At 38.5% G+C, this 63257-nt stretch overlaps 6 protein-coding genes and 1 non-coding gene across 11 annotated transcripts; 5 read left to right on the top strand and 2 right to left on the bottom strand.

Moving 5' to 3' along the window:
* Nucleotides 1-5539: 5539 nt before the first annotated feature.
* Nucleotides 5540-9586, bottom strand: LOC116024374. Its single transcript, XM_031265267.1, has one exon. The coding sequence runs from the start codon at nt 9584-9586 to the stop codon at nt 5540-5542; it is 4047 nt and encodes a 1348-aa protein (XP_031121127.1).
* Nucleotides 9587-16148: 6562 nt separating this feature from the next.
* Nucleotides 16149-18417, top strand: LOC116025650. 4 transcript variants are annotated; one of them, XM_031266961.1, is made up of 4 exons: nt 16149-16492; nt 16617-17111; nt 17206-17401; nt 17546-18417. In XM_031266961.1, exons 2-4 carry the CDS (start codon nt 16719-16721, stop codon nt 18112-18114), a joined length of 1158 nt encoding a protein of 385 aa, XP_031122821.1. In that variant the 5' UTR covers nt 16149-16492; nt 16617-16718; the 3' UTR covers nt 18115-18417. The 4 variants fall into 4 exon arrangements, with proteins under 4 accessions (XP_031122821.1, XP_031122820.1, XP_031122822.1 ...); XM_031266960.1 differs by having other exon boundaries at nt 16612-17111; XM_031266962.1 differs by having other exon boundaries at nt 16149-17111; nt 17209-17401.
* A 1307-nt stretch (nt 18418-19724) lies between these two features.
* On the top strand, nt 19725-20713 carry LOC116025936 (probable beta-D-xylosidase 6). Of its 2 annotated transcripts, XM_031267317.1 has the most exons (3): nt 19725-20162; nt 20266-20361; nt 20490-20713. In XM_031267317.1, the coding sequence occupies exons 1-3, from the start codon at nt 20040-20042 to the stop codon at nt 20610-20612; spliced, it is 342 nt and encodes a 113-aa protein (XP_031123177.1). In that variant the 5' UTR covers nt 19725-20039; the 3' UTR covers nt 20613-20713. The 2 variants fall into 2 exon arrangements, 1 of the variants encoding a protein (XP_031123177.1); XR_004099748.1 differs by having other exon boundaries at nt 19725-20167; nt 20266-20713.
* Nucleotides 20714-23074: 2361 nt separating this feature from the next.
* On the top strand, nt 23075-31013 carry LOC116025864 (histone acetyltransferase GCN5). The gene is made up of 13 exons (XM_031267233.1): nt 23075-23743; nt 24454-24518; nt 24716-24796; nt 25515-25586; nt 26258-26426; nt 27036-27079; nt 27235-27334; nt 27478-27546; nt 28070-28124; nt 28263-28369; nt 28838-28931; nt 30286-30427; nt 30534-31013. Exons 1-13 carry the CDS (start codon nt 23186-23188, stop codon nt 30598-30600), a joined length of 1623 nt encoding a protein of 540 aa, XP_031123093.1. The 5' UTR covers nt 23075-23185; the 3' UTR covers nt 30601-31013.
* A 4977-nt stretch (nt 31014-35990) lies between these two features.
* On the top strand, nt 35991-36062 carry TRNAT-UGU. The gene has a single exon. It is a non-coding gene; the product is annotated as a tRNA-Thr (tRNA).
* Nucleotides 36063-45002: 8940 nt separating this feature from the next.
* LOC116025919 (guanylate-binding protein 4) lies at nt 45003-50766 on the top strand. The gene is made up of 17 exons (XM_031267298.1): nt 45003-45346; nt 46071-46173; nt 46299-46368; nt 46470-46508; nt 46597-46714; nt 46928-46985; nt 47587-47651; nt 47798-47804; nt 47897-47957; nt 48278-48337; nt 48431-48450; nt 48534-48599; nt 48805-48972; nt 49139-49396; nt 49468-49680; nt 49980-50251; nt 50334-50766. The coding sequence occupies exons 1-17, from the start codon at nt 45255-45257 to the stop codon at nt 50464-50466; spliced, it is 1803 nt and encodes a 600-aa protein (XP_031123158.1). The 5' UTR covers nt 45003-45254; the 3' UTR covers nt 50467-50766.
* A 7279-nt stretch (nt 50767-58045) lies between these two features.
* Nucleotides 58046-62156, bottom strand: LOC116024726 (tryptophan synthase alpha chain-like). The gene is made up of 9 exons (XM_031265703.1): nt 61920-62156; nt 61289-61435; nt 61133-61198; nt 60779-60887; nt 60484-60560; nt 60060-60137; nt 59664-59741; nt 58527-58586; nt 58046-58442 (listed from the first exon to the last, which is right to left on the bottom strand). Exons 1-9 carry the CDS (start codon nt 62103-62105, stop codon nt 58308-58310), a joined length of 936 nt encoding a protein of 311 aa, XP_031121563.1. The 5' UTR covers nt 62106-62156; the 3' UTR covers nt 58046-58307.
* Between the last annotated feature and the right edge of the window lie 1101 nt (nt 62157-63257).

Below are 63257 nucleotides of genomic sequence, written 5' to 3'. Positions count from 1 at the left end.
AACATCAAAAACAAAAATTTTCTTCTATCCTTGTTGTTCTGTTGCGCTGTACCGACCGCCCAAGCCACACACGAATTTGCTGCTGATTATCACCACGTAGGTCCACCTTCTTTTCCATTTGCTTCTTTCTTTCTTTCAATGTTAAAAGATGAAAACATATATAAATGTGAATATGTGATTGCTACTTCTGCTTCGTAACTTGTTTTTCCCTTTTCCCCCTTTTTTTTTTTTTTGTATACATATATATAAAAAACATATATACATACTTTTGTTAATGATATTGCCACCATGCATGATATACATATTTTTGTTGCTGTTTCGCCATTTCACAGCTTTTCCTCCTTTTTTTTTTTTAATAATATATAAAGTATTGTGTTTTTGGTTGACCGATTGACGGTCAACCAAAAACACAAAACAATATATGTTTTAAATTTGGCCGACCGGCCAATATTTCGGCCGGTCGGTCAATTTGAAACATATATATATATATTTTCTTTTTTGACCGGTCGGTCAACTTTTTTTTTTTTTTTTCGGTCGATTGGTACCTTCACATTGTTTGTTGTTGTTGATCCGTTGTTGACCAATTGATGTTGTAGTTGTCTATTTGATGTGCCCGGTCGACCGGTCAAGTGGTCAGGCCAATTGGTTGGTTTATGCATGTGGACACATCACCTTCTTTGTTTGCTATCGTTCTTGTTGTTGAACTCTTGCTCCATTGTGACTACTTTTTTTCTTTCTTTTTTTTTTTTTTTTTGATCGACCGGTCACCAAGACCGACCAGCCGACCAGTCATTCGGCCTTGCTCCGCTTTCCGCTGGTTTTGTCATGTTCATCTTGCTAATATCACTTTGCTGTAGTATATTGGGTCGTTGAGTGTGATTGTAGCTTTGCCATAATGAGTTTGACCAACCTGTGATTTCCACTTGTTAACTTCTCGCATGTTTTTGTATGTGCAGCATGTCTTCAGATGATAGCCAAAACTACTCTGCTCGGGATTACGACGATCAATATGATAACGAGGTGATTAGTGAGTCCGGTGGGTCGTCACCCGGTCACTCCGACGACGTGGAAGTTGTTGAAGCCCGACCGGTCGGAGGGAGACCGGCCAAGGCCCGTCCAACTGCTCCTCTTCAGTCCACTTCGTCAAAGGCCCCGCCGAAGAAAAAGGTGCAAAAGGGGGAAGGTAGTTCATCTAAGCCCAAAGGGAAATCCATCAGCAAGCCAAAAACAACGGGTGGTAATGACGTTGAGTTGGGCGCTGATGACACCCCGACCGAAATAACTGCTAGAGAGGAGGAGCAGGTCGGAAAGCTTCTTGGAACAGGGGTTAACTACAAAGTGGACAGGAGCTTGGCCAGAATTGTTTATTGCCACAGCAGGAGATGGATAGGTGTTCACCTTGACTCATTGAAGGCCGGTCTGCGATTCCCGCTCGACCCGTTCTTGGTTGACTTTGCGAAGCACTATAATATAGTCCCGGGCCGGATAGCGCCAAATGCCCATCGAATACTCGCATGCTTCCCCCAGATCTGCAAGCAACATCAGGTTCCTTGTACAATTGATCTATTCAATTTTCTCCATGTGGTGAAGGCCATAGGAAAAAGTTGTAGCGGCTGTTTCGTCATGATCCAATGTCGCGGACCGGTTGGAAAAATTGTCGACCTGCCTGATAATAATCGCGGGTGGAAAGGGAAATATCTTCGGGTTCTCTTGAGTGATGATCCGCCTTTTAAGAACAAGTGGTATACTCGGTTGAGTAAGTGCACGCCACCATCTGAGACCCCGGAGATCCGTGCTGCTGTCGATAAGATTTCAACCGAGTCCTATTCTTGGGGTCAGTACCATTCTCCAAAGGCTTTTGCAGCGGCGCGACTTCCTCCTCCAGTCTACGGGTCCTCTGGTCAGACTATTGCAGGCGGTGGGTCGGTCGGTCAGTTGGTCGAGATTTTACAACTCGTCTTCCTGTAATTTCTAACTCTTTTGCATGTTGTGCAGGTCCAAAAATAATGGAGTTTGACGACGACTTGAATAAGCTAGCCGGGCTAGGTGGGAAGACTTCAACTGGGGGTCAAACCTCAAGAAGTCTGAAGGTTGTTATCAAGAGGAAATCGACAACTTCCTCCGCAGACCAACACACTGCTGGTCATCCGCCTCTGGACTCTCGCCAATCAGGTTCCTTTGTTGCCCCCGACCAGACCAAGTCGACTGGGAAGCGCCCCATGGAGATGGCGGAGGCCGACCCGCCTACGGATGTTCATGTTGCCGACCCCAAGAGGGCCCGGCTGACTGGGGTGAAGCCTGGACTCGCTGATGCACTTGCCCGTGGCGCTTTTAGTCTACCAGAGATGTTCAATATGCTTTTCAAGATGAGTCCTCCACCCGAGGACTTTGTCAATGAGAAGACCGACTATGTGGCGGGGCAGGTTGCCCATCACATATCCCAGGTACTTGCTTCATTTATTAACTACCACTCGCTCCTTCCATCTCTCTCTGTTTTTAGTTAATTGGTTTTCACCATATCTATTTGCGCCCATGTCAGGCTGCTAGTGGGGCTGCCGAGTTGTTTGTCCGGGCGACTGTCGATGTTACAAATCGTGATCAAGAAATAAGGGAACTCAAGGAGAAAGTGAGGCACCTGGAGGCTCATATTGAATCTCTGAATCGATATCCCGACTTTGATCAATTCTTTCGGGACGCCGCCACGCTCTACCCATCCCGACCGGCCGATCTGCCTGCCCTGGTCAAGTCTTTTTGCTCGTCTGAAGATGCTATTGCCCCTCTACTCCAAACACTACATCAGGACCCCGTAGGTCTGCAGGCGCTACGTCGGGTGACCGCCTGGGGTTTCCATCGAGGGAAATATGTTATGCAAGAGTCTGTTCACCAGGCACTCGCAGATGGTATTGAGGATTGGGAGTCGGTCCGTGAATTGCTACCTGAGCAGATTCCTCCGCCTGGTCCAGAGCCCTTCAGTGATCCTCCTGTAGGTTCGACCGACCCGTATACTGCTGACTCCCGGAGTCATGTCCCTTAACTTTCTGATTCACTCTTCTTAGTTCGTTTTCCTTTCCTTCCAGACTTGAACTACTAGTGCCTGGGAGACCGACCCCGTTACTGTGTCGGTCAGACTTGCTATTTTGCTTAAAATAGTTCTTTATTTCCTTGCTTCATGTAGTCTTCCTTTAACTTTTAATCTTCATGTTTTTATATCCGACCGACTGGGTGTCCTCCACTCCGGTCGTATTGATACTTGTCCTACAAACATATAGGAAATGGACTGCAAAAAAAAAAAGGAAAGTTTTAAGTGTGATAGTTGGTCCTCGAGCCGCGTAGAGTACCCAATGGGGAAGGCTTTTATTCGCACACTAAAGATTAGTGTCAAGTGGGTATGACCGACTTGGACGATCGGGCAGGACCGTAGCGGTCGGTCTGCCAAAATTTCAATTGGAAAAAATCTTTAAGTGATAATTTCCAAAGTCAGTAAGTGGTCTCAACCATAACGCCGACCGAGCAGGATTGTTGAAGTAGAGCTGAGACAGCTCAATTGAAAAAAGACCTCAAACGAACAGGTCGAAAAATCAATAGGTGACCTTAGTCACAACTCGACCGGTTAAAATCGTGCAGGTAGGCCCGGGATAACACTACCGGGCAAAACCTCAAACGAAAGAGCCGGGAAATAATCAAGTGAACTTAGTCACAACTCGACCGGTTAAAATCGTGCAGGTAGGGCCGGGATAACTCACCGGGCAAAACCTCAAACGAAAGAGCCGGGAAAAACGCTTGCTCCTTACTTCGGCCGACCGACCTCTTTTTTTTTTCTTTTTTTTTTTGGAGCGACGTAAAGCAATTCCGACCGGGGTCGGTGAATCTTACAACGATATTAGTAGGAAAATCTTCATTTAACCATCCGAGTACAAGTATGATGCTAGTCACCCTACACTACTTGTAGAATTGTATGAGGTGTTCGGAGTTCCACACCCGGTCAATCAGTTGACCGGAGAGAGTCTCTAATTTGTAGGTGCCGGGTTGGACTACTGCTGCGACTTTGTAGGGCCCTTCCCATTTCTTAGCAAATTTTCCTTGTTCGGTTGGTTTACTAGCTTCTCTCCGTCGGATTACCAAGTCGCCGACTTGAAAGTAACGTGGTTTCACCCGTCCGTCATGGTAAGTTTTGGCGGCCTTCTGGTACTCAATCATTCTTCGTGCCGCCATGTCTCTTTTCTCATCGATGAAGTTAAGCTCTGCACCTTGCAACTCGTCATTTTCCTCCGGCTGGTAATTCCTTTCCCGAGCAGTAGGGAGCCATACTTCAATCGGCACCCTTGCTTCGAATCCGTAGGCCAACGAGAAAGGTGTTTCGTTGGTTGCCCGTCGCGGAGTGGTTCGGTAGGTCCAAAGAACATACGGGAGCTCTTCTACCCAGCCTCGACCCGCACTTTGTAATTTCTTCTTCAGTCCGTCGAGGATCGTTCGGTTGGTGTTCTCCACTTGTCCGTTAGCTTGTGGGTATGCTACGGCCGCTCGGGTGTGCCTGATGCCTAGTTTAGCCATGAAGCTTTTGAACGGCTGACTATCAAATTGCGTCCCGTTGTCAGTGATTAGGTAGACCGGAACCCCGAACCGAGTGATTACCTTTTCCCAGAGAAACTTTTGGCACTGCTGCGAAGTGATGGTTGCTAATACTTCTGCTTCTACCCACTTGGTGAAATAATCAATGGCCACGATCACATATTTCTTCCGACCGGCTGCCATTGGGAATGCTCCGATCAAATCAACTCCCCATCTTGCAAAGGGTATTACCTCGCTGATCGGTTGGTAATATGTGGCTGGTCGACCGGGCAATCGGTGAAATTCTTGACAAGTAGCGCATCGCCGAACGTACTGTTCGCAATCCAAGTTGATTGAGGGCCAATAGTATCCTAGCAGGATGATTTTTTGCGCCAGCGTCCTTGGTCCTTGGTGAGCCGAACAAATGCCTTCATGAACTTCCTCAATCACAATCTTGGCCTCATCGTTGGTCAGACACCTCAAGAGCGGTCCGCCATACGACCGCTTGTAGAGTTTGCCATCGATCAATTGGAAGCGTGGTGCTCTCAGTCTGACTTTCTTCGCCCTGGTGGTGTCATCTGGTAAGGTGCCATTAGCAATGTAATTTTTCAAATCGTACATCCAATCTGGCTCGCTTATCTCAACCGGTCGGACCTCAATAACATCAATGCTCGGCGACCCGATCTCTTCAATTCGTGCGATCTTAGACACGTACTCAGGGGCCTCCTGTGTCAATTTGGACAACATGTCAACGTCTGTGTTCTCCGTTCTGGGCACCTGGATCAACTCATACTTGTCGAACTGTTGTAACAACTCCAGGGCAACGTCCTTGTATTGTATCATGCGTTCCTCCNTTTTTTTTTTTTTTTTTTTTTTTTTTTTGGAGCGACGTAAAGCAATTCCGACCGGGGTCGGTGAATCTTACAACGATATTAGTAGGAAAATCTTCATTTAACCATCCGAGTACAAGTATGATGCTAGTCACCCTACACTACTTGTAGAATTGTATGAGGTGTTCGGAGTTCCACACCCGGTCAATCAGTTGACCGGAGAGAGTCTCTAATTTGTAGGTGCCGGGTTGGACTACTGCTGCGACTTTGTAGGGCCCTTCCCATTTCTTAGCAAATTTTCCTTGTTCGGTTGGTTTACTAGCTTCTCTCCGTCGGATTACCAAGTCGCCGACTTGAAAGTAACGTGGTTTCACCCGTCCGTCATGGTAAGTTTTGGCGGCCTTCTGGTACTCAATCATTCTTCGTGCCGCCATGTCTCTTTTCTCATCGATGAAGTTAAGCTCTGCACCTTGCAACTCGTCATTTTCCTCCGGCTGGTAATTCCTTTCCCGAGCAGTAGGGAGCCATACTTCAATCGGCACCCTTGCTTCGAATCCGTAGGCCAACGAGAAAGGTGTTTCGTTGGTTGCCCGTCGCGGAGTGGTTCGGTAGGTCCAAAGAACATACGGGAGCTCTTCTACCCAGCCTCGACCCGCACTTTGTAATTTCTTCTTCAGTCCGTCGAGGATCGTTCGGTTGGTGTTCTCCACTTGTCCGTTAGCTTGTGGGTATGCTACGGCCGCTCGGGTGTGCCTGATGCCTAGTTTAGCCATGAAGCTTTTGAACGGCTGACTATCAAATTGCGTCCCGTTGTCAGTGATTAGGTAGACCGGAACCCCGAACCGAGTGATTACCTTTTCCCAGAGAAACTTTTGGCACTGCTGCGAAGTGATGGTTGCTAATACTTCTGCTTCTACCCACTTGGTGAAATAATCAATGGCCACGATCACATATTTCTTCCGACCGGCTGCCATTGGGAATGCTCCGATCAAATCAACTCCCCATCTTGCAAAGGGTATTACCTCGCTGATCGGTTGGTAATATGTGGCTGGTCGACCGGGCAATCGGTGAAATTCTTGACAAGTAGCGCATCGCCGAACGTACTGTTCGCAATCCAAGTTGATTGAGGGCCAATAGTATCCTAGCAGGATGATTTTTTGCGCCAGCGTCCTTGGTCCTTGGTGAGCCGAACAAATGCCTTCATGAACTTCCTCAATCACAATCTTGGCCTCATCGTTGGTCAGACACCTCAAGAGCGGTCCGCCATACGACCGCTTGTAGAGTTTGCCATCGATCAATTGGAAGCGTGGTGCTCTCAGTCTGACTTTCTTCGCCCTGGTGGTGTCATCTGGTAAGGTGCCATTAGCAATGTAATTTTTCAAATCGTACATCCAATCTGGCTCGCTTATCTCAACCGGTCGGACCTCAATAACATCAATGCTCGGCGACCCGATCTCTTCAATTCGTGCGATCTTAGACACGTACTCAGGGGCCTCCTGTGTCAATTTGGACAACATGTCAACGTCTGTGTTCTCCGTTCTGGGCACCTGGATCAACTCATACTTGTCGAACTGTTGTAACAACTCCAGGGCAACGTCCTTGTATTGTATCATGCGTTCCTCCTTCGCTTCGATCGTTCCAGATAGTTGACCGATCACCAACCGGGAATCCGACCGTAACCTCAGTCGGTCGGCCTTCATCTGCTGCCTAGCCAACCGTACTCCGCCTAAGAGTGCTTCATACTCTGCTTCGTTGTTGGTGGGTCGGAACTTAAAGATCAAAGCTTGATAAATTTTGAAACCTTCAGGAGATGTAAGCACGACTCCTCCGCCGCATCCTTTCTTGCTGGATGACCCGTCAGTAGAGGCTTCCCACCATGGTTCCTCCAAGGCGGTCGGGCGGTCGGGCTCCGGGTCCCGCGCGGTACACTCAACAATGAAGTCCGCCAACGCTTGAGCTTTGATGGCAGGGCGCGGCTTATACTCAATCGCAAACTGGGTAAGCATCATGGCCCATTTGATCAGCCGCCCCGACGACGTTGGATTTCTGAGAATCGTTCCAAGTGGTTGGTCGGTCAAAACTACAACCGGGTGGGCTTGAAAGTAGGTTGCAAGTTTCCTGGCGGTCACCCAGAGTGCAAATACGGTCTTCTCAAACTTGGTGTATCGCAACTCTGGTACTTGGAGAGCCTTACTGACATAATAGATCGGCTTCTGGACTCCCTTGGTTTCCTCCCGTACGAGCACTGAACTGACCGCCCGGTCAGAAACTGCCAAGTAGATAGAGAGTGTCTCATCTTTCTCCGGCTTGGACAAAACTGGTGATGAACTCAAGTAGGCCTTCAGGTCGTCGAACGCCGATTGACATGCTGGTGTCCATTCGAACCCATTAGACTTCTTCAGTATTTGAAAGAAAGGTAGAGATTTCTCAGCTGATTTAGACAGGAAACGACTGAGTGCTGCTAGTCGACCGGTCAGTCGTTGAACGTCTTTGACCGACCGGGGGGATTGCATCTCCATGATCGCTCTAACTTTCTCGGGGTTTGGCTCGATCCCCCGCCCCGTCATCATGAACCCTAAGAATTTTCCCGTCTGGACAGCAAAAGCACACTTACTTGGGTTCAAACGCAGGTTGAAAGTTTCCATCACCCGGAATGCTCGGGCCAGGTCGGTAGGATGAGTTTCTTTTGATCGGCTCTTGACGAGCATGTCGTCCACATACGCCTCCATTGTCGACCCGAGCAATCCTTTGAACAACTTGTTCACCATCCTCTGGTAGGTGGCTCCAGAGTTCCGTAGACCGAAAGCCATCACCACGTAGCAAAATACTCCTTCAGGGGTTATGAAAGCAGTCTTCTCTTCATCTTCTTTGCACATAAAAATTTGATGGTAGCCTTTGAAGGCGTCCATGAAACTTAGCAGCTCACATCCGGCCGTTTCATCAACCATCTGGTCAGGATTTGGTAGGGGATACGGATCCTTTGGACAGGCTCTGTTCAAATCAGTGTAGTCAACGCACATCCTCCATGTAGGTGGTTTAGGTGCAAGGACTACGTTAGCTAACCACTCCGGGTAGAGAACTTCTCGGATGTGCCCGACCGCCAAGAGGGTGGCGGTCTCCTTCTTCACGAACTCTCTTCTTTCACTTGATAGATGCCTCTTCTTCTGCTTAACCGGTTTGAAACCCGGCTGAATGGATAATCGGTGACATATAACCGACCGGTCGACAGGCTGAATGGATAATCGGTGACATATAACCGACCGGTCGACACCAAGCATGTCCTCCGGTCCCCAAGCGAAGATATTCTTGAACTTCTGCATGTCCTCCGGTCCCCAAGCGAAGATATTCTTGAACTTCTGTAAAACTTTGATAATGTAAGCGAAGATATTCTTGAACTTCTGTAAAACTTTGATAATGTCCTCCCTTAGACCGACCGGAAGGTTTCGACCGATCTTGACAACTCGCTCCGGCCGGCTAGGGTCGAGCATGATCTCCTCCATCTCTGAAGCTGGTTGCCTAGGGTCGAGCATGATCTCCTCCATCTCTGAAGCTGGTTGCGGAGGGTCGAGCATGATCTCCTCCATCTCTGAAGCTGGTTGCGGTTTCTCCTTATCTTCTCCTTGGATCTCTGAAGCTGGTTGCGGTTTCTCCTTATCTTCTCCTTGGTTCTCTGAAGCTGGTTGCGGTTTCTCCTTATCTTCTCCTTGGTCGACTTGTTGAGGTTGCGGTTTCTCCTTATCTTCTCCTTGGTCGACTTGTTGAGATATGGTGTGAATCCTCGCGTCCTCACGATCGGATTGCTTGACAGCCTGTACGTAGCACTGACGGGCAGCTCGCTGGTCTCCTCGAACCACTCCAATCCCGTTGGGCGTGTGAAATTTCATGCTCAAGTGGTTCATTGATATGATAGCGCCTGCTTGGGAGATGCCGGGTCGACCAAGTATTGCATTGTGAATACACTTCAACTTGACCACCACGAACTCCATGGTTGTCATCAAGACGTTCGGCTGGGCGCCTAACTCCACATTCAGACTGATCACTCCTTCTGCCTCTATGGAGTCGCCTGTGAAACCAGACAGCGGGGTCCGTATGGGGGTCAACTGGTCGGTCGACAGACCCAATCGGGTGAAGACGTCGAAGTACAAAATGTTTACTGAACTTCCCGTGTCAACTAGTATTCTCTGGACGTCCGTCCCATTGATGTCCATTGTGATGACGAGCGAGTCGCTGTTGGCTTCCCCGTGGATGGGAAGATCTTCGTCAGTGAAGAATATCGGCTCTACACGTTTCTTCTTCTCCCGGGGTTCCGAGTGGACCGACCCGACGTACAAATTTCTCGCCCATTGCTTTCTTTGGCGAGAAGAGTCTCCTCCTTCTGGTCCTCCATAGATAACATGAATAACTAGCTTCTTCCCGGCCGCCTTGTCGTCACTTGACCCGTGCGGACCGGGCGCCTTCTATTGCTCCTTCGGGTTCCTCTTCCAGACGTTCTTTTTGAACTTTCCTTTGTCTCGTTCGTCTCTCTTTACGAACTGCTCCAATTCTCCATTTTGAATGAGTTGCTCAATAACCAGACGTAGGGCGATGCACTCCGCTGTCTCATGACCCTTCGTTTTGTGAAAAGCACAGTATTTGTTCTTGTCTGGTCCTTCGGGTACCGGGTCGGGTGGATGGACCAGGTTGCATTGCTCGGCATATTGCAAGACTTCCACCAGGGGTTTGGTTAACGGAGTGAGTCGCGGTCCATCCTCCTGTCGGCCACGTTGCTTAAAACACTGTCGATCTCTCCTCGGGTCGTGACCTCTATCGCGACCGACCGGTNTCCGCATGGTGCCTGGCCCGGGTAATTGCCTCTTCGTAAGTTTTGGGGGGATGGACGACGAGGTCGTAGTAGAGCGGCCCAGAATGGAGCGACGTGAGGAGAGCTTGGATTGCTGCCTGGTCCTCCATTGGTTCGACCTGGTCGATCTCACGATCCCATTTGTGCAAGAAAGCAGACAAGGTCTCCCCCGGGTCCTGCTTGACTCCATTCAGATAGGTGTAAGGCTTCTTTTTCGATCTGCTGACCGCGAACCGCCTCACGAACTTGTCAGCTAGCTGGCTGAAGTTTCCAATCGACCGAGGTTCCAACTTTCTGAACCACTCGGCCGCTTTGCCTGCCAAAGTGGCGAAGAAAGCTCTGCATATGACTGCATCATTCACTCCCAACATCAACATGTTGCCATAGTACATGTCGATGTGTTCTTGAGGGTCGGACCGACCGATATAGGTCCGCATCATCGGGATCCTAAGATCTTGGGAGTAATGCGTGCTCATGACATCGTCGGTGAAGGGTGTGGCGATTAGTGGACTGGGCGGCTCTTTATCTATGCCGTTCTTTTCACGAAGTTCACGTTGTAAGTGGTCGATTCTCTCTTGCATCCTGGCCAACTGACGACGGGGACTATCCTCCCTGCTTGGACGTCGTTCTCTCCTGTCCGGTCGGTCACCCACCCGACTAGCCAGTCGTCCTGTCCTATCTTCCCCTCTGGATCGCGACGCGCTCCCAGTGCTGCTTCTCTCCGTTTCTTCAGTCCTCCGTGGTCTTTGCCTCGGTCGGTCATGGTCATCTTGAGCCCCCAATCGAGATCTAGCACTCTTCCGAATGCGATCGAAGGCACTCCTACGTTGAGCAGCATCAGGTTGACTATGATTTTGATGTTCTTCTTGGTCGAGTCTTCGCGATCGATCCGCTGACTGAATCTCTTCTGGATCACGATCTCGGGGTGGCAGTTGCGACTGCCTTTGGGAAGGTTGAGCTACCGGTTGCTGCTGTTCTACAACAGGAATTTGAGGGGTCACCATCACTTGAGGAGTTGGCGTCATGACATAGTACCCGGGAGTCCCAGGCCACGGTTGATACAGTTGAGCAAATCCTTGCGGTGGTGTTCCTTGAGCGGGGTTCCCTCCAAGCGCTCCTAGTGTTGGTTGCGGCATCTGACCAGTTGGGGGTAGCATAGCGTACGCGATCGGTATATGAAGATTTGGGTTGGTTGCGCCATTCGTCGGTAGTGAAATGGCGGGGTGGAAATTTGTGTTTCCAGCTGGCTGGTCCGGATTCTGACCGACTGATTGGGTGGTTCGTGCATCATGTCTTGCGTGGTTGGAGGTGAGCTCGTTCATCAAGCCCCTCGAACGGTCCAACTGTCGACGTAGATCATCCTCGGGGAGTGTTTCGGCCACATTGTCGGGGTGGTGTCCAACCTGACGGTTTGAGCCTTCCCTCTGCACGTAGCCCTGACTCCGACTCCTCCTGCTGGTGGCCATCTTAAACAAGCAAGGTGAAAAAGTTAACGGGACAGACAGAGTGTCTTGCTCGGGTCCCTACGGACGGCGCCAATGATAGCGTAAATGGAACCGGGGGTTACGATTACACTACGAATACGAATGTTTGTGAATAAGTGGGAGAGCGCTCGTAGGTCAGCCGGTAGGTCTACCGTAGGGCGACCGGGCAGTCCGAGGCTGAGTAATATCCCGATCGGTAAGTGATTACGAGCGGGCCGCTTGGTATAGCGCAGGCTGCTATTGTAGGGTGGTCAGGTTGCAATTACAGAGCGGGAATTACGAGCGAACGGTTACACGGGGTGTAGACCGTGATATAGATTGATGTTGTAGGGTGAGATTACAAGTAGTGCGTAGTAGTGGTTACAATCAGATGGAGATTATAAGTGAGGGGGAGACCCCTCCTATTTATACTAAATCAAGTCGGTCTACGCATTTAATGCACCAACTGCAAGTGGCTTGACGTGGCGTCTTCTTGTTGGCTTGGTCAGGCGGTCACTCTGCAGGCTACGCGTAGGTTGACTGGTCGAGGTTGTAGAGCCGCAAGTTGTCAATCGCCGGCCTGCAGGCGCAAGTTGGACTGCTTTACTTGTTGTGTAAGATAAGGTTTCAGCTTGAAGGTTGCGTCAGCTTGTTGACCGACCGGTCATACTACCGTAGACCGGTCATCCTACGGTAGACCGGTCGGGTGTGTTTCCGTCGGGGCGACTCCAAGGGTGATCCGAGAGCATTTTTGTCACAAGGCCTATCGATACGGGCGGTACGGTTGATCACAAGTGATTTATTCCGGTCGGGTTGATGGCTATGACGGACTGGTCGGGTGACTTCTTGTCGGAGTGGCTATACGGGTCAGTCCTTTGTGCGTATTTACCCATCAACAAGTTTTGTTCTTTAGGTGCACAAGTTTTATTCTTCAGGTGCATAAGTTTTGTTCTTCAGGTGTATAAGTTTTGTTCTTCATGTGCATAAGTTTTGTTATTCAGGTGCACAAATTTTGTTATTATGATAAATATGTTTTGTTCTTCAAGTGCACAAATGTTATACTACAAGTGCATAGAGTGATCTAAGTTTTAAAAAATATGGTGGCATTTTGGTTTTTTTTTTAAAAAAAAAAAAATTAAATTGCATAAGTTTTGTTCTTCAGGTGCAAACATTTTATTTGTTCTTCAGGTACATAAAGTTATTCAAGTACACAAGTTTTGTAATTCATGTGCATAAGTTTTGTTCTTTAAGTGCACAAGGTTTGTTCTTAAGGTACACAAGTTTTGCTCTTTATGTGCACAAGTTTTGTTCTTCAGTTGAATAAGTTTTGTTCTTCAGATGCATAAATTTTGTTCTTCAAGTGCACAAGTTTTGTTCTTCATGTGTACAAGGATTATTACAAGTGCAAATTTTTTTTTGAAAGAACGATTGATCTGGACATATCAACGACTTATATTTCAATTTTAACCAATTTTTTACTTAGGCACCTCTTTTCACCCTATATATATATATATATATATATATATATATGGGATAGGATTCCAATGAGATCACTTGTTTAGGTAAGATCGTGAGATTAGATCTTGTGCATCCATGTAATATTTTTTAATGGTCAAGATTGATTGACACACACACTCCGTTCGCACACATTTAATCACCGTTCGCACACACTTCAACTTGGAATCTTATCAATCTATACCATTAATATATTTTGAGATCAAATCTTGTATATCAATCTAAAAAATTTTAATGGTCTAGATTGTTTGATACACATACTCCGTTCGCACACATTTAATCACTGTTCACACACACTTAATCACCGTTTGCACACATTTTATCACCGTTCACACACACTTCAACTTAGAATTTTAACTCAATCTATACCATTAAATTATTACATGGATGCACAAGATCTCATCTCACGATCTTACCTAAACAAGTGATCTCATATAATCCTATATATATATATATGTGTATATATATATATATATATATATATATATATATATATATATATATATATATGTATGAGGGCTCAAGCAGGGACAAACTCCTATGTGAAAAGTGATGACTAATCTAATCCATTCATTTAGGTAGATCAACGATGATTTTTGAAAAAAAATGGAAAATGTGGCAGGTTAGTTTTATAAATATAAAATTTAGCATGTATTTTTTTTTAAAAAAAATAAAACCCTCAATCATTAATGAATCAAGATGAATGGTTGAGACTATTCTTCACTTTTTACAAGAGGAAATTGTTCGCATTTGAAACCCACCCCCCCCCCCACACACACATATATAAGGCATGGTTTGTGCTGCTGACCTTCCCGTGTGGTTGTGTGGTCGCCTATGGTGCACTTAGGAGTGGTGTGCAGTGCATTAGGGTTGCTCTATGATGCACTAGTGCACCACCAAATGCTAGTATCGAGGTAAAATGTGGTGACATTTTGGTAATTTCATATAATGGATGTTGCATTTATATATGCTTGATGGTGCATTTAGCTTAAATATGGTTGATAGTGCACTTAGCTTAAATATTCTTAATGGTGCTTTGAGTCCAAATGCACTGTCAAGCATTTCTATATGCACCACAGATCTGTACTTAGCGCACCACATACCACTATTAAGAATTCAACGTCATTCTCTACCTTATCCATTTCACAAATTCTTGTACTTTTAAGAATTTCAACGCATAATTTTCTGATTTGTTCGGCCATAACCACCCCAACAACTACCAACCCGAATGATCATTCAGAAACACCATTATGTCATTTCCACCCTCTTCTTGCATGATCACAACAATTGAGAAATGTCATAGGCCTCTCGTGTAGCAGATGTTAAGAATGTTTGTGCCACTTAGAGAAACTTTTCTTCTATTTTAAATATCACTCATTTTGTTCTTCTGTGGATTCATGCATTTAAATTCTTGAACTAGATTGATATTGACTCCCATGTTGTGTTGAGTTTGAATATTCTGAGGTTTTTTATAGTGGGATCAGAATCATAGACTATAACATTAAATTTTGGTTTTATGACTACCGGAAGTAGTTAGTCGATAGGTCAACATAACCGATTTTATGAGAAAATATAAATAATTGAAATGTAACGTGAAAATCGAATGGTGAAATATCGCGAGCCATTTTTAGCGATGTCAAGCCAAAATCTATTATTTTTTGTAGGTAACCTTGTGTTACCCCCCCCCCCCCCCCCCCCCCCCCCCCCCCCCCCCCCCCCCCCCCCCCCCCCCCCCCCCCCCCCCCCCCCCCCCCCCCCCCCCCCCCCCCCCCCCCCCCCCCCCCCCCCCCCCCCCCCCCCCCCCCCCCCCCCCCCCCCCCCCCCCCCCCCCCCCCCCCCCCCCCCCCCCCCCCCCCCCCCCCCCCCCCCCCCCCCCCCCCCCCCCCCCCCCCCCCCCCCCCCCCCCCCCCCCCCCCCCCCCCCCCCCCCCCCCCCCCCCCCCCCCCCCCCCCCCCCCCCCCCCCCCCCCCCCCCCCCCCCCCCCCCCCCCCCCCCCCCCCCCCCCCCCCCCCCCCCCCCCCCCCCCCCCCCCCCCCCCCCCCCCCCCCCCCCCCCCCCCCCCCCCCCCCCCCCCCCCCCCCCCCCCCCCCCCCCCCCCCCCCCCCCCNCCACCCCCCCCCCCCACCCCCACCCCACACACCTTATTGCTAGAAAGTAGAAGTTGAACCCTTCTTAGAAAATAACATTTCGCTACAATTATTGAGTGATTTCTCTCGTGTATTTATTACTTTTGTTAAATAATAAGTGAATCAGGTTATTCATACGTTAGCTAGGCAATCTAGTTCTATGACGGGTTGTTTGGAGTGGTTGTCTACCAATAGTTATACCATGGACCCGAGTCCACCTTGCAAGGTTGACCAATATCCATTTAGTATATGAATAGTGAACATTTAATATATAAATTGTAAACATTTAACGATAAACATTCAATATATAAAATGTAAACATTTAATATGTAAATGATGATTTTGAACCTAAATTTACCTTACAAGATGGACCAGGTTCCACAGAATAATTTGCGGTTGTCTATCTTCTTCCCCTTGGGACTTGATTTAATCTTCAAAAAGAATTATCCAAAATCTCACCTGAGTGAGCAGAGAAATTTTTGGAAAAAGGCCTGTCGACAACCTAGGACTTTGGGCAACCAGCAAACTGCAGTGTGGTGTGTGGTGTGTGCAGGAGCTGCCAGGAGGCACAAACACCAAGCCTATTTTCGGCATTTCAATATTTCATCCGTCCTCCCAGCACGTGGCGTCGTCTACGTGCGATCTCCACAACAACGCAGCTCACAAGCCGACACGTGCCCCTCTTCAGGTCACATCCGCTAACGTGTCGCCGCTCCTCCAAGTCGCCATTTATTATTATTATTATTATTATTATTAATTTTCCTCCCTCATTTTCCTATCTTTAAATTATCAAATCTGGACGATCATTTCCTGGTTCGCTTTGCCGTCTGGTTCTCATAACAACCGTTCAACCACCGCTAAAACTCTCTCTCTCTCCATCTCTCTCTCTCACTGTTCAGATATTATTCGTTTACCAATTCTCTATCTGAAAGTAGGTGAGGAGTCGATATTCCTTAATCGGCAAATCGATTCTGTCGCCGGAGATATGGATACTCCGTCGAAGGATCGTGCTTTCTAGCGCTGGAGTGCCGACCATCGTACCGAAATCGGCGAACTCCTTGCTTCTAGTCGCGTCTTCTTTCTAAACCCTAAACAAAGGACGACTGTTTCCTCTCAACTCAGACTCCAAGTTATTCCTACCTTAGAACACCGGTATTCCGAAAGATAAAGGTATATTTGCTTTCCGCCCAACCCTCTCCAATTTTGGACGTTCGGAGATCATAGATATACAACTGCTTGTTTCTGTGTCTTCAAACATCTTTTAATTTATTAATAATTTCTTGCTCTAGAATAGAAATTAGGTAGAAGTAAATATTTGGGGGTAATTTGACTAAGCTTCGGCTCCGATGGAGTGGAGGGAGTGAAATATCACAAGTGATTTTGCATCGGTGGTTCCATGAGGATTCAGCCTATAGATTTCACCTCACCTAAAGAACCGTCTGGATATGAACCGGTTAAGCCTGTGGCTAAGTCGCGGTTCAAGCGGCTTTTCGAGAGGCAATTTCCTGCTCTTCTGAGGACTCTGTCGGGGGAGAAGCCGGCCGGTTGTGAGGAGCCGAGCTGCAACAAAGATGCCTCGGATGAGTTCGAGCCCAGCTCCGTTTGCTTGGCTAAGATGGTTCAGAATTTCATCGAGGAAAGTGAGGAGAAGCATCGATGCAGTCGGAACCGATGCTATTGCCTCAACAAAAACTGTACGGACTCTGAGGAAGATGCTGCCGATTCATGCAATTGCTTCGGTGAATCGAGCAATAACTCCTCCTCTGCGGATGCATGTGAAATTCTGAAAGTAATTTACATGAATATAGTATTCTGCGCTTGTGAATCAGTTTAAGACCCCTGCTTATCACTAAATGTTACTGAAAACATTTCTTTTTATGCAGCAGAGTTTGGTGGCTTGTGTGATTGTATCAGAGAGAAACCTCTTGGCAGACACAACTAAGATCATTGAGAAGAAGAAGATTTGCAAGCGAAAGGATCATGTCTGCCGGAAGATCATAGTGGATGGCCTCATAGCTCTTGGATACGATGCTTCTATCTGTCAATCTAAATGGGAGAAATCTGCTTGTATACCTGCTGGTAATTTTTACCCTCTTAACACTGAAATTGGATTTTTTGGGAATTGATTGTGTTAGGCAGGCATGCTTTATTAAAATACACTACTCTATAGATATATCTGTTTATTAAAATGTACGGCTGTGAAGATATGAATTGAATTTGCAGGTGATTATGAATACATTGATGTGGTAATTCAAGGAGAACGATTGGTAATCGACATAGAGTTCAGATCAGAGTTTGAAATAGCTAGGTCCACAAAAACTTACAAGTCAGTTCTTCAAGCATTGCCCAATATTTTTGTGGGCAAATGCGATCGCCTGCAAAAGATCATTTCTATAGTATCTGAGGCAGCTAAGCAAAGTTTGAAGAAGAAAGGTATGCCTGTTCCACCATGGAGACAAGCTGAGTATGTCAAGGCCAAATGGTTCTCTCCCTACACTAGAATTGACTTGACATCTTCAAAGGCAGAGACTTGTTTGAAGGTGGAGGAGGAGAGTGTGTGTTTGTGTGAAGCTAACTTGAAAGTGGGAAAGCCGAAGCCGAGTAGTAGGAAGGAAGATGATGAGAGTTGCAGTGAGTTTGAGGTGCTGATGTTTGGAGAGGGAACTTCCAAGTCCAAACCTTATGGTGAAGATGATGATAAGGAGATGGGTGTAGGTGAAGCACAGGAGACTAAAGTGAATGGAGGGAAGAAAATGACTGGTTTATCTTCTTTGATTGAAGAGAAGGCTTGAAGTTTTGGAGCTTCAATTCAATGGTCTCTGTGTTTTAGTATACTAATAATATTTTTTTTTTTCTTGTTTTCTGCCCCTGGGTTTTGGTATTTGGGGCACTATAGAATGCAGTCCAAGTATTATATGTCTTGGCCTAAGTATGTTTTGATCAAGTAATGCCCTTCACCTTTTAATGTAAGGGTACTAAGTGTTAATGCAATACGATCACTAGTAGTAATAGTGGCAGTAGTGAAGAATAGGGGTTGTGTAACTCTGACATTTTGGTGTGTGACATCAATAATATTGATTGATCTTAATAACCTATTGTTTGATTTTATTTAGTGTTTTTCCTCTTGTGGTTGTTGTATATTTTTCTCCTTTGTCAGGCAAGGCTCCACCTTACATTTTGGATAAGAACAAAACATTTTTTGGACCTTACATTTTGGACCAGAACAAAACATTTTTTGGAACTTACATTTTGGACCAGAACAAAAACATTTTTTGGAACTTACATTTTGGACCAGAAGATTATGGTGGAACATCTGAATTTTATACGCTGAATATAAAATAACGTACATTATAAAATAACGTACATTATGTGTTAGTATGTGTTAGAATAATGTAAATTAGTATGTGTTAGAATAATGTAAATTATGGTGTTAGTATGTGTTAGAATAATGTAAATTAGTATGTGTTAGAATAATGTAAATTAATACTAACTATGATTTTATTATCTAGCCTAAATATATAATGATGAATCAATTAAAATAAAACAAAATACTAATCTACAACAAGGCAAGTATTGTGTGGATCATCGTCGTTTATCATGGTCCAAATCGGCGTCACTAAACTTTATAAGTTATTCTACCAAAACGGCGTCACTAAACTTTATAAATTAGAATAACGTACATTATGTGTTAGAATAATGTAAATTAGTACTAACTATGATTTTATTATTTAGTCTAAATATATGATGATGAATCAATTAAAATAAAACAAAATACTAATCAACAACAAGGCAAGCAAGAAGAATTTAAGACAAAGTTAAAGAAATCATCCAATGAAAATTTTCAAAAAAAAAAATCCACTGAATAAAGGGTACTTGAATTTATGAATCACCTTGTGACTTCATTGACCATAATAAATAAATGTGCAAAATAAGGCATATGCTTAAGATAGTGAGACCTCTTAATTTAAGTTAATATTTTTCTCAATAGTATTAATAACTAATTCCTGTGTTAATTAATCATAATCTCTTCTAAATTAAAAAACCTCAAAAAATGCATTCAAGATTTATGAGTCATACGGAACAATTTGACTTGAACATTGAGGATTGATGTTATATATCTTATCTCTAGGGTTGCATTCCATTGGAATAAGGGTCAAATTGGCCACGGAACGTAACGCGAAAGTGCAATCAGGCCACTAAACCAAAAAAAGTGCAATTACGTCACTAAACAGTACAAATCCCTCCAAATTCACCTGCTAGCCGGTTTCCACGCCTTCTTTCCGGTTGTCCACTAACATGGCTTATTACTTGGCATTAATTGCTGACCTGGCTGACTTGGTTGATGACCTGGTTAGGGAGTTGAGCAAAACAACAAAAAATAGGATGCCCAATGTTTTTCTTTCTTCCCAATTTTCTTATGGTCTGCTGTGGATGGCCCAATTTGCTTCCACAGCCGCCGGAGCTCAACATCACAGCCACCAGAAAAAAATTGACTCTACTGCTATGGTTATGCCGATGCAGGGCACTGAAAAATCTATCATTTTTCAGTCTCTTAACTCCGGCGACCATAAGCAGTGCTCCCTCGTGTGCCGTCGGTGGCTCCAGATTGAAGGACAGATCCGACACCGTCTCTTGCTGCGCGCTCAGATAGAGCTCGCCACCGCGGTTCCTTCAATTTTTTTTCGCGATTCAATTCGGTCACGAAGCTCGCGTTGAAATGCGACCACAGATCTGTAAGTATCGGAGGCGCTGCATTTCATTGAGTGTTTTGATTAGCATCGCCACCAGCTTCCCTCAAGTCATCCTCACTGCCGCCTCTTTTCACGAAAACCGGCCTCTTGTAATGTGATTTATCAATCAATTTACAGATCCAACTCTCAGCTCGTTTCAATTAGTGTTAATGTGATTTGTTAATTAATTTGATTTGTTGTTAACTACTAAAGATGATTGGGAGAGAGGCAAGGGCAGTGTACAATGGAGGTCAAACTTTGGGGCTCACGTTCTGGACACCAATATGTAGAGACCCCAGTCCTGGAGAGGTTTGTTTTCTTCTTCAAGTAATTAATTTTATTTGTTGTTAACTACTGTACTGAAGGTGATTGGGAGAGATGCAAGGGCGGTGTACAATGGAGGTCTGTACTCATCTGACCAATTCGACCTCACTCAGGAAAACGTCGACAAGGTTCTCGAGGACGTTCTCCCTTACCTCATCGCCGACAGTGGAAATGTTGATGCAGAGTGTCTGTCAAGAACGACGCCATTTCTCTCCAGCTTCAAGATCCTTTCATGAGTTATCTATCTCTCTTCTTCATTCTTCAATTTTCTTTTTTGGTATGCCAAACTATAAAATTGAATCATTTCTCACTTCCATATTCCTCTTATTCGTGATTCTATATTTGGATTTGTGTTCTTACATGCTGGAAGCAACAAAAACTAAGGAAAATAAACAAAAAACAATTACTAATGCCAAGTAATCAGCCATGTCAGCGAACAACCGGAAAGAAGGCGTGAAAACCAGCTAGTAGGTGAATTCGGAGGGATTTGCGCTGTTTAGTGACGTAATTGCACGTTTTTTTGGTTGAGTGGCCTGATTGCACTTTCGCGTTACGTTCAGTGACCAATTTAGCCCTTATTCCCATTCCATTCGTTCAAATCGTGTGGGATCTACACATATAGAGGATATCTCTACCGTAAATACATGCATCAAACATGAATTTAACAAGCTAGCATTATTAATTCGATAACGATAAAGAATACAATTGAATCAAATGATAAACAATTGTATTAAGGTAAGAAAATAATTAAGAATAAAGTTTCATAATAGGATTCATCATTGTTGGCCTTGTGCCTTCTAGTTTTGCTTTTGATGATAACAAATTAGTTGTCAATTGTTTTTGTATTTCCATGATCAAGTTGGGAAAAAGAAGAACTCAAGATTTAAAATTTATTTTGTACAAGGTTGAAAATATTTTTATTCTTTTTATGATATTTTAAGTTTGATATCCTTCTTCTAAATTTCATTATAATCTTCTACCAAAAAATTTTTTAATTTATTTTTCAACATGAGTTTTGAGTCAAGTGTTTGAAAATGTTTTTTTCTTTTTTTTTTTTTTGGGTTAAATTGTTTAAAAATCCCTTTTAAACATCTTAATAGGAGGAAAAGTTGGGGACCAATGGTACTATTCAGCGAGTCTATTGACCCTGTTAAATAAGTGCGTTGCTAATCATCATAGTCTGAGTCAACAAGTCAACGATACTACCAACGAGTTCAATAGGCCTATTGAATTGATCCATTAGTACTGAAAAGATGTGAAGAACAATGGTGCTACTTAAAAGGCTTACTAAACTTGTTAGTCAAGCTCGTAACTCTTGGCAGAACGGTGGCAATACCAATGGGTTTACTCAATGGTACTATTGAATCGCCACCCAACCCTGTCATCATTTTCTGTTTTGAAAAACAAACTGTCTCTATGCTTTATATATTTGTTCTCTCTAATGATAGAATCTAATGAGAAAAATCATCTCCTCCAACTTCAAACCTTCCAAGTTTCATTATTAACACATCTATTTGATTCAAGAAAACCATGTTCTTTATTTTTATCCATCATACAAAGATTTTCTTCCAATATACTTGAAGCTTTGCTTTTAATAATTATCAAATCCTTCTAAGCTCCATGCAAATAAACGTAGAAAGAATTTCCTACACATTTATCACTCTACACTCTACCAGGGGCTAAAAGTGAAAGCCAACCCTAATTGAGATGAATCTTGAATATGAAACCTTCTTGGTGAAAAGTAACAATAATGACTAAGATAATAAGATACTTGGCACTAATTTTAAAGTTAATAACTAAAAATTACAAAACTATTATTTTAAAAACGAAAATTGATATTTAAAAAAACGAAAATCGATATTAAATCTCACTTTATTATTATGTCGTACGCATTGGAGGCCCAAATAGTGATTTTTTTTTTTCCACTTTTGGTCTTATGACTATTGAATCATTTTCACATTTGATTTTCGATTATTAATTTTCTATTTTTGGTCACACGACTATTAGATCATTTCATATTTGGTCTCTGACTATTAACTTTTTCAAATTTAATCCCATAACTTTTTAAAATCCTATCACATTTGGTCCTCTTGTCAAATGTTCGATCACCGATAGCCAAATTTTTTAGTTTAAAATGCCATAAAAATAATAATTTTGTCTTTCAAGATAAATCACTTGATTATTATGTACTCATGTTCAATAACATAGAGAAACAACTTTAGTTACTGGTGATAAAAAATTATGTGAGAGGATCAAATGTTACAAAAGTTTAAAAGTCAAAGATCAAATGTAAAGAATGAATTCCCTTTTAGACCGATTGAATTGACACAAATACCCTCCTCTTAAATGGTCAACCAACAGAAATACACCAAGGGTGTGTTTGGTTGGGGGGTTTAGACATAAGGTATGGGTATCAAAGTGATTGTTAGTGTTTGGTTGATATGTTTTGTGAATGTTACTATGGGTTTGGAATACCCCATTAATGGCAAAACCCATACCTTTATTAAATAAGGGTTTCATCTCCCTTCATCATTTCTTCCCCAACTATTAATAATCATTCCCATTCCACCCAACTACCAAACATGCTAAATACTTTCACCAAAACCCATTACCCTTACCAAGTATTTGATACCCATTCCGATTCCGATTCCCATGTGCGAACCAAACGCACCCTAAGTTCTATCACCGTTTCCTTCTTACTGAATCTCAATTCAATTTACCCCAAAGGCAAAACCCTAATTTAAACCCTAATTTGCAAGTTGATTTTTGAATACCATCGAGTCCAATCGGAAGGCACAGCTAGTCTGGTATGGACACGCATTCTTCCCACCTAACAGCGCCGGTCCGTTCAAGGAGCTCACAGTCTCCATCGCCTTCACACTCCGCGTCGGCCTCCGCGACGTCATCTATCCACAAGCGCAAGCTGGCGTCTGACGACCACGCGCCTCCGTTCCCTTCCTCTTTCTCCGACACGCGTGACGGTGCGCTGACCTCCAATGATGACTTGGAGAGCATCAGCGCTCGGGGCGCTGACTCCGACTCCGAAGACGAATCCGAGGAAGTCGCCGACGACGATGAGGAGTATGATGACTCTTCAATGCGCACTTTCACGGCCTCACGGTTGGAGAACAGCGTGGCGCCGTTAGCTAGGAATACTAAGCTCAAGACGGAGAATTCTGTAAAAGTTGAGCCTGTTCAGGTGGCAAAAGACGCCGGAAGTGGTGGTTCCGGTAATTCCGGGGCTCCACCTCCTGCTGCTTCTGTTTCAGGTGCCGTGGTGAAGGATGAAACTATGAAGAATATTTTTACTGAAAACTTACAGACAAGTGGGGCCTACATTGCAAGGGAAGAGAGCTTAAAGAGAGAGGTAACTCATTGTTTTCTAACTTATCTATTTTGCTTTGTTTTCAGGCTCTTCAATTATTAATACTCTACTGCTTTTTCTTTCTTTGTTTGCAATCTTGAATAAATGAAATAAATTCTTACATTGCTGGGGTCAGTAAGTGAATTTTGTCTTTCTTTCTTTTTGTTATATCATAGAGGAATGAGGATTGAACCTTGGAATCTCCTACATAGAGTCAGTTTATGCTGTTAGTTTTATCTTGATTACTCTTAATAGCTTCTCTACTATTTTGCTTTGCTACAACAGTACTAAGCAGTATTAGGAGAAAAAAAAACAAGAAGATAACTTATGATCATGGATCTCCTGATGAACACTATGAATCTGTATGCTCATGCTTTATGGTAAAGCAATCTCATGTTAATCCCTTAATTAGTGTCAGACCTGACCACCTATGTGGTAGAATAGGTGGGGAAAAGTAAGTCTTTCATCAATCAAGCTATGGTGCATTATAAATGTAAGATGTGTAATTGCTTATGACTGTACTTTTCTGATATATCTTGATAGAATGATAGGAAAAGAATGTCAAATATGTTAAGGTAGGTATTCTTAGTTCTGATTGCAATTGATTAACTTTTTTGTTTGCTAAAGATATTGCCAGTAACTGCATTGTTAGTGTTTAGAGCTTTCTTATCACTGTAGCTATTGTCAGCAATAATTTTTCAAAATATTTGCAGGAGGAAGCAGGAAGACTCAAGTTTGTATGTGTTTCAAATGATGGTATCGATGAGCACATGGTTTGGTATATGATGTTTCTGTTTTTATTTTAAACATAAACTTTTGTATTAGTCTGACAAGGATTGTAAAAGGTTAGATATGTAATTTCTACTGCATACAAAATTAGCCTAATGAAATAAGAGAAAAGGCTCAAAACCTTTTAGTATATTGGGATTCCAGTCTAATAAATCTCAAGGAGTGTAATATATTGGCTTTCTTCAGGTTGATAGGATTGAAGAACATATTTGCCAGGCAATTACCTAACATGCCTAAGGAATACATAGTTCGTCTTGTAATGGACAGGTATGTTCAATGAATGTTTCTCAATGTGTTTGAATTACTGCATCTTTTTCAATGTCATGAGACCTTGGTCTATCTGTTAGAATGTGGATGGGTGGTTCTTAATTTTGGGGTGTCCTTGAGGTTCATCTGGTATAAAATCTACAAGTAGGTATTCAATTGTTGTATGATTCTCTGTTAGACAATTATCTTAAATAAAAATAATAAAATATAGGAATAATTCTTGGGATCCCACATTCCCACTGCTTTTTTGCTTTTCAATTAGGTAGACAAGAATACATTATGGCTTATAGGAATGTGGAAAAAAAAAAAAAATTACAGTGTCACAGTACCTTACTGTTAAGGGGGAATTTGAATTCATGTGAATGCATCTGGAAAATACCCTTGGTTCAAACTTACTACCCAATTGGGAAGAGGTCATAATATTAAGTTCAGTTTGCATGCCAGTATCTACCTTCCAAATTTTAACCCTGCAAAAATTTTGATGATTAAGAGCTTTACAAAATTTGTCATATTGTACTCACTGTAGAATTAGATAGCATGGTACCTGAAGTTAATGACATATGGTTGACTCCTTGTTTGGAGCCAGTAGTTTGTCTCTTTATGCTGATTGTGCCTTCCTATAGCTCTAGCATCCACCTAATAGTTTACTGATGTTTTCAATGTTTTTTTTTTTTTTTTTTTTTAAATAATAATAATTTTGCACTGATATCTGATGCAGAAATCATAAATCTGTGATGGTCATTAGACGTAATCTGGTGGTTGGTGGAATAACATACCGTCCTTATGTAAGGTACAATATTTGGTTATAATTCTTTTGGAGTATAAAACAGTATTTGTGTCCTTTGTTTTTTGGGAGGAAGGGTCAAATAACCCTCTGAACTTTTAAGAAAAGTACAAGGGCCCTCAAACTCAAATAAAAGCTTGAACTTGAAAAAAGAAGAAATACAATGGCTCTTTTTTTAACCTTTTTTTGCCAGTTAAATTCTAGTAAATCCCAACTCAGATTTCTGTATTAAAATTGAGGCTTATTTCCATGTTGACTATTAATATTATTTTTATTTTTAATCCCTCTTATTTAATGAAGAAGATTGCAAATCTGAAAAATTCCAATGCTAGGAACACCACCAGCCGAAACTCCGCTGTCAAATCTTGATGGAAATGCTACTATCTTCTCTTCACCCCTTCTTCTAGAGGTTTGAAGAAGAGAAAAATCTCTTCATCAGCCCCCTGACGAAGATGTAGACGAAGAGACTCTTTGTCTAGACCTCTGGATCTGGATGAAGAGCTTTCTCTTCACCCAAATTCAAGAATTTGACATTTCCATCAATCTAACATTCCATGAACTGAACACCCCTTAAAAGAAATCAAGAATAGGAAGTTTAATATGTTGAGTTTGTGAAGATATTTGTTTGTATTCGTATAAGAATCTTTCTTACTGATTCTTTCCATTGGATGCTGTAGCCAGAAGTTTGGGGAGATAGCGTTCTGTGCTATTACTGCAGATGAGCAAGTTAAGGGCTATGGCACCAGACTCATGAACCACTTAAAACAGTTTGCACGTGATGATGATGGCCTAACGCACTTTCTCACATATGCTGACAATAATGCTGTTGGTTACTTTGTCAAACAGGTGCTGCAAATGTCTATATTCTTTTATGGTACTATTGTTTAATAGGGAATCCCCATGTCAATTTCAGCATAAATTCCATTTGGGAAAAATATGAATATTTCCAATCTACTCAAACTCTTATGTACAATTCTTATTTGTATTTTACCACAAGTCATTCATATACTCCCACTCACATGTATTTTGCCAAATCACCCAAAAGTAAAGATGTTAACTGTGCTACCATAAGAAACTTATAGAAGAATGTTAACATTGATATAATTATATATGTAGCCCAGGATATTATCTTGTGTTATTCTATTATTGGTCCTTTAAATCATAATCTATGAATGGAGAATCCAATTTAAGTTCAAACTAGTGTTACCTATGTTTTCACTTGGTCAGCAACAATGTCATAGTAAATCTGAGTACATTGAAAACCCTATATGACTATATGTGTTATTGTTGAATGACACTCCATATGTCTTTCAATAAGAACTTTCCTTGACATTTTTCTGTAATTATGGGGATTGATTTCTCACAGTGCGTTTCTCTTTCTCATCCCTTTGATTTGGCATCCACTCTCTACACATGAGTTGGCAATTTGAAAGTTGGTTCTTTTTTGTATTTTAGGGGTTTACAAAGGAGATATATTTGGAGAAAGAACGTTGGCAAGGGTATGTTTTCCCAAGTTTATGTGTAATGTATTCCATTCTGGTAATCCTCATTGTAAAGTAAATATTGGAGCTTTATCTTATCATCATGATGTTATTAAGATGCTGCTTACCAGTCCATTGTTCATATGGTTTTCTATCAATTCTTAATTTCCCAGGTACATTAAAGATTACGATGGAGGAATCCTTATGGAATGCAAAATAGATCCAAAGCTCCCTTATACTGATTTATCTACCATGATACGCCGTCAGAGGCAGGTAAAATGATCCAGGTGGTATTGTGGTTGAGAATTCCACTTATTTTCCTGGAATAAGTAATACTATATCTACTTGTTAGGAGTCAAACAATGGGAAATAACGGTGACTATGATTTACTTTTATGCTGTATTTGATGATGCTAGGCAATTGATGAAAAGATACGAGAACTTTCAAATTGTCACATTGTCTACCAAGGAATTGATTTTCACAAGGTATATGCACTCATCCGGGCTTAGTATCTTCAAACAATTCCGTTTGTTACTAATAAATGTGTTGCTCCATGTATTTCTGTATAATTTGGAGTGGATTCAATCTTTTTTTTTTTTTTTGTGGAGATTTGATTTTTATTTAGGAACCAAAATGTTGCCTTATTATAGTTTCAGGTATTTGTGTTAAAAAGAAAAGCAAATGAAGTTAAAGAGGTAAACCAATAGTGTTATTGGACTAAAAGTGTCAGTGCAATGCTAAACTCTAGAGTTATATATGTTTAACAGTAACAAGGGACTAAAGTGGTGCTGTGTCACATTCTATAGGGATAAAAGCCTCTATTTTCTTCAGGCATGTATTGGATTATACAATCAGAAAAAGGAAAGAAACTAAACCCTGGTTTATGATTATTATTTGCATGTGTTAGTGGCAATCTTTATTCTTGGGGTCTTCTTAGATTTGATGTTGAGTGATCTTTATTATTCTTATTTAGGTGATAGTGACTCTGAACTTAATTGATTCTTTCAGAAGGAAGCAGGTATTCCCAAAAAAGCCTTCAAGGTCGAGGATATTGCTGGTTTAAGTAAGTTCAGCACATTCTTCAACATATCTAGTTCCCTTTCTTTCTTTTGAAACTTGAAAGTGAAGATTTGTGATTGGATTGACTGCATGCTTGGCACTTCCCTCACTTCTAGATCCTAATAAAAACTCCATGTAATAGGAGAAGCTGGGTGGACCATTGATCAATATGGTTATTCTCGGTTTAAAACAATGAACTCGTTGTCAGATCAGAAGTCATTGACAGCATTCATGCGCTCACTTGTAAAGGTAAGTCTCTTAATATTCTTGTTTGTCCACTACTCCATATCTTTACTATGTTATAGGTTTTTATTGATGGAAGTTGAGGTTTCCGTCCTAAATTGTTTAGGTGGTTTCTTTATTTGGGATTATAATTAAGGTAGTCACTGAAAAGCATATACAGAGTAAATTCTCTTATGTGTAAGGACTTTAATAAGATTGACAGTAGGCATGTCTCAGGGAAATTGATTGGTTATTTGCCCTTATTTCTTTGTGGTCGGGATTGCTATAAGGAGCAAACCAAACATTATTTCTTTCCCTCAAAAATTTTTCATGGTGTCTTATCTTTTGCATGTTCTGGAGTCTCTATAGCTTGATTAATAGTATTAACAATAAACCTAAAAAGAAAAGAGAGAGCCTCCATATTTTTGTTGCCATTATGCAAACCCTATTCGGATATAGTTGCCCGTTGTTAGTGATGCTCTCTATTTTGAGCAGGCTATGCATGACCATCCTGATGCTTGGCCATTCAAGGAACCAGTTGATGCACGGGATGTCCCTGATTATTATGAGATCATCAAGGATCCAATGGGTATATTCAGTTTCCTTGGTTTCTAAAATTGTTCTTGTTATTTTGGTAGTGTGGCATCTTTAAGAATTTGATGTCATTTATTCCTCTTTTCATTTTCCCGGACATGGATAAATCTATTGGTGAACTGTTTTATTGAATAGAGCCTAGAAAGTCCTAGCCCCAGTAGACAATTCTTGGAGCCTGAGGTCTCATATATGCAAAGCATAACAATTGGTTAAACTACATTTGAATAGTGTCAGGAAATAATTTTAATATTAGTATAATTAACATCAAACCTAAACCAAATACACTCACACAGTGGATGAGTTTTAGAGCTTTTGATGTGAATGCTGATTTTATGCAATTATGCATGAATGTTGAGCTCAATATAGGTTGGTCAAAACACATACAAAATGCTCTCTTTGTGTTATGTATTTGGAAATGTTGCTTTGGGCATTAGTATATATGCCAAATTTTGGCACATGCTTCTAGATGAACTTATGCTCATTCTAGGAGCTAACTGTGACATCATGTACCTATGATGTGGCCCTATTATAATTTTTTGGTACATCTGGTGGTAGACAGGGGAACAGGGATTTAACCTGAGGCCTACTCCCCGAATAGGGGCATAGTTTACCACCAAGCTACATCTTGAACCCCATGGATCTCTGGTCTTCACTTTGAGATATATGGGTGAGCTCAGTTGAGAGTGCCCTTTTTGTGAGTGTCTTGTTCAACCTTGCTATTCCAGTGTACTTTTGGGTTGAACTTTGGGGCTTTATTAAGGTGGGATTACTACTGCTTTGTACTTTGGTTTTTGGATATAGGCTATACTGCTATAGTGAAATTTGATGCTATCTTACACGTGGACATGGGCTGATTGACAGAACTTGCATTCAATCTCTAAGTTTATCATTTCTCTTTTGCTCTTGTTTTTACCGGCAACCCTGACAAATAGAAGATCCTTGTTGTTAGTGTTAAGAAACTTACATTTTTACTTACAACTTGAAGAGCATTTGAATGCTTCAAGTGATGTATTTTTCATGCCTATGAAGTCTTGGTCTTGGTGTGTATTTCTTTTGTACTAATGCTTACAAAGGTTATTCATTCATAGGAGTCAACTTTGCAGTAACCTTACTGAACAAGAAAAAACGTTTGCAAAGTAGCAAACAGGATGGTTTCTGGTGGTTCATTTGCCTTGTAATTATAGCTGTCTAGAATTTTTAGCATGTCCTCTTTGTAGCAGTACAATGCATGGTGAAGCCAAGATTCATATCTAGAAGCTGTCATCTCCACTAATATTGCTGTTCCTTTCTTTGTTTCTTTACCTTGCTAATAAATTGCAAATATATATTTGTTTTCCTGGCGAGAACAGATTTGAAAACAATGTCAAAGCGGGTTGACTCAGAGCTGTACTATGTCACGTTTGACATGTTCGTTGCGGATGTGAGGAGGATGTTTAACAATGCTCGCACCTACAATTCTCCTGAAACCATTTACTATAAATGTGCAACCAGGTACTATACAAGAACCCTTTTATCATTTCATTCTAGCCTTTTCCTTATTATTATCATTTTTCATCCAATATTTGCAAACATTCAAAAACTGATGAACCACCTGTAGGCTGGAAGCACATTTCTCAAACAAAGTTCAAGCTGGTCTACAGTCTAGTGTTAATAAAATTCAATAGCTACCAAGGTCTTCACGAGTGGACAGACTTTATTGCCCCGCTTTCTAAATTATTAAACTTAGTGTTTCCATAATTATGATCAAAGTTACTGGCAGAAGCACTAGAATTGTGTATGGGGTAATGTTGGGATTTTAATGCACACAAGTCACCATGAAAAGTATACACTCTGTATAGTCTGTACTCTAAGAGAGTGTTTAGTTCACGGGATGTAATGTAAGATTACTTGGTAATAGGGTTACTTTTCAAGAGGTAATGTAATGTAACATTATTTGGTAATAGGATTACTTTTCAAGAGGCGATGTGATCTTACGAGAATGTAAGGTTACTCTTTGTATGTTTCGTTGAAATTGTAGGAATGTAAAATTAACAAGTTTAGTTGGAGTTAAATTTTAGGTTATGTTAAATACCTTCAATTCAAATAAGTAAGTAAATATTATATATATACATGATAAGTAAGTAAATATTATATATATACATGATTATTGTATTATTTTATAGGAAAATGTTAAATGCCCTTGCATTTACCACTCACCCTATTATAGCAAGTTTTAATGTATTTTTTTAATTTCAAATTTCAACCTCTCTAAATTTGTAACATCATGGAGTGACAAGTTATGTGCTGTGTTTTATTTTCTATATGTATAAATATATTATTATTATTATTATTATACTTTTTATTATTATTAGTATTTATAAGGGTAGTTGATAATAACAATACTAGAATATTTTTTATTTCTGGAGGAAGGTGGAAACCCAAATACAAAACCAAACTAGATGAGGCTATGTACAAATCGCCAATGGGGAAATACCCCTAAGTAGGGCCTAGACCTTTACTTGTAGAGAAGAGCAGGAACCAAAAATGTGAAAACAAAGCATTAGGAATCAAAAATGTGAAAACAAAGCAAAAATGCGCTTAATCGCGCATAATGCAGTCTGCATCAGGACCAATCTGGCCATTCATTCTCATTGCATCAGACATGGCTTCATCTGGTGGCTCAGGTGGATTTGTGAAAACCCTGGCTATATCAGGAGGGTCATCGTTGTATGCATAACCAAACTCGTTCGCATGAGATGGCCCTGGGTCATCATTGAAATGATAGACCACTGAGCTTGTAACATGTTTCCCTCTGTTTGAGTCCTTCACAACTGTATGTTCAGATTCGGCCGCTGCTTGTCTTGGTGCCCTCCCGCGACCACCTCTTCCCCTAGCAGCACCCCGTACTGCCGTTTGGGTTTGTCTATCCTCGTTCTGCTGGAAATTAACTCTTAACTTCCTCTCCCTTGTATGCTGTACTTCTGTAGTTTTCTGTGGATTCTGGTTCGTGTGAATACTGGGTAAAGATACCTTTGTGATTTGGTTGTCAATTGGAAATTCAGCAGGTTCTTCAAGGAGACCAGCCTCGTTCTCCTCTTCAAGCCCATCAAGCATGGCGAAACGTGAGCTAGTTTTTAAGTGTCCTGTATCCGCTTTTCTAGGGGTAGCTTGGCGAATACCAGGTCCGCGATATCCTGCACCCTGCATGCTGCCTCCTCTTCTCTGTCCTCTTCTATCTCTTTTGGTAACTAACATCCATGCTCCAAAATTATTCTTGAAGTCATGTTCTGCTGTTTTTGGAGACCGGCTTTCAAAACTCATCTTATCAGTGCGTGAATTATTTCCTTGTAGATCTGCCCCTCTGGTTTCGGTTGCCTTGTTACCATATGTCCCTTCTTTTGCACATTGGCCTTGTTTGTGTCCGTAAATTCCACAGCTAAAGCATACCATATGAATTCCTTCATATTCAATGGGAACCACCATATCGCCCACCGTGAATTTCGATAGCAATGGATTTGTCAGATCCACCTCAACACAAACTCTTGCAAATCTTTTTGAGACCAAGCTTGTAGTAGTATCAATCTTAATTGGACGCCCTATCTCTTTACCTATTTTCTTTAAGAAATCATCGTCAAAATACTCGATTGGCAGCGCCGGGAATCTGACTCATACCAACAGTTTATCGGTCTTGGTGTTTCTTGGGTACCCATTCTTTTACTACTAAGTAGTAATCCAATATGATCCAAGGTCCCTCAAACTTAGCAAACTCATAGTCCCGTAATGAGTCGAACTTCGCCAAGAAATAGTCTTGGTCGAGGACAATGAGTTCAAAACTCGCATCAGGCATCCACATGCGCTGAAGTCTCTGTAACAGATATGAGTAGCTTACCTTTCTGCCAAGAACTTTGATGATAAGGGATCTGCGCCATGGCCGACGTAGGCGTTCCTTTTCCTCTTTGGTGACCGGAATAGTTGGACAGTTCGGGTCCCTTTTCGATTCATCAATAACGTCGTCATCGGACACTTCTTCCTTTTCTTCGAAGCTCCTCTGCTCTTTCTGGCCCCATACTTGATTGGGTGTTTCTACATGAGTACGCCATTGAGATGATTCGGGAGACATTAGCCCCACTGAGAGGGGTGTTTCTTGCATCTTTTCGTAGGAGACCGGAGTCTTAGCAGCTTCCATTGCCTCACGCACTCTTTTTGATTTCATGGTACTCCTTTGGAGTAGATCTTGCTCCTCCGGCGATCGAGAGGTCGCCATTGGAGAGGTGCTTTCCGAGAGAGAGTCGGTTACAGCTTCCAGCTTTGATTTCTTGGAAATCAATACTAGAATATTTAAAGTAATGTAGGGGTACCTAAGAAGATGGAGGTAATCACACGGTAATATAAGGGTAGTTGATAATAACAATACTTGAATATTTAAAGTAACGTAGGGGTACCTAAGAAGATAGAGGTAATCACACGGTAATATAAGATTATTAAGATAATCTTATAACTTGAATTAGGTTATATAATATTATTATAATTATTACATAAAATAAGATTACTTTCCTTCAATTACAATAAATATACCGTAAGGGACAATGCATTATATTACAAATTATTACTTAATATTTACAAATACTACGTATTAAAGAGGACCAGATAAAAATAAAATCAGTGTTCTCCAACCACAAACCAGAGCCAATTTGGCCATTGTCTCTGATTGAAGTTAACAAAAAAAAAAAAAAATCCATTATTACGGTTTTAGTCAAAGGGAAAAGTAAAATAAAAATATATTGCGCCTGAAATTAATTCAAAAGGGAAAATGATTTTTTTTTTGCAAAAACTTATGTGAGCCCGTCTCACCATGAGACGAGTCGGGTCGGGTCGATGAGAGAGGGTCCCATTAAGTAGTGTTTTTTTTAATTTAAATTCATATATTACTCTAGTTTGGGAAACTATTTGAACTTCATAATTTGGTGTAAGTAATTTAAGAGCAATCACAATAGTGATTTTTTTTGAAATTTTGAGTGAATTTTTGTGAAGTGGAAGAGAAATAGTAGATGAGAGAGGGTCCCAGTGATTTTTTTGAGTCCTATGAAAATAATAAAAGAATGCCCATAGCTAGTGTGCGTTGCGTGCATCGGCAGTGCCCAGCAGATGAATAAATTGATAATGACACTTTATTTTTGCTTTTCCTTATTTTATTTTATTTATTTATTTTACTTCTGTTCCTCTCTCTCTCTTTCTAATGTGGAAAAAAAATTCTGACAAAAAAATTTAGACCTTTGCAGTTGCTCTAAGAAGGTGTGCCCGTTTTTCCATTTCAGTTGAGTAATTAATTGACTGAAGCCGTCAAAAAAAATTGACTGAAGCAAATTTAATTTGGTTAGTTAGTTAACTAAATTCAGTGACTGGTTTTAGATTTTTTTTCCAAAATCTTATTATTGGTTATTTGGTTAATTCGGTTCAACAATTCATTTTTAACCAAATTAATCAAAATTTAAATTCTACTAAAATCATATGCATAGCCCATTCCATTTTACATAAGTCTATTGTTTAGCCTATTACTCTTTAGTTGAATTTTGGTTATCCACTAAATTAATCATGAAAATATTTTATTAAGTTATTTTAAAAAATAAGTGGTCGATTTTTTCTAAATTAAAAAAAGAGTTAATATCCAAAATGGTCTTCGACTATGCTGTTTTTTCGTCCTAAATGATTTTTGTGACCTAATTTAGTCCCAAACTAATGTTTTTTTTGCTCAATGTAGTTCTCCGTTTATAATTCAATCAAATGGTTGTTAAATCGAATGATATTTCGATAATTGCAAGACTTCATCCTCTTTAATTTACTACTTGTGAATGAACATGCAAAATCGTGCTCCCCACCACCCCTATAAAAAAAAATAGCACAACACCGGCCACGAGTGGTGCACAACAAATTGAGCATAAATGCATGAAACGTCAACCACCAACGCCCCGGACGCTGCCCCAACGCAACCCCAACCCAACGAGCGAATACCGTCACAACACGAATGCACACCCGAAAACGTGGCATTGCACCACCACCCTCACAAGTGACAACGGTGCACCACAACACTAGCCACCATAACCTAGAGCAGCACACCCCAAAGAAAAAATAAAACAAAAAGGGCCAGCAAACCCTACGAATGCAAAGCAAAAAAACCACAGCCTGAGAAGAAGAAGAAGAAAAAAAAAAAAAAAAAAAAAAAACGCCGCACCAAGAAATGGCGTGCGGAATTTATTTATTTTTAAACTCAATATGCCACTCAAACAAAACACATAGCTCATGTTTGGTAAATGGTTGTTAGCTGATTGGATTGGAGGGTATAACTAGTTGATAATATTAATTGATTGTAGAAAGATGTTTGGTAAATTAGTTGTTAACTGATAACTGTTTGATATAATGTCTTTTCTAAAAAGTTAATTGAAAAAGTTGCTTTGAGTAGCTTTTTGAATTTTAGCATTTTGGAGGAAGTTACAAAAAGTTGATTAACCAAACACTTATATTGATTTTTTTAACCAAGTCAAATAGCTAATAGTGATCAAATAAGCTAAAATCCACTGGTAGGCTAACTATTTTACCAAATAGGGACATAGAAAACAACATTCAAACCGCACCTGAATTCATGAAGATAGACGGCAAAAAACGGATGAAAACGGCCCCGACGCAGCTTCACAACGAAGAAGCAAAACCCAGACTGAAAACAATAAAATTACCGAATATAACAACTTACATTCAAGGAAATAAATCTATACTATATATAAAAGTAAAATCCTCCTATTTCATTTTCCCGGCCAAATTTTTGTAGTCAATTAATTAAATACCCCGTAATTTTCAAAAAAAAATTAAATACCCCGTATTTTATTGGTCAAATAATTAATAAAACTCTTTTGGTAAGAAAATGTAAAATGGAAATTAACTAATATATATTAATTGGTAATATTGTTTCTATATTCACATATCAATACTATTAATAAAAGACAAATCCTCCTCAACTTTCCCGCACAATCTAATATTCTTAATTAATTGATAAAAAATTAATAAAGTTTAATTGGCACAGTTAGCCCCTATAGCTTAGTGGTAGAGTGTCAGTCTTGTAAACTGAAGGTCTGTAGTTTAATCCTGCATGGGGGCAAAATCTTATTTACCATTATAATTGTGAGAAATTTTTTTGAGAATAATTAAATCATTATAATTGTGAGAATAATGGAAACAAATTATGCATAATATTATAAGAAAAAATAATTTATTAATTATTATTTACACCAATAATAATAATTCGAATACTTATCTATACTACTATTGATAAAAATAAAATCATCTTTTTTGAAATTCCCTCCAAAACAATAGTAAAGATAAAATGAAAAAGAAAAATATATTACTAATTGATTGAAAATATAAACAGATCCTAATTTATACTATATATAAAAGTAAAATCCCCCTATTTCATTTTCTTGCCCAAACTTTTGTAGTCAATTAATTAAATATTTTATTGGCCAAATAATTAATCTATATCTATACTACATATAAAAGTAAAATCCTCCTATTTCATTTTCCCATCCAAACTTTTGTAGTCAATTAATTAAATATTTTAGAGTTAATACCACAAATGGTCATCTGACTATTAGACTAGTACTCCTTTTAGTCATCGACTTTCAATTCGACCATAAATGGTCCTCTTACTTTCATTTTTTACCACAAATAGTCTTCCGTTAAGATTTCTGTTAAATATGTGTTAATTCTAGATGTAATATCGTCAAAAATGAAAGTCAGGGGACCATTTGTGGTCGAATTGAAAGTCGATGACTAAAAGGAGTACTAGCCCAATAATCAGAGGACCATTTGTGGTATTAACTCAATATTTTATTGGTCAAATAATTAATAAAGCTTATTTAGTAAAAAAATGTAAAATGAAAATTAACTAATATCTATTAATTGGTAATATTGTTTCTATATTCACGTATGTTAAATACGGTAAGAATATATTTACTAAATATTATTAAGAATATGTTGAATACTTATCAGTTGTTAAGAAGAGTTTTCTTTTTTCTTTTTTTTTTCTTTTACTATTTACTGTATACGCTAGGGGATCACAAACTAATATAAGCGATTGATATATATGTTAGGGGCTCACGACCATTACCCAAAATTAAAATTGATGCAATATTTAATAATCGTATAATTGATTAATTATATTCATAAATATTAATATTTAATATATAAAAATAAGTTTAGTATATACGAATTGATATTTCTGTTAAAGAAAAATAATTAATATGCACAATGAAGAGTAAATAATACAAGTAATTTGCCAAAGACCTTGTGGTCTAGTGATACCCGGTGTCTCAGTTTACACTCCCACATGGATGATGGGAGTGAGTTCGAGTCTCAGTGGAGCCGTCAGTTGTTGAATCTTAGTAGGTTGAGAGAGATATTATGTTGGCAAAAAAAAAAGTGTAAATAAAATGGGATAGAGAGAGTGTAATAATAAGCACATTGAATGACATAACTTTATTTTTTCGTAATGAAACGCAACAATAAATATAGAATATATTCATTCTTAAATGGTGTCTATTAAAAATATCAATAAATAAAATAGGATAAGAAATGAAAATCAATAATCTATATATTTCTTTTATATTAATAAAAGTAAAATCCTACCAAAAATCTTGTGGTCAAGCGGCATGAAATGACTTTCCCAAATAAGAGGTCATGAGTTTGAGTCTTAGTGGGGGCGATATTACATGTAACAGGGTCTACATTATTATGTAAATATAAGGGGCGATATTACATGTAACAGGGTCTACATTATTATGTAAATATAAATGTTGCACACGCACATCCTGTTGCACTAATCAATAATATTTTACCTATTTTTATTATTTTTTTATTTTTTAAAACTATTTATTGTATACAGTAAGAATATATTTACTAATATATAACAATATTTATATTACGTAATAATTATCATCTATTTTGACCAATTTCCATAGCCATTATTCAATTCTATACGCTAGGGAATCATGAACTAATATAAGCAATTGATATATATGTTAGGGGATCACGATCGTTATCCAAAATTGAAATTGATATAATATTTAATAATCTTATAATTGATTAATTATATTCATAAATACTAACATTGAATATATAATCTATACTATCTATACTTCTATACTATTAATAAAAATAAAATCTTCATGTGTACTTTCCCGCTCAAACTTTTATTAATAATAAGGTTATTTCGCTTTATAAGGGGAAATGGAAAAGAATTGGTACTATCAAGAATTTAAAAGGAAGATTGTGCGAAAATAATGGAACTAAATATAATATTAATAATTAACTGTCCAAATTTAATAATACTAAGCTTATTAAAACAACCAATAATATATATAATTTATAAGGAAGATTTTGTGTAAAGATAGAAAACAAATAAAGCAAGAATCTCATTTATTCTAAAATTTGTGTAATCAAACGGAAGATTTATTTATTTTCCATCTTTACGCAAAATCTTCTTTATAATAAATTCTGATTGTTATGGTGATATGTGGTTGCAGTAGTGTATGATAGTTGTGGTGGGAGAAGGCCGTAGGGATGACAACTCGCCATGCAGATGGGAAATACATGTGTGTTATTAGGTTGGAAAATGGAAAGCTCAAAGGAAGTGTTTTTTTTTTTTCTTTTTTTTATGGGAGGGAGATACATTCTTCACTACACTTGGATTAAAAAAATATATGTGTTCCAAGTTAGAGTTTTGATCGCCACGAATGGATATGGATTTAGCGAAGGAGAGAGAGGTATCATTAGTGTAAATATACAGCACGGGTTAAGTTGTTCTTTTAACACATTTGTTGCATAGGGACTAACATTGACCAAGATGAAGGTTGTAGTAGATTGTGAATGTTTCCTTCCCTCTCTCTACATTTTAAAATCTAAGATTGATTTGTTTTTCGCCTTTTGTTTGTTTTTAAAAGGCGTATGTATATTCAAGGCTCTAGAGCTGGATGGAAGAGATGCTGAGGAGAATTGAAATGGAGAAGCAGGTGACGAATTGAAGGAGAAGGAAGCAATGCATGGTCATGTCTGACAACAACACAGTACAATCGAACAACTAAAAGAGAGCATGTGGGGAACGACGCGTAGTCTTGCTGTGAGAACGGGGACAGTGGTGGAAGAATTGAATTGTGGCCATGATGACAATGTGCAGGCGGTGGTGGTGCTACTTTCAATCACGGAGGAAGCAACATGCAAAAACGGTACGACCGGGCAGATCGAACAATAAAAGCTAAGGGGCTGGCAATCTTGGGGATATCGTTTGCATGCAAAAGCTGCAATAATATATATATATCGGATCCTATTTGTGCAGTGCCGGACCAAAGACTCTCTTAAGGACGATGCCAATTTATTTTTTCATTCAAGAAGTTTGACCCCCTTTTCTTTTTTTTGGTTTTCTTGATTTGAAATTTATTTGGATTTTTTTGAGGGAGACTTAGATGAATATGAATTTTGAATGTGTCTCACAACCGAGAAAAATTCGGGGGGTCTTTTGAGTTTGGGACGAATAGGGTCAAGAGATGAGAGAATTAAGTATACCCACCAGAAAGACTAATCCAATCCATAATGATGTACCGGAAAATACAACATTTTTGTTACTTGACCAGCCCTCAGGAGAAGCAAATACAACGGGTACACTAATCAATAAGATTGATGAAGTAGCAATTAATGCAAAAACAGCCAATTGGAAAGCAAGAGTCATGCTTTTAATCCTCCAAGCTACCAACAAATGAACTATACCATTTGATCCCCCTATCTGCCAAAAAAATTGAATATTAATATGTAATATAAAAGATATCATCGAGGGATTTTACTTTAATAACAATAACATAACGAATCCATGAATTCTATATCACATGACTTGTTACTCCCCCTTTCGGGTCGGGGGAAATGGAATTTTTTATTTCAAAAATGGGCATGCTAGATCATCTATCCATATACAGTATAGATAGATCAACCGGGAGATTCCGCGATCCTTCTACAAATAGTGGGTGGGGGTATCCACCCCTAATGGCCATGTTCTATTCGGAGGAATAAAATAAAAATGATCTTTCGGAGAGATGGCTGAGTGGTTGATAGCCCCGGTCTTGAAAACCGGTATAGTTTTGAACAAACTATCGAGGGTTCGAATCCCTCTCTCTCCTTTTTTTGCTCATTGAATAGACTTGTTTCTTTATGGGTTTTGCCCGAACTGGTATCCAATCTCTTTTTTCTGGCTCGACTATCCCACCTAGCCAAGCCAGAAAAAAGAGATTGGATATAAATCCAATAAAATGAGTTGAAATGAAAAAAAAATATATATATATATATATATATATATATATATATATATATATATATATATGCATATGCATGAATGTTATCTATCCCACGCAAGGATATGAACTTTTAATTAAAAAATTCTTTTAACTAATTACCTATCTTAAATATCAATTCATATTTTAATTGCAAATATCTATATTCATAACTCTTTTTTTTCTTAATATCAAATCAACATAACTATTAAATAACAAAACTTTAATTTATAAATGAATAAAGCTCATATTTTTTTTATATATGAAAATAATCTAAATATTTCAAATTATTAGTTCGTGCATCGCACGAGTATCATATTAGTATCTATAACAACTAAGACATTTTGAAAATTAAAACCTTGAACCGTTTCCAAAAAAAACAAAGAAAAAAAGGGAAAAAATAAGAGCCATTAGATCACAATCATTATACCGTGGACCATGGTCCACAATGCGTTGTGGACCATGGATCATGGTTGATACTGCAGTTGTGTTGAACTGATACTGCAGTTGTGTTGAACGGATACTGCAGTTGTGTTGAAAGGGAACTGTAGTTGCGTGGACCAGAGGTCGTGTCATCCGTCTAAAACTGCAGCTGTGTTGAACTGATACTGCAGACCTGCAGTTGTATTGAACAGATACTGCAGTTGTGTTGAAAGGATACTGCAGTTGCGTTTAACGGATGTACGGTCTCTGTTCGGCCCAACTACAGTTTGCTTTCAACACAACTACAATATCTTTTCAACACAACTGCACTATCCGTTCAACACAACTGCAGTATCAGCCATGATCATGGTATACAATATAATTTGCGATTAGATCATGCCATATCAATAATGTAAAATGGTTCACAGGTTCTCATTTGAACCAGAAATATATATATATATATATATATATATATATATATATATATATATATATATATATATATATATTTCTATACGGGTTTTGTACATAAAACTCGAATCTAACTTGATCCATTGAAGATTTAATTTTTTAAGACCCGCCACTAACTATACATCACCCAAAAAAATTCAACCCATACGTGTTGGATATCAACAAGCCACTAACTATATATCACCCAAAAAAAATTTGACCCATGCGTGGTGAATATCAACAAGACGAATTGAAATTGTTATCCTGAGAATCAAGAGATTATTTAAAGATTTTGTACCCGAATTAATACTCAATACTTAATTTTGAATTTTAAGATAATTTACAATTTATTTTTACAAGTGCGTGACAATGAAAATATGTATAACATATTAACATGACATAATACACCATTACCTAGCATGTATGTGATGAAACACTACTATTCCAAATCTCATATACTAGGATATTATTGTGTTTTTCACTGCCATACTTATAAGCGCAACCGCTAATTAATCAATGCAATGTTATATATTGACATCATATTTGGTTCACAAAATTAAATTTGAGAAAATAAAAATATTATTCTATAAGAATTGGAATAGAGGAAAATTAAATAAAATTTCTAGTATACTATTTAGTTTGCTAAATAAAGGTAATAAATTTTATAATAATGAGTGGATTTATAAAGATGTGTTAATTTAAGTTAACAATATGCATGCTTAGGGTACGAATCAAACTTATTATTGTGACTTTCAAGTACGAGAGCCAGGTTCCACCCACTCAGTTATCTCAAGACAAAAATTATTCTTTTTCTTTTTGGATGATGAGAAAAATTCGTAGCCACTAATCAATAATCTGCACCGAGTAAACTCCGTTTTTGTGACATTCAAGTACAATAATCATGTTTCATTCACTTAATCATCCTTTTCAGGCTAGAATATAATTCTCCTTATTGGTCCTATACGGACTTTATTATGCATGGATTAATCAAAATTAAATGTGATAACCAAATACCAACGTACGAACTAATTTTAACCATGTTAAATGCATTGAGATTTGCACTAAATGCTAACTTGACAAAAGAAAATGAATTACCTTTGACTTTAAAAAATCAATGCAACTTGTTTATTTGTTGATATTTGGATCAGTGGTCCAAAGTGTCCAACACAGCCACTCATTTTTTTTTTCTTTCTTCCCACACTAAAAAAAATTTTTAAAAAAAAAAAAAGAAGAAGAAGATAAGGAGATGTCTTGAGTAAGCACCTTTAAGTTTGTATCATACTCAAATTAATCTTCGTTCATATCCAATGAGTTCGAACTCCTGATCTGTTTTAAAGGACGAGAATGTACGACGATCATTTAGTCACTCACACCTGCCTACTGGTTACTCAAAATTTAAGTCGTAAAAAACTCTAAGCTTCCTGCGCCATACCATAATGCAATATTCCCAAACAGGTGGAGGCTGGTTTCAAACGCATTACCGCATAGAGAGCAGTGATCCTCAACATTTACACACCTTTGTTTGAGAGCTTCAAGAGTGGTAGTTATTAAGAGCAAGCCTGCCAGGCAAAACACTTGACTTGGGGGGATAAAAGGACTTCACATGGCCGACCAATTTAGCGAACTAGATTGAGACGCATCATCCTTTAAGTGCTCTATAGCAACTCTTGACCGGAAATGTACCATTTTGTTCCCAAACCCAATACAGAGCATCCTCAACATCTTTTCCCGAAAGAGGAATGTTGGTAATAAGCCTTTTGTCTCTGGTATTAAACAAGTCACTAAGAACATCCTAATCTGATCCCAATTTCCTCCATTGCTGGTTCTCAAAGAATTTACAATATAGCATGTCGGATGAGGAATACATTCAATTTGCACGAAGGGTTTTGTATCGCAGGGTAATTACCAAGGGTCTGACCACACTTTCACAGTCTTTCCATTCTCTATCCTCCATCTCAATCGAACTTTCATAATAGTCTGGGTTGCATGAATACTTTTCCATATAAAAGAGGGGTTTGAGCTAACTTTAGCCTCTAGGAAGGTAGTCTTTGGTAGTAACGGGCTTGATAGACTTCGACAACAAGAGAGTTTGGGCGTTGGATTAAATGCATGAATACTTTTCCATATAAATGCTAGCCCGAACAATTAAAAACTATTCTTTATTATAGAAGTGATGTGAAACATAACATACATGAAGTTTATAGGTGAGTTCATCTTTAATATTTTTTTTATCACTAGGTACATTTTTAAATAAAATTTTAATAAATATATGAATTAATAAATTTTAAATAAATATAAATAAATATATAAATATAAATAAATATATAAATATAAATATATATTATATATAATATATATATATATATATTTATATTATATAAATTATATATAGATATAAATTTTACTGAAAATTCATTCCAGTAATTCACTGGAATGAATTTCCAAAATTGGAATTCCATTCCAGAAGTTCTAGAATTAAAATTATAGTTTTTATTTTTTATTTTAATTTGTTTGAATTGTTAATTTGTTATGTTGGTATTTAATATTTAGATATTAGATTTTGGATTTGGGTTATGTGATGTTTCATGCATAGTTATTACGACGCTCCATTAAGTCGCGGCGCCCCTTGACCGCCTTGTCGCCTAAGAAATGTTAAAATTTGGGGGTTTTAAATCGAACCGTTGCAATTGCATTTATTAAATTTTAATGTGCTCAATTCTCATCCGATTGATTCATTCAAACTTCTAATGTTCTATCGAATATTCAAATGTAAGTATTCATTTATCTCTTGTTTTAAATTTTAAAGTGCCAATGCTTATCCGGTTGACGACTTGACTCGTTTTATCGAATGTAAGTATTCATTTTCGATTTTAGTTCAAATAGTCTAGCCCGCCCGATAAGCCCGGCAACCCGAAGTTTAGGGTTAGTGCTAACCCGAATTCGAGAATAAAATAATAATTAACCGACAACTCAAATCCGATAAGCCCGAAACCGACAGGGCTGACCCGATTGACATCCCTAATTTTGCACCCTTACCAAATATTAGGAATTTTATGTTCTCCACCTATTAACAAACATATTTCGCTAATTCTAATAATATAAGAGCATCCTTATCAGTGTAGATATTTCGTGGTTATTGAGGAGTTTTTGTAAGTGTGATTAGGAAAGAGAATGGGGAAAGAAAGATTAAAAAAAAAAAGAGAAAACAAAAAGAAAATGAAATAATTCTGAAAATTTAAAAAAAAAAAAAATTTAAAAGTATGGTTTAATGTCAGAGTGGCGGCCACTCTAACTCGCTTCCCACGCACCCGCTGGGGCGGCAGTGCACGCCAATCGTGATGCGCGCACTATTGTTACTTTCTTTGTTTTGTTTTATTTATTTTTTGACATAATATCTTCTTTTGCAGGAGCTCCAAAGCATGAAATAATTTTTCCTTACATCAGTTTCAAGATTATAAATGAGATAATCCTCTGCCATGATCCCAAAATAATTACAGATGGGGATGCTCTAATAGCTCGTATTATAATGTTCTAATTCTCATAAATTATAATACAATACTTCTCATAATTAATTATATTATTCCAATCCCTATGGCTTTTATCAGATTTCTTGACTTAATTGAAAAATTTACTCCAATAAAAAATGACTTGTCAAACTTTATCTCGAGCCAAATCAATCTTTGTAATATCAATATCAATAAATACTCCGTAATATACATGGTCACTATTCTTAAGTGGAGGTGAAGGACAAGAGATTGCAAATAGTTCGGGTCAAAGCACAAAATAGGGCAAGAATCTCCTACTTTGCGTCGACTATTTGTTTTGATAAACCCCCAAATCTGAACCGATGGCTGTCGCTAGTGGTCCGCGATTCTTAACCTGCACCCTCGGTCACGGTCATGCATTCTTCTTCCTATTTTCTTTCTTTTTTTTCTTCAGTTTAGGCTTTAGAATTTTTAGATCCCACTGTTCTCTTCGCACATTCCAAAAGCGGTTTATTGTTTTCTGTCTTCCTTCCTCCTCTTGTCGTTTAAATGCTTTCTTTGCCTATTATACTCTCTACGCTCACTTCTATGTTCTAACTTTACAACCTTCCTAGATCAAGGATGAAGATTTCGGGTCGGATTTTTGTCTGCTCCATTTTTCTTTGCCTTCTCGCATCTGGGTCCTTCTCCATTGACACCAATTTTAATCAAGCGTAAGCTTCCCACACATTTCTTTACTTTGAATTATTTCCATACATGCATTCAGGTCTTCTGGTTCTGGGTATCTAAAATGCAAACTTCCCTCCTGCTTTTTGGAATTAAAAAAATAAATAAAATCTGATCTTCGTATTGCTGCAATCGGTTATACAAATGCTGTTTCTGATCTAACATTAATTTACGTTGTTCTTGGTGGTACATTTAAATTTGTATCACCTGTGTGAAGATTATAGTTTGGCATTTTCTTGTGGATGGATGGGTGGTTGTATTAAAACTTGTAAAATGCGTTTTGTGTGTAAAATATATTGCGAGGCTTGGTATTCGAGGTGTTTATTTATGAATAATGGATGAGGGATTTCAGATTTTGGGGATGTAGGACAGCTTTTGGAGGGCTTGGAAGTTAGCGCCCCTAATTGCACTTCTTGCTGCTTTTGTCGTCATGTTCTTTCCAAACTTTCCTGTGGTTGATTTGTTTCCCTAGGGTTAATTTTAAAGTAGCCTGATTGATTTTGAAATTCAAATTATAGTTGGTAAAAAGGCCCCTTGATTGGATATGAACTGCCAATTCATGTATGTTACTGGTTTTGCATTTTGGCCACCTGCTACTCAACCACAGCAAAGTTCTCTTAGTTTGAAATTCTTGTCTTATCTATATTATTACTTCTGTTTCCCTAATTCTTTTGTTTTGTTTTTTTTTTAATTATTACTAAAATTAAACAGGTTTCCTATTGTAGAGCCCGATCCCGGTCACACAAAACTTCGCCTTTCAAAAGAAGGGTTGGAGGCCATTGAGAGAATAACAACCCCCATTGCAGCTGTTGCTGTAGGTTTTATACTTTCACCTATCACACATATACGTATATATATCGTGCTCACTCACACATATACATATTATATTGGACTTTCTGTTGAAGAACTTCTTTGGCTCCTTGTTATAATATGTGACAGGTGATTGGTCCATATCGTTCTGGAAAATCATTTCTTCTGAACCAGCTTCTTTCCCTTTCCTGTGATGAAGGTGCATCTTCTAATGTTGTTGGTTAACATGATATTTAATTTATCAATGATAGTTCAAGCAATCCTGTTAAGCAACTAAGTTTGTAATTTGATTATTTGCAGGTTTTGGGGTTGGGCATATGCGTGATACAAAGACCAAAGGTATTTATGCAAAAAAAAAAAATGCAATAGAAAAAGCGACAGTGTTTTAGCTATTTCTAGTTATTAACCTTTCCTAACCCTTCTTCAGGAATATGGGTGTGGGGAAGTCCAATAATAGTGGATATTGATGGAGTAAAAACTTCTGTTTTCTACCTTGACACGGAAGGATTTGAAAGTATTGGAAAGTCAAATGTATATGATGATAGGTAATTTCTTTCTGTAGTGTAGCAGAACAATGTTGATGTTGCAGACAAATATGCAATATAAAAATATTGATGCTTTAGAAAATGAACACAAAATAGTAAAGGAATACGGAATAATAACAATGTGAAGTTACCAAAAATAACTAGTGTAACCAAATATATGTTTTCCACATTTAGATTGTCTCCTTTAGTGATGTTGAGATCTTGATTTTGCAGGATTTTTGCCCTGGCAACAGTTTTAAGTTCTGTTCTTATTTATAATCTGCCTGAGACGGTTTGTTGTTCTTCCTTTGATGCTCTCAATTAGTTTCTGTGGTTATGCCATATACCAACATAAAATTTTGAATTCAAGGTATCATTATATAAATTGGTTACTTAGTTTTGAGTTCAAGCATCCTGACATAACTTTGTGGCAAATGTGGAATTTCTAGTTCAAGAACTCTAATGACTAATGTATCAAAGTGTACACAGCAGTTAACATGTTAACTCTGTAATGAGTCAACTGATGTTATTTGGTGTATTAAAATCTAATACCTGGCTTATGTAGCTCACAAAGAATCAAAGGCTGAGTAATTGCAGCAAGGTATAACTGCCTTGAAATTATTCAAGCAAAAGTGAGGCCTGAAAAAAACTCTGATGTTAAAGTTCTTGGTTGATGAAAAGTTTGGGATATTGTTTTTCGTATCCTTGCTACTTGTTTTAGATCTAGTTCTGTCTCTGCACTGCTATCTGTGCTATATGTTTGTTCTGTTTATTATTTAGCTTTCATGAAACTAATAATAATAATATATGCTAGCATGTTCGACAAAACAATTACATTTTCCCACTGCTGGTATGTGCTGATTTTTTTTTCTTTTCCTTTTAACGTTTTTAAGATCCGTGAAGCAGACATTTCTAGGTTGTCATTTGCAGTTGAGCTTGCTGAAGAATTCTATGGAAGGTCTGCAACTTCCATAAACTCAATATAACAATCATTAGAGTTTCAATTCCTCAACCTTATATGAATTTCTGATTTAACTTCTAGTTTCTTTCTTCTTTTTTGGCTATTCTATTTTTTCATGTGGTTCCTCCTCGTGTGATGAACAGAGTTAAGGTGAGCAATCCAGATAGTATTCATATGCATTTTGTTTTGGTATATAACATCCGTTGATTAGTCATGAAACTCATAGGGTAGATGTTGTGCAGGGGCAAGATGTTGCATTTGAACCTGCAAAGCTTCTATGGCTAATCCAGCGAGATTTTCTACGTAAGTACGGAAAGCTCATCCAAAGAGTTTTTGAAAGTTCGTTTTTATATATTTCATTGTGTTATTGTGCCATGGCCCATGGGCCATTGCAATAACTTTAAAAGAACAATCAAGTAAAGCCCTTTCTCCCAACTTGCGCGAACCTTTTTGGTGTCAATTCATTTTGTCCTAACCACATGCCATGCCAGTCCCTCTTCTGTATATGTGATTTGGCATCCTTCATCTGATTGACTGGTCACTTGGCTGCTTGACTATTTCTCGTTAGTTGTTCTTTACACCCTTTTTGTCATTGTAAAAAATTATTCTATCGACATTTTCAGAAGGAAAATCTGTGCAAGAGATGGTTCATGAAGCTCTGCAACATGTCCCTAATACTAGTGGTTAGTTTGTATTCTTCTTTTATTTATAAGAATTATTAGTAGTAAAGTGCCTCATCTTGTGAAAATTGAGTATGGTTGTTTCTTGAACTGCAGGTGACAGAAATATTGACCAGGTAATTTAATTTCGGAGCTTCTTTAGATTTTCAGATTAGTGACATTATGTATTTTGTACTTATTTAGTGCCATGTGATATCAGGTTAACCAGATTCGTGATTCTTTAGCTATAATGGGTGATAACAGCACAGCCTTCAGCTTACCACAGGTAGTACTGATTAATTTAGTTTTTTTTATTTCTTTCCAGTTGATAATTAGGCTTAGACTATTGCAGCTAAGGGCATTTATTTGCCTAGAGTAAGCTTAATAACACCCACCAAGGATTTTTAGAAGACTGAATATTTGGTTATGAAGTCTCATTTTTATAGAGTTTCTGAGAATGATACAATAACATTATCTATGGCCTTGAACAGCCCCATCTTCAGCGCACAAAGCTATGTGACATGAATGATACTGAACTTGATCCACTTTATGTGAAGAAGAGGGAACAACTGAAAGAAGTTGTTGCATCAATCATTAGACCAAAGATTGTCCAGGGTAAATCTCTGAATGGAAAAGAATTTGTGGCTTTTCTTGAACAGGTACTTCTTTCTAAATTATAAACTACTGTTGTGAATTGTGATGAGCCTTTTAGACTATTTTTATTTGTGCAAATTCTGTTTGCCTGCAAATGTCTCTCCAACAAGTAAAGCTTCAGGAATGTGTTTGACCATTACGTTTTTTCTTCACTGATGACTTTGGTATCAGATTCTTGAAGCCTTAAATAAAGGGGAGATTCCATCCACAGGATCCCTTGTGGAAGTCTTCAACAAGGGAATTCAAGAGAGGTGTCTTAAATTGTATAGTGGTCAGATGGGTAGCTTGCATTTACCAATGCCAGGGGATTCTTTGCAAAAAGCTCACGAAGATTATAGAGAATCAGCAATGAGGGTTTTTGATGAGCAGCATTTTGGTCGTCACCATGCAAAGAGATCAGTTGACAAACTAGAAGAGGAAATTGATAAGGTTTGAATTAAGTGCTAAACAATACAACATCATAAACTTCATTACTATTGCTGATTGCTGTGTTTTTGCAGATGTTTAAAAATTTTATTTTGGCAAACGAATATCAATCCTCAAAGCTGTGTGAAGCCTTATATACTGATTGTGAGGACAAAATGGACCACCTTCAAGTCCTCAGACTTCCATCAATGGCAAAATTCAATGCCGGATTCCTTCAGTGCAACCAAAGTTTTGAAAAAGAATGTGTTGGACCTTCTAAAAGAAACTACGAACAACGGATGACAAAGGTTTGCTGCAATTCCTTGAGTTTTTAACTTTATTTTCTGGTAGAATTTCCAGTTTCAAAAACATATCAGGTACAGAATGCCTTTGCATACCAGTTATGGAATGAATAACTGCTGCTTCTTTGTGTGTGTGGGGGTGGAGAGAGAGTGAGAAATGAGTATAAGCATGGCCTATTACATTACTGATGAAAAACTTACTACCTGAGCAAAGCATGAAGCACATATGCAATTATAAATGTATAGTATTTAATTCTTATGGACTTGCCAATTCTGAGCAGTGTTTAATTCCTAAAAAAATGCAGATGATGGAGAAGGCGAGGTCTCTGTTTATTAAGGAATATAATCACAGATTGTTTAATTGGTTGGTGGCATTCTCTCTCGTCATGGTGGTGGTTGGTCGATTTGTCATAAAGTTCATTTTGGTTGAAATTGGAGCATGGATACTTTTTATTTTCTTAGAGACGTACACAAGAATGTTTTGGTCAGCAGAGTCACTGTATTACAACCCTGTATGGCATGTAATCGTGACTACATGGGAAACTGTCGTCTACAGTCCAATCCTTGATTTAGACAGGTGAAATGATTTCTATCCTCCTATTATTCTCTTGTCTTCGTCGTTTTCTAAATGATTCTTAGAATTTTGTTGGTTGGTACAGATGGGCAATTCCCATTTGTGTGATGGCGGCACTATTTGTGGTATATTGGCGATGCTACGGGAGGAGGAAACATAGTCCTCGATGGCTGTTACCCGTTTACAGCAACCCGAAAGATAGGCGGCGATCAGAGTAAGACAAGACGATCAACCCAAACCCAACCCTACCCTAGCGAGCTTTGTATTTTATTGTGAAAGCGCGCAGGCAGGTCATATACCCTTACCCTCCCCCCTCCCTGGATTCAAGAAACTCAACAAGATAGATGAATTGCTTTGTTGTAACAAGTGAAAATCATCGTATTGCTATAAATTTGATTGATTAATTCATGCTGGTTGCATTCCTTTAATTTGTGTATTTGTATTGTATGATAGGGGACAGCTTCACCTCATCAATTTTGTCCAATAAACCACGATTTGGTGTAGTTTCCACTTTAACATTTTTCATAGTGTTATCTTAACTCTCATTTTCTTGCTAGATTTAGATTTCGACTTTGGCATTTCACAGTTCTTACCTACTGAAGTCCAACGAGTCAATATCGCTCTTACTGAAACTTGAATTCATGACCTCCCATTTGGGAGAATCACTTCATGCTGCTTCGCTTAACCACAAAGTCTTTGGCTTGGCATTTCACAGTTGGTTGAATCCTAAATAGATCAAATTCAACTATTTTGCTTGTTTTGCTCCCTCACTACTTATCTTCAAGATTTTAGTTAGACTCATTTCTCAACTATTAATATTTCTTACTTTTTTCTCTTAGAAAAAAATGTCTAATAGGTCACTCAACCTTTTGATTTTGTACAATTAGATCATTGAAGTTAGAAGGTGTGAAATTGAACCATTAAATAAGCAAAATATGTGTAATTGTGACATTTTTTCAATTATTATCGGTAGAATGACATTTTTGCTTACATGGTATGTATTAAAAGTTGTATTTTCCTTTTCCATGCTAGTTGTGAGTAAAGATTAAAATATTTTAAACTCAAATTGAATTAAAAGAAATGAGTTAATACCTTCAATGGTCCTTCGAGTATTAGCGATATACCAGTGGTAGTCCCTCGTCTTTAAAACGACCACGAATCGTCCTCCATCTTTTTTAAATTAACCACTCGTGGTCCTCCGTTAACTTTTCTGTCAAAAGGGAGTTAAGTTAGAGGGCAAAAGTGTACTTTCACCATTATTTCTTTGTTCCTCCTACGTTGACTTCTCTTCCCACAGCCTCTAACCAGCTCCTCACCCTGGTTTAATTTCCATCCAGATGCCGCAGCTTTCGTCACTACAATCGCACCTGGGATAAAACCGTGCTTGTTGACGAGCAAATGGAGAGTGCACAGGCTAGCGGCCTCGGTGGAGCAAATGAGGTTCTGTACGATACAAAAGTAGGGTTTGCATTCTTGACCATGAGCTGTGTTGAAGATTACAACGCTGTCATTGAAAATCTTGACGAAAGAGTGTTTGAAGCAATTTCCGGTTTGCAAGCTAGATATTGAAAACAATTTCTAAAACTCTACTGCAAATTTTTATTTCTTTTTTTGTATTGAACTATACTTTTTCTAATCTCCAGTAACAGCAAACAGTTCCCATCTATATACCACCAAAGGAGCAAATCATCCACCATCAATCTTTCAGAGTATTTTTTTTTTAAATAAAAATATAGAATTGTATAATGGGATCAATGTCTGACTCTAAATTCATATTACATCCATATACTAGGGAAAATATGTAATAGAGATGAAATTCTATAGAGGCTCTCCTCAAACTCTATCATATCAAATGAAGTTCTAAAGAAATTTTGTTAGGAACTCGAAAAATAAGACTCTGCCCAGCTCCATTCCAAGTGATCAAACAAAAACTCCCAAGGCAAGTAGTAAGAACAACGATCCAAAACCCATGAATATAGATGCCACAGACGCTATGGTAAGCTCCTTTGCGAGGCTGCGGTTCTTCCTAGAAGAAGTAGCTTCATAGATGAAGAAGGAAGCAGTGACGACGAGGCCAACGACAATCATGAAGAAGGCTAGGGTTGGATACATCGATACCGGAACCGGGCTCGAGATCGGTTTCGCTAATTGAGCCATTTCTTTCTGGGAATCCAAAACGATCGACAGATCTCCACTCTTGTCAGACGACTGGCTCGCTAAGTCATTTCGAAGACTCTGTAGCTTTTACTAAGAGACAGACTGGGAGCTGCAATCTTTCAGAGTATATTTGAATCTTTCAATTGAGTATTTCCTGAGACTCTGGGAGTAGGAAGCTTCACAAAGCTTGTATCTTGAGGTCCTGGTTGTTGCCGGAAGCAGTCATCTCTTGGACAGGTGGAGGATTGACAATCGTCATTGGCATGGCATAACAACGTTATCTGATAGACGACCCTTAATCTCTCTATGCTTTTGGCACAAGGCACGTCAGTGCATGCAGCAATGCACCATGCAGGGGTCACAAGGTGAATTCTTGAGATGATACTTCTTTTGCAGGGATTGGCGAAAGAGACCTGCAGATAAGGAGCATTGTGCATTCCCCTATATATTCCACACATCCACCAACCAAAGAACAAGCCTTCGCAGATAAGGAATGATGTACTAGGATCAAATACAATGCCATTTAATGCCCTCTCACCCTTTTTTTTAGTCGTCAATAGAGCAGCAGTAGATTTCGGGGTGGTGGTGTTTATGGCAGTGGTTGCAATTCACGGTGGAAGTTCAGCTTGTGTCGCTTGTTGTTCTCGCCAGAGAAAGGTATCGTGGTTGAAAGAGAGGGGAATAGCGACACGATTCCAGCAAAGAACAGCGAGGGAGTCGCCACAGTTGGTTGCGGTTCACGGCGGAAGGTGAAAAACGAGAGGGAAAGAGCTCTCCTGGGTAGAAGTCATGCCGGTTACAGCCTCGCCATTGCCGGTCAAGTGTCACCACCGTAACAATGGCGGTGGATCCGACGGCGTCACACTGGGGAGTCTGGAACTCGTACCAGTAAATCTTGCTATTGAAAGAAAAGGTGAAGTCGGACCACCACTGTCGTTCGCCCAGACCATGTTGCAATCTTCTTCGCCGGATGTTTTGTTCAATTCTCTGGAAGCTCGTCGTTGTACCCAATTCGCTGGATCCAAAACCTCATCGCGACGCTGCTTCGTCGAATAGAAAATGGCAGTCGAGAGGGAGAAGGCGGAAGCCGTGGTGGCAAGCAGCGTCAGTGGAGGAACAAAGAAAATAATGGTGAAAGGACAATTTTGCCCTCAAATTTAACGCCATTTTAACAGCAAACTTAACTGAGGACCACGGGTGGTAATTTTTTTAAACTAGAAGGACGTTTATTGGTCGTTTTAAAGACGAGGGACTACACCTGGTAAATCGCTAATACTCGGAGGACCATTGGAGGTATTAACTCTAAAAGAAATCATAAAAATGTTTTAATTTCACATATTTTGTTTGTTTGATAGTTCAATTGCAACTTTTTTAAGTTTATTGATTCAATTGCACAAAAATGATAAATACAATGGTCTATTTGACAATTTTTTGTAATTTTTATTCTAAACTTTATCGTCAATATACCACCGTCAAAATACAAAACCATGGGTTATCGTCAATATACCAAGCAAACCAGAGTGCCAGAATTTTTACACACCTGTGTCGCCGGAACCTCCACACCCCCAGTCAATTCTGCTCCCAATCCTTCTCCAGTTGACCCTTCCAGACCCGAGCGCCCTCAACGCACACATCTTATCATCCTAAGACACATGACTCGTGATTCCACAGGTAACAAAGCTCTAATTGTATGTATTGATGACTCAGAACCCACATGCCACTCCCAAGTTGTGAAAAGCCTTGAGTGGATGACCGTGATGGATAAAGAATTTAATGCACTGCTACACAATAACACTTGGAGGTTGGTTCCACCTGAAAAAGATATGAATGTCATTGGATGCAAATGGGTTTACCGAATCAAAAGGAGAGATGATGGTACAATTGAATGATACAAATACATACTTGTTGCAAAAGGTTCAATCAGGTTGAAGGAGAAGATTACTTTGACACTTTTAGTCATGTCGTCAAACCAACTACAGTAAGACTTCTCTTATCTCTTGCTATGACAAATGATTAGTCTATCAGATAGCTTGATGTTCACAATGTTTTTCTCAATGGCTGCTTGAGTGAAAATGTCTACATGAAGCAACCACCAAGATATATTGACAACAATTTTCTCACTCATGTCTGTAAGCTCCAAAGGTCTCTTTATAGTTTAAAACAAGCACCACGTGCATGGTTCAAGCATTTTCAAGATTGCTTACTTTCAATTGGTTTTAAGGCATCGAAAGCTGACGTGTACTCACATTTATCCCCTTGTCTATGTTGATAACGTACTAATCATGAGCAACAACACCAGTTTCTTGGCTTCAATAATAAGCACTGTTGCAAAAATTTCCCGCCTAGGCGCTAGGCATCCCTAGACCGAGGCGAATTGCTGCCTAAGCGTCCGCCTAGGTGGACGGTCGCCTAGCGCCTAACTCGTTCGATTGGACCGATTTGGCGGCTGACTCGACCGAGTTAACTCGCCTAACTCGGCAGAGTTAGTCGAGTTAACTTAAGCTAGTCGGCCTTGTTAATTTCCTTAAAATAACCTATTTTTAAGGAAATTCTATAAAAATTTACCATCAAATCTGAACCATTAATTTGTTAAATCCAATGGTCAAGATTATGTCCTATTTCTCATCTAGATGGGTTGTCTCATATGAAGTCTACCATATATATATATATATATATATATATATATATATATGGTAGACTTCATATGAGACAACCCATCACACACATGCATTATTATTTTTGTTTTTATAGGTCGCCGCTTAGGTACCGCCAAAACACCGCCTAGACCGCTTAAGCGCTAGGCACTAGTCTACCGCTCGACTAGTGTCTAGCGCCTACTGCAACCATGGTAATAAGCAAACTAGCTAACACTTTCAAAATTCAGGATATGGGACCTCCAAGCTTTTTCTTAGGGATTGAGATAGTACACAACAAGGGGGCGTTTTTTTTTTTTTTTTTAAATCAAAATAGAGGTACATGCTAGAGATACTCAAAAGATCCAGAATGGAATACTGCAAGTCAATTTCCACACCAATTCGAGTCAACAACAAACTAAGTGCATCAGACTCATCTCAACCGTATGACAATCCAACACAATACAACAACATAGTTGGAGCACTCCAATATCTCACCATCACTCGTCCAGATCCCTCCTTTGTTGTCAACAAACTTTGTCAATTTATGCAGCCTCTAACCAATGATCATTGGATTGCCCTAAAACATGTTCTAAGGTATGTCAAAACCACTCTAGACTATAGACTTTGCCTTATGAAATCAAATTCAAACAATATTCATGCATTCTCGGACTCGGATTGGGCGGGGTATCCTGATGATCGCAAATCCACTAGTGGATTTGCTGTTTTTTTGGTAAGAATCTAATTTCATAGGCCTGCTGCAAACAAAAGAGAGTTGCTAGATCCTCAACATAAGTATAATACAATGCTATTGTTGATGTCTCAGTGGAAGTTACATGGTTAGTTGCTTTAATTAAAGAGTTTGGTCTTACTGTGCAAAAACCACCAAAATTTTTGTGTGACAATCCTAGTGCCACCTATTTGTGTGCAAATTTTGTGTTTCATGCAAGAATCAAACATGTTGAAATTGACTACCATTTTGTTCGTGACAAAGTGGCATCAAAAGAAATACAAGTGAACTTCATCTCTACAAAAAACTAGCTAGCAGACATCTTCACCAAGCTACTGACCATAGGAAGATTCAATGGTCTAAGGGACAAGCTCAATGTTCTCTCTCTAGAACCTCAAGCTTGAGGGGGCATATTAAGACTATGTATTCTAGACATACTAGAATTTATTCTCTCTCCACCTATATTATTAGAAATATTATCATTTATCATTCCTATCCTGACTGGAACTCTTTGTATCCCTATAAATAGTCCCTTCATGTATACTTTATAATCAAGAACTATTTAATAACAATATATTCTTCTAGAATTATTATTCTTCATAGATTTATTGTTCTCATCTCAACGACTTGTTGGACGCTTGATTTATCTTTTACACACTCGACAAGATATTGAATTTGCAGTGAGTGCTGTGACTCAATTCATACACAGCTGTACAGAGGAACACATGGATGTAGTCTACATAATTTTTAGATACTTTAAGATGACCCTAAGGAAATGCTTATTGTTTAGAAAGACAAAGAATTGTGGCATTGAGATGTACTTGGATAAAAATTGAGTATGAGACATCATTGCTAGATGGTCAACTTTTGCGTATTTTTCTTTTTGTTTAGGATAATCTTGTTACATGGAGGAGTATGAAACAATCAGTGGTAGCTAGAATAAGTGTAGAAACCAAGTGCTCAAGTGAATTGGGATAAGTGAGTTCATCTCCTTTTTAATGATGTGATGCAGCTATTAGCATAGCAAACAATCCTGTTCATCATGATAGGACCACATCCTCACCGAAGCTCTACCTAGACCCACTGTTGCAAAAATAGGCCGCATAGGCGCTAGGCGCTCCTAGGCCGAAGCGAATTGCTCCCTAAGCGTCCGCCTAGGTGGCCGACCGCCTAGCGCCTAATTCGACCGACTAGGCTGAGTTGGCGGCCGACTAGGCCGAATTCGGCCGAGTTAACTCACCCAACTTGGCAGAGTTAGCCGAGTCAACTCGGGCAAGTCGACCTTGTTAATTTTTTTTAATTATATTTATATATATATATATATTTAAATTTGTTTATTTATGTATATGATATATATAAGAGTTTATTCCAGCAATGGTTCTCTGACTATGTTGATTTTTCAAAATTAGCCCCCGACTTTTAATTTGGACAATTTAAGCCCCTTGACTTTCAAATTTTTTCCAATGTAGGTCCTTTTGTCAAATTTTGGTTAAGTTGAGGTCAAATGAAAGGGTAAAATTGCCCATTCATCTGTTTAGTGTATTATTACTCGTATTTCTCCTGTCCTATACGCTATATATATGAATATAATCTTAGTCGAAGTCTCTTCGACTAAAATTATATGGCTTCGATTGAGACTTCGACTAAGATTATATTCATATATACAGCGTATAGGATAGGAGAAATACGAGTAATAATACACTAAACAGGTGAACGGACAATTTAACCCCTTCATTTGACCTCAACTTAACCAAAATTTGACGAAAGAACCAACATTGGAAAGAATAAGTCAAAAGACCTAAATTGTCCAAATTAAAAGTCGAGTACTAATTTTGGAAAATCAACATAGTCGGAGGACCATTGCTGGAATTAACTCTATATATAATATAACATATGACATACACCCACGCACATGCACTATTTTTTTGCACTATTTTTTTGTTTTTATAGGTCGCCACCTAAGTAGGCACTAGTCTATTGCCTGACTAGCGCCTATTGCAACCATGCCTAGAACTAACTTCAAAAACTTAATTTACAAGTGGGATTAAATGATATATATTCTCCTTGAGAGGGAGTGTTGAATAAGAAAATGTCAAAGTTAGAAATCATTTTGAAAAAATATTTTAAGAACAAAGAAGATTGATGGTGATTTTCAGGTTCTCCTATGATTTTGTTTTTTATTTTCAGTTTCTTAATTTTTATATTTTCAGTTTCTTAATTTTGAGGTAAAAATTAAGCTGCTGTAATCACCATCCTTTTGTTTCAAGTAGGAATTTCAGAACTTCTTCAATACATTATCAGTCACAAATCTTTTGCAACAAAACAAATTAATTGAGCTGAGAGGCTAAATTTTTAACTTGTAACAATATACCCTGCAACTTTCTGCAATGAGAGAGGCCAAAGCCATTTCCTTAAGGAAGAAACAAAGAGTACCAACTATAGATTTTCATCCTTTCAGGGTAAAAGTAACAAATTACCAATCAAAACAATCCAAACTATGAAATCTGAGATAATTCCAATATGCAGTGAAGTAAAATCATCAAGAAAGTGCAGATTTTAGCGAAGTTGCAAACACTTGTAATTCTTTCAATCCTTCTTCGGGCGATTTGGCTTCACCTAGTATTCTCACCATTGCGCTACCAACAATCACCCCGTCAGCTCCCCATGCTGCCACCTGTCACACAACAATACAACATGCATCTCACATTCTCATCAACCATCTTTCACCATTCAACAACTATTACATTACGAGACATACCTGTTTCACATGCTCGGGTTTTGATATTCCGAAACCAACTGCTACTGGCTTTGATGTTGCCTGTGAAGAAGTAGTTTGTTATTAACAAATTTCTAATTCAGCCAATTAAGATCATGAAAAAAGGGAGCTAAGGAACTCGACCTGACTTGGACCCACATAAAATAGATTGTGACATTACACAAATTCATTGCAAAAAGGATGATGAATACAAGCATTTTAGTCATCTGAGAACACTTGAAATTACTGTTATTGGTACAACTCTATGACCTTAGATTTGTTTTGAAATTCACAATGTTACGCATTAGGTTGCTTAAAGGCAGGTAAATACAACCAAAATTCAATAATTGTGGTATATTAAGTTCAGGGCATGAGGAAAAGAAACTGGGATATATCATACTCCCCCCATTAATGAGGCTTGACTGAAGTTATTTTTAATTCAATCTTTCATAATGTTAAATATAGTATTAGTATATAAAATTTATATATTTAGAAACTATATTAAAATACTATTAAACACAAAAAATTAAATTTAAAAATAATAAAGAAAATAAGCAAAGAAGAAAGAGTTGGTTTGACCAATGAATAGTGAACATGACAAGTAAAATGGGACAGAGGGAGTATGATTTAAGGATCAGAATAGAATGATTTGAACTTTGAAGTCCATCCAGATATGCCAATTGGAAAAGTATCTTTATCTACTTTCTACCGTCATCTTTGAATAAAAAACAGGCTACTTGTTCACCCATTGACTTGGCTTCTATTCTCATCTCTAAGGAAAATGGCTACAAGAACAAAATCCAATTGATAAATGTCTTTATCTAGTTTCTATAGCAATTTTTAAGGAAAGGGCTACTGAGCACAGAACTGTTACTTTTTTCTTGTACGAGAAAGCAAATCCCACAAAAGATGAATAAAATCAATAAATGAAGGCTTGAAGTCAAGTGTAAGGCCATAGTTTTACCCCAAGGTTAGTAAACCACTAAAAAACCGTTTCCCATGCACTAAAAGCAGTGCTAAAGAATATTTTAGGAATTCAAAACGCAAATTTGAAGGGTGCAGATACTGTAGAACAAATAATAAGGCAATTATATAAGTAATTTTTTGATAGCCTAATGGTGGAAAGTATTGGAAACAAACCTCCTTAATTTGCTTTAGAAGAGACTCAACCTTGTCATTCACAGATGCACGAGCTCCAGTAACTCCAACTGAGCTCACCTATAATTTGAAACAATAAACAATAAGCTTTTCTTGCAAAAACAAAAACAAAACAAAACAAAAAAACTTACATACATGTGTCATCAAAAGTAATCATTTTCCCCTCCAAGTAAAGATGAACAATGACAATATCAGAGTAGAATAAACCAGTTTATCATAAGTATTACTGGCGATGATTAATGACTTAAAGCTCTATTTGGAATTAAGCAATGTTTAGATTGCTGAATGCACAAGCATGCCCGCGTTCACGCACACAAACAAAGGGAAAGAGAAGAACCAAAGAACTACGGAGTAACAATTACTGAAAGAGAATCTTACAAGGTATACAAACCCCTCTGAAGATTCAACAATTGATTTCATCCGAGCAGTTGGAGTGGTGGGTGTTGTGAGCAAAACCTAAAATAACAGAGCAAAATTGAACAATCATGCATCTGAATGAACAGAGTAAGCCAAAAACTAGCAGAGGGAACTTATAACCGTCCTTTAGAAAAGGACATACCATCACTTGTACACTTTTTCCCCTCAAAAAGCAATAATTAACAGAATGTGATGAAATTGTTAAATTTGGGAGTGTAATGTAAATTGGCATATTCTCTGCATTACCATGCAACACATTTGCTATAAGCTAGATATTTTTGTAACCAACTCAAAACATGAAATCTAAATCTTGGTCATCACATTTGCATCTATAAATTCTCACAAGTGTGAAGCACTAAAATAGATATTCAGAAGCGAAACAAACCAATTCAATATTTTTCTTAGAAGCTTCCTTTCTCAAAATTTCAGTTTCCTCAAGAGGGACATCTGGAACCACAAGTCCTGAAAGAAATGCATTTTACATTTACATAATGTCATATAATAATCATACAAAGCAAGATAAAGCAGCACTACAGGTTCAGAATTAATGTTAAAATTCAGCAAAAAATAAAACTATAAGTGTCATAAAAGGTCATGATACTTTTGCCACAATAATATACTCTGCCAAATCATCATAACAAGACTCATAGAGATCAAAATAGCAATGCTTAACAATATACCATGTACTCCGGCATCTTTCACAGTGTCCATGAACTTTTCAACTCCACGCTTAAGTATAGGGTTATAATAGGTGAACAAGGCAATCGGACAGGATAATTGAGGCGTCACCTAGCAAAATAAATTATACAATATTAGGAATCCATGAAGGACAGTTGAGCAGATAAGCGAACAACAGAAACAAGACTAAATCACCAATGCAGATAATAATGAATAAAAGTAGTAAATTTGATCTATGTAGAAAACACTTTGACTTTGAAAATTTGTTCTTCAATGCATAAAAGCTAGCCGGATTTCCATATAATGATTGAAATCTTTAGAATAAACATAGTGAGAGTGAGAGCAATTCTTCTTACATCCTTTAACATTGCGATTATTTTATCAAAATTGGTTCCTCTCTGCAGCGAACGAGTAGCAGCAGCCTGAAAAAGAATTACAAAAGGGGAAAATGAGATTATCTTTAAGCAACGAAAAGGAAATGTACCAAGCATAGCAACAACATATTGGTAAACCTGTATAACTGGTCCATCAGCAAGTGGATCAGAATAAGGGACTCCAAGCTCAATTACATCTGAACCACAAGAATCAAGTATTTTAAGAGCTTCTGCAGTGGTTTCTAGGTTTGGATCCCCCGCCGTGATGTATGGAATCAATGCCACCTTAGAGAATGTAATTGGAGTTGTCAAAACAAAAATAAGCAAATTAAATTAAATACATGCTGTAATAATCTCTTGGCTTTCATTGATTTTCAATGCAAAATAGCCATAAAACTTTACTTTATACTACAATAAAATGTTATTATGGGTTAGTCTCATAAAAACCCCACGATTATATAACCTCTCCGTTCCAATGAGAAAAAAACCAAAAAAATTAACAAATTTCCCTGAAAACACAAATCAGAACAGCAAAGTTGTGAAAATTTATACTTTTAACTAATTATACTTCATTTACTAAGTATGCCCCAATGGGCAATGGCAAACCAAACAAACAGATGGATCTTTAAGTGACTACGATTTCTTCACAAGAATGAAAGAGGGGGAAAGGTTCCAGCAGATAGCTTATCCAGGGACCACAAATAATGAAAAAAAGAAAAAACATTATATACAACAAAAAAAAGGGGGAATGAAGGAATGGTTGGTTTACTTTGCCTTGTTGCCTGAGATTGGTGAAAGTTTGAGAAAGGCCGGCGGCAGAGGTAGCGGTGGTGAGAGCAGCCATGGGTGGTTTTTGCGAAAAAGTGAGCCTTTCCGGAGAATGGGTAAGGAAGGAATGGCGGGCTTGCCTATTCTTTAGTTGAAGGAAATGGGTAGCTTTCAGAGAGGCTGCCATGGAAATGAAGAAGAAGAAGAAGAGGAGGATGTGACAAAATCCGGGTTCGCTAATTAGGCTTTTTAAAGCCCCAGCCAACCCACCCAATTTCCTAACCGGTTTTGGTGAAATTTTCCATTTGGCCTATTGGTAATTGTTATGAGATTTATTTTTTATTTTTTATTTCACATTATTATTTTGAAAGAGATAAAAGTCATAGCCACCAAAATCTAAAATTTTTTACCAAGTTAATACCTGATTTGATTTTTCGACTATTAGCATTTCACCACTTTGGTTCTAGACTTTCGAACTTGTTCAATTTCATCCTCAACTATGCAATTGTTGACCAAAACGATCCTAATCATGACTATTTTGATTTGGACAAAGGGCTATTTTAGGTAAACTTTGTATAGTTAGGGATGAAATTGAGCAAGTTTAGAACTCGAAAACCAAAATAGTAAAATCATAATAGTCAATGAACCAAATTAAGTATTAACTCATTTTTACCATATAAAGTAATAATACATTCTTGTTTACTCCAAATTCGTTGACTCTATCTCGCATTAAAAAAAAATACTTATATTAGATTATTGGTGAAAGATTTTTGTCCTTAACCATGATCCTTTTAAAAATTTGACATTTTTGAATATGTGATAAAATTTATTTATAGAACTATTTTCAGATCATATAACATTAGTCAATTTATGATATTTATAATTCCATAACTTTCAAGAATTTCACATTCTCAATTAACTTTTGCCACTAAATTATGCTACTCCATATTTGATTTTGTTAATTTGTAATAAATTTCATCAACGAGATTTGTTGTAAGTTGTAACCGCTCTACACTAATACCAATTTTCAAAACACCCTCGATGTAGTTACCATCCAATCAATTTTGCTTTTTTTTGTTTTTTTTTTGTTATAAATAATATAAAATATGATTGTAGTACTTAAGTGTTTATACAATCTAAGTAGTATTACATAAACAGTAATATATTGCTATCAACATATTAACAAACACACGAAAACACACATACATTTAACATGGTCATTATTATTATTATTATTATTATTATTATTATTATTATTATTATTATTTTCAAAATTATAATTCAAAATCCATTTAACATGCTAATTATATTTGTAATTGAATTAAAGTTGGTCAAAAGA

This window comes from Ipomoea triloba, chromosome 7 (assembly GCF_003576645.1).
Source record: "Ipomoea triloba cultivar NCNSP0323 chromosome 7, ASM357664v1".
NCBI lineage: Eukaryota > Viridiplantae > Streptophyta > Magnoliopsida > Solanales > Convolvulaceae > Ipomoea > Ipomoea triloba.
This window is presented reverse-complemented; position numbering and strand designations above follow the sequence as displayed.

Coding starts and splice junctions, on each gene's coding strand:
- LOC116024374 (XM_031265267.1), bottom strand. CDS start 9,586: ATGGACATCAATGGGACGGACGTCCAGAGAATACTAGTTGACACGGGA.
- LOC116025650 (XM_031266961.1), top strand. CDS start 16,719: ATGAGGATTCAGCCTATAGATTTCACCTCACCTAAAGAACCGTCTGGA. Junction 17,112..17,205: donor ATGCATGTGAAATTCTGAAA/GTAATTTACATG, acceptor CTTTTTATGCAG/CAGAGTTTGGTGGCTTGTGT. Junction 17,402..17,545: donor ATCTGCTTGTATACCTGCTG/GTAATTTTTACC, acceptor TTGAATTTGCAG/GTGATTATGAATACATTGAT.
- LOC116025936 (XM_031267317.1), top strand. CDS start 20,040: ATGCGACCACAGATCTGTAAGTATCGGAGGCGCTGCATTTCATTGAGT. Junction 20,163..20,265: donor TTCACGAAAACCGGCCTCTT/GTAATGTGATTT, acceptor TAACTACTAAAG/ATGATTGGGAGAGAGGCAAG. Junction 20,362..20,489: donor GAGACCCCAGTCCTGGAGAG/GTTTGTTTTCTT, acceptor GACCTCACTCAG/GAAAACGTCGACAAGGTTCT.
- LOC116025864 (XM_031267233.1), top strand. CDS start 23,186: ATGGACACGCATTCTTCCCACCTAACAGCGCCGGTCCGTTCAAGGAGC. Junction 25,587..26,257: donor ACATACCGTCCTTATGTAAG/GTACAATATTTG, acceptor TGGATGCTGTAG/CCAGAAGTTTGGGGAGATAG. Junction 28,125..28,262: donor CGAGGATATTGCTGGTTTAA/GTAAGTTCAGCA, acceptor TCCATGTAATAG/GAGAAGCTGGGTGGACCATT.
- LOC116025919 (XM_031267298.1), top strand. CDS start 45,255: ATGAAGATTTCGGGTCGGATTTTTGTCTGCTCCATTTTTCTTTGCCTT. Junction 47,958..48,277: donor AATCCAGCGAGATTTTCTAC/GTAAGTACGGAA, acceptor CGACATTTTCAG/AAGGAAAATCTGTGCAAGAG. Junction 48,338..48,430: donor ACATGTCCCTAATACTAGTG/GTTAGTTTGTAT, acceptor CTTGAACTGCAG/GTGACAGAAATATTGACCAG.
- LOC116024726 (XM_031265703.1), bottom strand. CDS start 62,105: ATGGCAGCCTCTCTGAAAGCTACCCATTTCCTTCAACTAAAGAATAGG. Junction 60,888..61,132: donor TAATCGCAATGTTAAAGGAT/GTAAGAAGAATT, acceptor TTATTTTGCTAG/GTGACGCCTCAATTATCCTG. Junction 60,138..60,483: donor CTAAGAAAAATATTGAATTG/GTTTGTTTCGCT, acceptor CTGTTATTTTAG/GTTTTGCTCACAACACCCAC.